This window comes from Giraffa tippelskirchi, chromosome 7 (assembly GCF_054371585.1).
Source record: "Giraffa tippelskirchi isolate mGirTip1 chromosome 7, T2T-mGirTip1v1.2.pri, whole genome shotgun sequence".
NCBI classification, from domain to species: Eukaryota; Metazoa; Chordata; class Mammalia; order Artiodactyla; family Giraffidae; genus Giraffa; species Giraffa tippelskirchi.
In genome coordinates, this window is record NC_137281.1 from 41,362,861 (window position 1) to 41,434,665 (window position 71,805).

Consider the following 71,805-nt stretch of genomic DNA (forward strand, 5'->3'; position numbering starts at 1 on the left):
TATGGATGGTGCCCCCACCCCAACCCCCAATCCAGAATGAAAAGACAGAATTCAGAGGAGCCCTGTGTCCTTGCCTCCTGGGATCCTGGGCGGCCATGTGTCCTCGAGAGCTGGAAAGGCTGTGTGCATCCTTCAAGGGGTTGGGAGATAGGAAGGAGACAGGGGGGAGTGTGGGACCATCCTGGAGACCCCCAGTGCAGGCTGGGTTTTATTGTGGTGGCCTTCATTTTCACTTCAGCTTCTCTGGGAGGTGGGGGACCTGATCTAACCCTGTCTGGTCCCTTAACTCTGGTGAGCTGTGAGGCCCTGGGCTCAGTTTCCTCTCTGGGAAAGGTGGTGACGGCCCTGGCTTCTGGGCTGGCCTGGGCATCCACTAAGCTCAGCCACCTGTGAGCTCTGTGACAGGGAGGGAAGAAATAGCTCCCACAAGTGAGGGAAGAAATAGTTGCTATTGGTGCCGTTGAGATTAAGCACTGACTGAGATAATGCTTGTAAAATGCTTAGACCGGTGCCAGGCATACAATAAGGCCCAAAGTAAAACTAGTTTGCATGTGTGTTTGTTTAAAAAAAAAAAATACTAACCTTAAAAAAAGATGTGGGGAGGGACTCTGCCAATCTGAGTGTCACAAAAGCATGCCTTCTATGAGACCCTCTGTAATACATTCAGAAGGCACACTAACCCCAAATGACTTCAATTCAGGCCAGTTGTGCGCTGATAAAGGTCACTACGTTCCCAGATCAAATGGGGCCAGGAAAATGAACACAGATTCAATAATCCTTTCTGGGGGGAGTGATGAGACCTCAAAGTGTTGGAGATCAGAAAAGGCAACTTTTCAAGAGGGTGATCACACGATATCAGGTTAAGTGGCAACATGGCAGAGCTCACCGACAGCAAGGGATACAGGAGGCTCGGCAAGAACTCCCGGTCACAGTCTCATACATCAGTTCCAGAAGTGCTGGATCAAAAACCGCGTCGAGTGGTGGGCCCAGGGGACAGCGGTAAACTCAGGAACGATGAAGACCCCGGTGATGTGAAAGTCGTGTTTCTAAAGCAATATATTGCAATCTATATTGACTTTGCATCTCAGCCTAATCAAATGAATGGATTCGATCTTGTCAGTGGAATCCATTCTTATATTGAGGCTCTGATATTCTTTCTGTAATGCAAAAAACTGATATGGCTGAGGACTTGGAGAATTTAAAAAGCTAAGGGCTATTTAAATAGGTGGGAGACCTGCTCTTGCACCTTCTGCCAGGCCCATCAGCAAGGATGGAGTGGGGTGGGGTGGGTGTGCAGAGAGGGAGGGCCTGTGTACATCACACCCATTCTGGTTCTCCCTTCTAGCTTTCACTTCCTTGGGTGCATCTCTCAGGATGTGAGTGTGTGTCTCGCTCTTGCCCCCTCCTCTGTCTCTCTCTGTCCACAGGACTCCACACCTCCCACAGACACCGCTCTTGATAATTATAGTTTATTGATTCTCCTGGTGTCTGCTGTGCCCCCAGCGCTGTGTTCTTCATCTTAGTTGGGGCACCATCTCGTCATCCATCACAGCCCGCATTTCTCAGGAGGCAAAGTGCTACAGGTTCCGATCCAGAGAGAGAGCAGCTGTCTGGACCAAGGCCAGGGAACCTCTCAGAGGTGGGCCTGACCCCCCACACACACACCTCCAGCCCCCCACCGCCACCCATCAGCTAAGGCCCTGGGGCCTTAGTCAGGAGGGCAGTTGAAATCATCAGGGGGGCAGTAAACGTGTATTGACACTTCCCACATGCCAGGCAAGTTGTCAGCGCTGTTCACAGGCAGTCTCCACATCCTCCTACCCAGCTACAGAGGAGGCTCAGAGAGGTGCAGGGCTTGCCTGAGGTCACACAGCTGCTAAGTGTCACAGCTGGGATCCTCACCCCTTGCCTGCACACACAGATTCCCAGCTGTGCCCCCGTGCCATACCCCCGCCCCCGCCACCACCACCACTGAAAGGTGCAGGATCAATGAGGAGGGTAAAGCAGATGGTGTGAGCTGAAGGGAAAATGCCCTAAGATGCTGGTTTGAAGAAAAAAAAAAGTCCTCTGAGACTCGCGTGACTGGCAGATTCCCCGCCCATTGCCACCCAGAAAGAGAGGGTCCCCAGCCAGCTTGAGCGGTGCCCCAGCTGCCGTCGGAGACGACCTGGCTCCCAGGCTGTTTACTTCTCAGCCATAAACAGGAAGGCCATAAAAGGGGCCCCTGTGGGTCAGCCACTCAGGGGTTTCTGTCTCCTCCTCTCCCTTTTCCTCCTTCCCCAGTACGTGTCCCCAAGCAGAGGGAGTGTTTCTTTTAGAAGGCTGCTACCTCCCAAGTGCTTTGTCCCTTTGCCTTCTCTGTCTCCCGTGGGCTGGGAATTCCAACGGTGAAAGTCAGTCCTTGGAGAACAGGGGTAGTCCCCAGAACACAAAGTGACAGTGACTGATACGCAAGGACCTGCTGCCCACCCTCACCCCGCCCCAGTCTCCACTGCACCACCCACTTGTTGAAACTAAGGGGTAAGTAGCATAAGTAGAAATGACCCATTTTCTGAAAAGAGAAAAAGTGTTAGTCGCTCAGTGGCGTCTGACTCTGTGACCCAACGGACTGTAGTCCCCCCCCAGGCTACTCTGTCCATGGGATTCTCCAGGCAAGAATACTGGAAAGGGTTGCCATTTCCTTCTCCAGGGGATCTTCCCCACCCAGGGATCAAACCCAGGTCTCCTGCATTGCAGGTGGGTTCTTTACTGTCTGAGCCACCACCAGGAAAAGAGAAATTTGTCATTCTAAAAGAAACCAGGAAAGAAAGAGGCTAGGATGTTGAGAGGTGAGGAGAAAAAGCCACCAAGGAAAACCTAGCCAGCATGTCTCCAAGAACCTTCTTGTCACGTTCTTTGGCAAGAGATTCGGGGTGAATCAAACAGGGTGCCATGTTGTGCTGTCGGAGGTGCATGGTGCTCGGGCTTATTAAAGTTCTGAGAAGTCATGCAAAGGGGCTTTTTTCATTGTGGGACTCAGTTTTCCAAATCTTGGTCTCCGAGATTCTGTTTCCACCGGGGGTCCACTGATTCTTAACGTCTTTCATGTTCCCCTTTGTGCTTTGGGAACCTGCAGGTTAATGCATGAGGTCAGATGTTCTGAATGCACACTGTTCTCTTCTGACCTTGACTTTCCTTGTCAGAACCTTCGTGTTAAGAGTCACATGGTCGTGACCTTCTTAACTGCTCATTGTTTTCATTCACTACCAACGTGCTGAGCCTCACAGACAAACGGCGGAAGAAAAAACAAGGCAGATGGAAATACCTTGAGCTCATCAGGGGTTTATGAAGGACCACTGGGTCTGAGCGGATCTTCTCTTTCCAGGAAGTCCCTTCTGTCTTCAGCTCAGTGACCCCTGACCACATCCTGCTCCGTCTCACAGGCTCACGGTGACTGTCAAGCTCCCAGGTACTCACCACATAGAAGGATGCATGTTTCCTTGGGGGTAAATTTGTGTCTAAGGATGCTGGCTTCCTAGAAAAATTTGAATAACCCTAACAAAACATTTTCTATGTTTTTAAGTCCCTGAAAAATGTATGTGAACTTTCTTTACTTCCAGGAACAAAAACCCAAGCTCAGTCATCTTACTGCATGAGACCTCTCTTCTCTGGACACGGATATCTGCTTGCAACCCTCCCTGCCTGGTCTTATCAGCTCTTCCGAGGCTTCTTAGACCACTGCATCTGTTCCCACCCCCTTTCTCTCTGGCTTTCCCTGCCCAGTTTATAATCCCGACTTTGTCACTTAGCACATACCTGTTACTGGCTTGAATCTTCGGTTGCTTTCTGTTTTGTTTTTGTTTTTAGTGAGAAGTTGGAGGTTAGGGTTGGAAGGTCTCAAACTGGTGAACACAATCAAGCCCTCTGATATCTTGATCTCACCATGTCCCAAAAAAGAAAACTACTTCAATCAGCTGCCTACGTATAGTAATCAGGATTTCGCATTAAAACTCTGGATTTACAACCTCTCTTTAAAAACAAAAAATCGGAAGATCTGGCAACAATTGACTCACATTCCTCTTTTACAACCATCAGCTGGAGCTGAGTAGCAGACTCTAGATGGGACAAATACCATCAGTGCACGAAAGGACCCACCCTTCCCTAGTGTCACTGCGGAACAGAGTCATTGACCCCCATCCACCGCTGACTAGCTGTGTGACCTTGGGTGAGTGACTAAACCTTCCTGTGCTTCAATTACTCCTTCAGAAAATGGGAACAAGAGTCCTCTACCTGTATAAGTTAGGTTAAGCTAGGTATGCTGTGATTAAAAGAAAAAAAAATTTTTTTCCAACATCTGCAGGAATGAATATAACAAAAGCTCATTTTTCACTCATGCTCTGTGTTTCCTGCAGGTTGACAAGGGCAGAGGGCAGAGAGAGGATGCTGTAACCATCGTAATGACTTGGAGTCCCAGGGCAAAGGAGGGTCCATCTTAGCACACACCCCCATTATCTGTCCAGGGATTGTGAATGTCAGGGTTAGGGAGGAAAGTGGGGAATCACACACTGACTCTCAAAACTCCCTCTTGGAAGAGACACATGTGAAATTTATTCACATTACATTGACCAATGCAGGTCACGTGGCCTGGCTAACTTCATGGGGGTGGGAAGAGACAGCCCTAAAGTTTGCTGAGGAGGAAGAGGGAACTCAAGGCAGATTTACCATGATACTTTAGAGCCTTTCTCTTTTGGGGGTGCCTTCCAGAACCCAGTACCTAATTTTATTCTGGTAACTTTGGATTCCCTTTCTTGAAGATGCCTGCATGCCTAGTCATGTCGGACTGTTTGTAACCCTTTGGACTATAGCCCACCAGGCTCCTCTGTCCATTAGGTTTTCTAGGCAAGAATACCAGAGTAGGTTGCCATTTTCTTTTCCAGGGGATCTTCCTGACTCAGGGATTGAACTTGCGTCTCCTATGTCTCCTGCATTGCTGCTGTTGCTGCTACTAAGTCGCTTCAGTCGTGTCCGACTCTTCGCAACCCCATGGACTGCAGCCTACCAGGCTCCTCCGTCCATGGGATTTTCCAGGCAAGAGTACTGGAGTGGGGTGCCATGTCCTTCTCCGCTCCTGCATTGCAGTTGGATCCTTTACCTGCTGAGCCATCTGGGAAGCCCATTGCCAAATCATATAAGTTTCAGGTTCTACAAAACCTGTGCCCACCTCTGACCAGACACATTTGTTAAGAGCTCTGAGGACTTCCCCAAGACCTCATGGACTTGCTATTCAGATGAAGTGAGTAAACTAGAGGCCCTTTCAAGACAGTATCCAGCAGTGGGTCTGCACTCTATTAGCATTGGACTCTATTATTATTACCACAAAAGTAAACACTTAACGCACTCCTGACTCATGCTGGACACAAAACACACACACTACATTTGCTTAGTAAGGAACTCTGGTTCATCGGGAAGTGATCATTAACCAACAAGGAGGATTGCTATGATAAGATGGCTAAGTATTGGGTGTGTGTGTGTGTCTGTGTGTATATGTGAGAGGGGAGTCCCTGAATGGCAAGTCAGGGCACCTGTGACCTTGAAGGAATCTTATCACTTTCCAGGACCCTCGGCTCCCCTTGCATCCATGGAAGTGGTGCTGGGTTACTTCTCTGCTCCATAATGCTAAGTTAGGGGCCCTTTGAAGGGCTGTGGGCAGCACAGGTAGAAATGCTACTTGTGGTAGAGAAAGCAGATTGTTTATGCTGACAGCTCCACCTCGGCAAACCACCCACCTGGGATTTCCGCCTGCAGACACTGTTCCTCTTGATATTATAGGCCTGTGTGTCTTGCCTTTAGTCATCCAAATAAAGCATCCCCGCTGTCCACTTCCGGAAGTCTCCACGCACCCTGCCCCAACACATTGTCACTGGCTCGCAGCTGTGAGCCCATTTTCTAACATGCTTTTCTGGTCAGAAACAAGGGACAAAAGCAAAGACCTCCCTGACAAAGTAGTCAAACCCTTTGTCCAACGTGTTCTCTGAATTTTTTTTTTCATCCTCCTTTGCAAGTTCCCAACTGCAATGTCTCTCATGGCTCACATTTTTCCAATTTGAAAGAAGGAGGAAGTAAAGGAAAACCCCAAGCCTAAGTCACAAATAGCCCCCTTCAAGTCATCTTGTGTGCATTTACTGGCTGAGTGACTTGGCAAGTTCTTCAATTGCCTGTAAAAATGGAGACAACTGCCCTACTCATCACTGGTAGGACCTGATTAGATGGAAGTGTTTTGCTATGTGTAAGACACCCTATGGGCTTCCCAGGTGGCGATAGTGATGAAGAACCTGAGCATGCCTGCCAATGCAGGAGATGTAAGAGACACAGTTTCAATCCTTGGGTTGGGAAGATCCCCTGGAGGAGGGCATGGCAACCCATTCCAGTATTCTTGCCTGGAGAATTCCATGGACAGAGGACCCTGGCGGGCTACAGTTCATGGGGTTGCAAAGAGTTAGACACGACTGAAGTGACTTAGCACGCATGCAAAACATCTTATAAATGTAATGGGATAGGGAAGAGTGGACCACAATTAATTCTGCTTTAATTTTTCTGAATCAGCATGTGTTTTTTTTATCACTAAATCACAAATGAATTTCCACAAACTGTGACTTAAAACAAGACTCATTTATTATCATACAGTTCTGTGGAGCAAAAGTTGGGGTGGGCTCACCTGGGTTCTCTATGCCAAAATCAAGGTGTCAGCCAAGTTGGACTCTTGTCTGGGAGCTCTGGGTGGAAGAATCTGCTTTTAGTGTCACTCAGGTTGTTGGCACAATCCCATTCTTTGTAGCTACAGGTGTGATGTCCCCATGTCTCAGCTGGCTGTCAGCTGGGGGTCATTCTCAGCTTCTCCAGGTCATTCACATTCCTCCCCATGTAGTCCCCTTCAAGTTCAAAGCCAGGGAGTGATGGAACTTCAACCTTCTCACTCTTTCAATCCAGGGCTCAACTGATTAGGTCAGGCCCACCCAGATCATCTCCCTGACATGAGGTCAATGTAGGTAGGACTTTAATTACACCTGTGAAATCCCTTCACAAGCACTATCTGCATTAGGGTTTGATTGAATAACTGGAAGAAGAAAGTCTTGGCAAAGGGGGAGCATTTTTAGAATTCTGCCCATCACACAGTGATTCTGAAACTAGGTTTCATAAGACTAAGATGATGCTAGCCATTCTGTGAAGAAAGGAATGCATAGCCAAATAATTTTGGGAAACACTAACTGAGCAGAGTGAAACCCATTTTGTTGGCTAGGTTTTCATTTCAGGACATATCAGAACGATTGATAGACCATCTGACTTCACGATGTAGATTTCCCAGATATATCGGGTTATGGTTCCCTTTCTTGCCAGAATACCTGTTATTATACCTCATAAACCAGATTGGGATATGATTATCTGATTTTTAAAATGAATTTTAGCTATTTGGATAGCCAGGGACCCAGGAATCCCCTATATCCTTATTCATCAATTTTTAGAGACTTGTGACCTCATGATTCTCAGTTGACTCATTACCTCTTAGGTGTCCTTTAAGTCATAGTCTGGAATGATCACTTACCAGAAGGGGTTAATTATTTGTGATCATCCAAAGGGCCTCCACCCCCCTGCCTCGAAGGGCAAGGTCCATGGTGTTACGCCTCACTGGCCCTAAGACAGCTGCAGTGTTCATAGTCTGATGGCAATCACTACCTCAGACGGATCCCCTTGCCCCAGAATTCAGTTTGCCTTTGGTTACGTCTGAAAGGCTAGAGTGAGATTCACTCCTATAAAGCTCAGAGGGAAGGGATGGTGTGTGTAGCTGAAACTGTACCCTGAGCAGAAAGGAGTGCATTTTCTGGGAAGGCAGAGGCCCCCAGCATGCAGCCTCATCCCCTGCCGCCCCCTCGCCCCTCCCTGGTACACGTCTGCTCCCAGCAACGGTCCCAGGGCTGCAGCTTAGGCTGGAACTCAGCTGCTGCCGCCCCGTGACTCAACCCTGTGCTTTCAGATTAGAAACTCGGGTGCAAGTTCGACATTATCTCCCCCAACACTGACTCCAAAATAATGCTGGTTCTCAATCTGTTCACCTGCGACTCTATGCTTCATTTGAACTTGTGGCTTCTTTTCCCTCTAAAGATTCCACCCCCCCATGTTTTGGGTGAATAGCAAGTTTGTTCTGGGCACTCTAATAAATTGCAACTTCAGATGGAAGGTTGCTCTTGCTGGAGGCGAGTGATTAAACATTTTAATAATGCAGCAAACTTATCAATGGACTCAAGGAGTGGGAAAAAAGGAAGTCATTTTTTTTTTTCCTCTCAGCTTGTGTTTCATAGTATTTTACTACTGAGGGTTATGTCTGTCAAAGACTTTTGAAGCCCAAATTTGACTTTGAACAACCTCAAAGGTACCTGTAAGGCACACTGCATCAGGCCCTATAAACAGCCCAGGATTTTGCCTGCATATGTCTTACTATCCCATTCAATATCACCATGGCACCTAAAAGGTTTTTAATATAGATATTAAATACATCTATAGCATCACTTCACTGCCAGCAGGAGCTGTATTTTTTCCTCTGGGGCCTTCTGAGCTATTTGTTGCTGACATACACTATTAAAAATAAACCTACCCTGAGGAACTAGTCATTTTATATGGTATTAGAACTAATGTTATCATTTAAGTAGCTCCGAAGATTTGCCAACTACAGAGGCCCCAGATAACGATGGAAACATGATCATGTGAGATAATCTTCTGTGAGGAAATGACTTTCATCATCTGTAATATGTCATTTAGATGCTTATTTAAGACTTATACTATTGAATGAATATTGATGCCTTGTACAGAATAAAAAGCATCAATGCCACAGTGAGATAACGAATCAGAATCACTTCCTGGGGCTTGGGAATGGACCAGATCTGAAATATCCCTGGAATCTGTGTAATGATTAAGGAAGAAGGGTGGAGGGGAAGGAAGAAGTTCCACTTTAATTTCTCTACCTTCCTTGTGGGAATCTGCAGGCACTGGAAGGTACAAGTTTCAGCAATCTGCATAATAACCTTATAAAGGAGGCAGTATTTTTATCCCCATCTTACAGATGAGGCAAACTGAGGTTCAGCAGATTTTCTTAAGCTGAAGTTCAAATTGCTAGGACATGGCAAAACCAAGGTTTGAATGTGGTTCTAACTCCAAAGCCCATCTGTACTATACAACAATTGTCCTCACCATTTGTAGAAGAACCAGGATTCTGCAACTCTCTACTCTGCCCAGGGGGCAGAGAAATAAATTTATGATGTGATTCAGCATCTATTCATCCATTGATTCAGGCAACCAATAAATATTTCTTGCACATCACCAATGCTACTACTGTGTTAGGCACAGAGCATACAGAAATGAAAAAGGTCCAGATTCCAACATAAAAGTTGGATGTCCATATGCAGAGCATTATGGTCTGGCAGAAACCGGATGTCCAAGTTGAATGCCTGCACTACTTGGTAAAAGTCAGTGCCCAAGTGGTCTGCCTGTACAACTTTGAGTAATTTTGACTCAAAGTTTGGATGGGAGCAAGGTCCTCTTCAACCCATCTTCAACCTGTGACATCATGCTTGGAGCCCTCGAGATGCAGACACCATTACTCCATATACAAACTAGCTTCTGTGCTCTACTTTTATACACTGTGACTTTTATCCACTGTCTATTTGACCCTCCTAACAGCCCAGGAAAGTAGGCAATGATAGCCCATTTTACAGATGAGGAAACAGGTTCAGAAAGGTGAAGCAATTTCTCCAAAACAGAGGGATATAGTGCACTGAGGACCTGAGCCTGATCCTTGACTCTCTTCCCCCTCCTATGAACCCATTACAAAGAATAACATCAGGTACAAGCTTGCAGCCTGCCAGGCCCTTTCAGGCTGATACCATTATTATGCCCATTTTAAGGGGAGAAACCTGGGGAACAGAGAGGTAAGTCGCTCACCCAGGCTCACACCACCGGAAAGAAGCAGACACACAACTCAAACCTGAGACTTCTGAATCCTGACACCAAACTAGCTAATGTGGTTCCTTTTGAAAAAGGGAATTTAGTCTCAGTAACAATTTGCCAGGTCTGGTCATGATGCTGCTACTGTGGGAACAGAACAAAGCCCAAACAGTAATCTTGCTTCTCAGTTGCTAAGCTTCCTGCAGTCTCAGCAGATCTGGGGTTACTGACTCTGCAGCAAAAGGTGGGGAATCTATGGGCTTCTCTGGTAGCTCAGCTGGTAAAGAATCTGCCTGCAAAGTGGGAGACCTGGGTTCAATACCTGGGTTGGGAATATCCCCCTCCCCTGGAGGGAATGACAACCCACTCTAGTATTCTTGCCTGGAGAATCCCCATGGACAGAGGAGCCTGGCAAGCTACAGTCTATGAGGTTGCAAAAAGTCGGGCATGACTGAAGCAACTATGCACAGCACAGCACATGGGGATCTAGGCAATGAGCCGACTCATTGAAAAAGACCCTGATGCTGGGAAAGACTGAAGGCGAAAGGAGAAGGGAGCGGCAGAGGGTGAGATGGTTAGATAGCGTCACCGACTCAACAGATATGAATTTGAACAAACTCCAGGAGATAGTGGAAGACAGGGAAGCCCAGCATGCTACAGTCCATGGAGTCACAAAGAGTGGGACACAACTTAATAACTGAACAACAGCACGGGGGTCTATTTTTGTATGGAAAAGAATAATAATTTGTTTGAGAGGGTCCAGTGGAGGGAGGTAAGCAGAAGGAAAGAGGGCACCAGGGCTGGTTCTGGGCTGGGCTTCTGGGTGAGGGGCACAGCTGGTCTGACAGGACTTGGCAAACTCCAGCCCTGTCTCATTGCTAGTCATTTTTACCTGCTGTATTAGCATATACATATGATATCTGTTATCCTAATTATATCTATTTTCCCAGGTACAGACAGACATACCCCGGAGTTGGGGGGCCCATTAGCAGATCACACGGGCTTCTGCAGCTGTGTTTTGATTAGCAGAAAAGGTTCTTTGGCATCGGAGAACTGAAATCACCTTTTAGGGTGTGACAAGCGCAGCCAAGCGTCTCGCAAGTGAAAATCAGAGGTTTCTCTAAGGAAGGAGTGAGAACGACCACAAAGAATTAAAAGGAGAATAACCTTTAATGGTTTCAACTGTGGAAGTTCAGTCACGCTTAAGGCCAGCCATCCATCAGGCAGCATGGCACTGAACTCTCCACAGACCTGCCTTCGCCCCCATCCCCACTTGGCTTCTGGGAGGTGGGGGGTGGGGAAGGCAGGGGTGCCCCCCCAGGGGGAGCCCAACCCACCATTGGTCCAGGCTGGGCTCCAGCAGGGTAGGGGGCGGGGCCTAAAGGTGAAGAGGCTGAGGATGGTTGGAGGAGGGATCAGCCACCTGCCTGGAATGACTGGCAAAGGATATGCAAATCATTATGCAAATCACCAAAGCCCTCTTTTAGTTCCTGGGGCTCAGGATTCCTTTTAGAAGCCAGGTAAGTATTTTCTTATTTGCATGCTCCCACCACGGACTTCTAGTCCACACTCCTGCAGCTTCCTTGGGAGGGCTGTGCTTCATGTTGCAAATGGGGCTTATGGGTCAATACCTTAGGTGTTAAGGGTGCAAATCCTCTTAGGTGACATGTTCATGAGTTCTATCTTAGTTGACCCTTGACAACTCTATAAAGGAGCTTAAGGAGGTTTTCTTAATATCACCCCCATGGTACTGAGCCTAAAGGCGTGAATAGGCTTGCCTGAGGTCAAACAGCCAGCCAGGCTGTGCGTGATCTCTGCCTCGAATGCAAGTGCCCTAACTTGCGCATGCTCAGTCGTTCAGTCACTCAGTCATTTGGGACCCTATGGACTGCAGCCCACAGGCTCCTCTATCCATGGGATTTTCCAGGCAAGAATACTGGATTGGGTTGCCATTTCCTCCTCCAGGGGATCTTCCCCGACCCAGGATCAATCCCGCCTCTCCCCGTGTCTCCTGCGTTGACAGGTAGATTCTTTACCACTGAGACACCTGGGAAATCCTAACATGAGTCTGATGCTATTGGCTCTATATTTCCGTGATTAAAATATTACGCACTGAGATGGTGAAGGGACTGGAGAGGCAAGGACTGGAGAATCGGGAGAGGGGATTCTCAGTCTGTTTTCTTTCCTTCCCAAAACAGCGGCAGGGTTTCTCACTAGAAAGGGCCAGGTTGGAAGAGTCGAACAGGGCTTGATGGACAGAAAACACCTCTCAGGTGATTAGGATGTTTTTCCAGGTACATCTGGCTGAGAGTTATTCATTAATTCATTCTTCCCTTCAACAGATATTTATTGAGGACCTACTGTATGTCAGGCATTGTTCTTTGCAGCTTCCGTCAACTGGGGGCAGACAAGTATCAATTGGGCTAAGGGCAATGACAAGAGAAAATAAACCAGCTAAGGCCCACTTAGACAGGACAGTCTTTCTAAGAAAGGGCATCTGAGCCAAGAACCCTTAGGGAGCTTGAGCCAGCCCTGCAGGAGCTGAGAGGAGCGCCTTCCAGCAGGGGTATGTAACAGGGAAATTTGGGAGCACAAAGATCAGAGTTTGAGAACCAGAAAGAAGCTTGGGAGCTTCCCTGGTGGCTCAGTGGTAAAGAATCAGTCTGCCAGTGCAGGAGACACAGGTTTGATCCCTGGTCCAGGAAAATCCCATGCCACACACAGAGCAACTGAGCCTGTGCACCACTACTATTGAACCTGTGCTCTAGAGCCTGGGAGCCACAACTACTGCGCCCCTGTGCTGCGATTACTGAAGCCTGCATGTCCTAGAGCCCGTGCTCTGTAACTAGAGCTGTGCTGTGCTTAGTTGCTCAGTCGTGACCAGCTCTTTGTGACCCCATGGACTGTAGCCCACCAGGCTCCTCTGTCCATGGGGATTCTCTAGGCAAGAATACTGGAGTGGGTTGCCATGCCCTCCTCCAGAGCATCTTCCCAACCCAGGGATTGAACCCAGGTCTCCTACATTGCAGGCAGATTCTTTACCATCTGAGCCACGAGGGAAGCCCAAGAATCCTGGAGTAGGTAACCTATCCTTTCTCCAAGGGATCTTCCCAACCAGGGTCTCCTACATCCCAGGTGGATTCTTTACCAGCTGAGCTACCAGGGAGAAGCCACCACAATGAGAAGCCGGTGAACAGCAACTAGAGAGTAGACCCTGCTGGCCACAACTAGAGAAAAACCCACGCAGCAACAAAGATCCAGCACAAGCAAAAATAAATAAAGAAATAAAATTATTTAAAAAAAGAAGTTTGGCTGAAGGAAAACCAGCCAAAAAACCAGAGCAAGGTTTTTGAAGAGTACATGGTAAAGATGAGTTTGGAAAGAGAGGGTAGAAGGAGACCCAGGGGGCTCAGATTTTTTCTAAAGGTAATTTTAAGTTACCTGTAAATGTGTGGCTTACAAACAACACTTTTTGGAAAAAAGAAACAGGTTAGCGTAGTATAATATTTTTATGCAGTCATTCTCCAAATTTAGCATGTGTCAGAGTCACTTGGAAGGCTTGGTAAAGCAACCAGACCTTCTGATACCGGCTGTCTGGGGGCGAGGCCTGAGAATTTGTGTCTCTAACAAGTTCCCAGGTGACGCTGCTGCTGCTGCTGATTCAGAACCACACTTCCGGAAACCATTCTGTTAAGTCTGTATCACATACATTAAGGGCAAGCTTTGTTTTTTGAAACTCTTATTTCAGGAATATACATGTTTGTGTGCACTAGAAAGTGTTAGTCACTTCGTCGTGTCCGACTCTTTGTGACCCCATGGACTGTAGCCCACCAGGCTCCTCTGTCCATCGAAATCTCCAGGCAAGACGACTGGAGTGGGTTACCATTTCCTTCTCCAGAAACAAGTAGTAGTAAGACATAAAACCAATGCTTTGGAAAGATAAAATTAAGGAGCCACAAAAATGGTTAGAAAAAAGGAGGCCAGGTGGGAGAATGCAGCAATAATACAGGAGCATGAATGGGAATGGAGAAAACATTTCAGGAGATTTTAAGACAGACTATTCTGAACTTACTGACTGGATATGCAGGGAAAGGGACAGGGCAGAACCAGAGATAAAGCTGTGGTTTCCAGCTCAAGTGGCTGAGCAGATGAAGTGCCTTTTAAAGGAATAAGGAAGTCAGAGAAGGAGGTGAGTACAGTTGAGTCTTAAACAATGGGGGTGGGGATGGGAGTTAGGGGCTTCACTTTTCCAGAGTTGAGAAGCGGGGCAATAACTTTACAGTGAGCATCTGTGATTCCACAACCACAGATTCAAACAACCACAGATCATGTAGTACTGTAGTATTTATTTTAAAAACAGGCATATCAGAGGAACCCAGGAGTTCAAAACTGTGTTGTTTAAGGGTCGTTATAGAGAATATGCAAGATTATCAGTTCTATTTTGGACAAGGAGTGTTGCTGGAATTTGGAGAAAATTGGTAGTAGATACCCTGACTATATAGCACAGAATTTAAGGTTAGAGCCAAACAGAAATGTAGGATTTGACCCAAGAGGATAGTTCAAGTCATGACAGAGAAGAGATGCCCCAAAAAATAAGAGAAAGGAGAGTAGTACACCTTTATGGTTGAGAAAAAAAAGGACCAGAGAGGAAGAGATGTTCCACATGTGTCACTAGAATTGGGACATAAAATATATGTTTTAAGAGTGGATCACGTTCACAAAAGTTTGAAAGTTCCTGAATTAAAGACTGAGGACCTTTCTCTAGAAAAGAAATTGCCATTTCCTTGTCCATCTTCCCAAGCCAGGTATCAAACCCATGTCTCCTGCTTTACAGGGGGATTTTAGTGACTTATTATAGAGTTGGGATTCCAATCAGTATGGTGAATATATTGACCAGCCTGAGTCCTTGTTATAAGTACCAGGTGTATTAAACTTACACACTTATGGATATTTAAATGCATTATTGTGTCTATAGTGAACTATGGTCAACTCCCTGATGTCTGAATTTCCACTCTGTCATCTTGGAAAGGCCATGCAGTTTAGGGTTTGACACCAGCTCTAGTGACAGATTTGAGGTTAATCATATCCAACCTGTGTTTTTGTCATGGTCACATGACCCAATTCTGGTCAGTGAGACTGAGGGGGAGATTTGCTGGAGGCTTCCAAGAAAGTTCTTTCATGCACTTCAAGGAAAGAGAATCAGAAAGTCTACTCCCACTTTCCCCAATGAGACATGAACAAGGAAGCCAGGAGTCCAGATGCTGGTGATTACCATCCTGCTGCCAGATGACGAGGCTGGCACAGGTCCCTACTGCCATGGCAGAGGTCCTGGATTCACCAGCGCTGGGGCTGGAGGCTAATAAATTTCCTTATTGTTAGATCACTCTGAGAAGACTATCATGTTACTGTCAGCTGAGCTCGTCCTAACAGATGAAGTACCAACTGAAAGTAAGAGCCTAACTTAGTGGTTAAGTGCTTAGTGTCTAGTGGGGGTGGTTTAGTCGCTAAGTCATGTCCGACTCTTGCAACCCCTTGGACTGTAGCCCACCAGGCTCCTCTGTCCATGGGATTTTCCAGGCAAGAATACTGAAGTGGTTTGCCATTTCCTTCTCCAGGCGATCTTCCTGATCCAGAGATCGAACCCGGGTCTCCCACATTGCAGGTAGTCTCCTGCGTTGCATTCAGATTCCTTACCGAGTGAGCCACCAAGGAAACCAGTGTCTGGACTCTGAGTGCATATCCCAGCTCGGCCACTTGATGTCTGTGTGAAGTTGGGCCATCTACCCAACCCTTATGAGCATCAGCTTATTAATCTGTAGAGTGAGGCCATTAATGTACTGTGGGAGTTGTTTGCCAATGTGGGCTATCTTGAATCCAGCCTCCCAAACATTCAACTCCTTTGGGGGGATCCCAAATAGGGTATAGTGTTGGTGAAAGATGGAGCCTGCCTGGCATTACTGATGCTTAACAGACAAGAGCATTTTTTCCCCTGCCCTGGCCTAGCCATATGGCAGCTCCAGATGCAAAACTCAGCAAATCCAGATTGAGGGACTAGGACCCGGAGAAGACTGGATGATTGGAACAGCACAAGGGTTACCAGGCCCAGCTCTCCCCTGCCGCCTGGCTCTCGGGGGCTCACTGGGTCCCTGCCCCTTTCCACAACCTTGAGTTCCAGCCTTCTGACAATTAACATAAGGCCAATTTCCCGAAGAGCAAGAGTCATCGCTTACATTGTAGCCCCCAGTTTCCTTCCAATAAATTCCCTCCTTCTGGAACAGCGAGTCAGCTTGGGTTGCTTGCTGCCAAGAAGGCTTGCCAGATAAAAGCGCCTCCTTGTCAGGCTGCTGTGAAGCTTCACTGCAGTTGCACTTGGAGAGTAGCACACTGAATGCCTGGCTCAGGACATGGCAGCTCTTGAGACGGTTACAGACGCAGATGGCCCCCATGAAGGGATGAGCTGAGTTAAACACAAGGTTTGAAGTCAGCAGGAAGGATGCACAGAATCCTGGTTGCTGAACTGGCCACTCTGTCCTCTGCACTTAGATTCTGGCTGCTTGGGATGTCCTGTTTGCCATCTCTACCGAGAATTGGCAACACCGGGTGAACACAATGGAAGGAAGGCACAGACCCATCCAACAGCCACACCAAACCAACAAGAATGTTGAGTGATGATTTGGGCAACAAATGTTCCTTCTTAACCGTGGCTCATCAGCCCTAATGTGAAAATCACTTCACAGTCTGGGGGTGCATGGACAATGGGCCCCAGGAGGAAAACAGATGAAGGTAAAGGGCTCAAGGGCAGAGGTTCAAGAACAGCTCTGGAGGTCAAACAGTTATCCCAGGGACGTATCCTGTAACTGCTCCACCTGGCCTCTTTACCACCAAGCATGCTTTGAAGTGGTCAAACCTGCTTTTTACCTGACAGGTATGAGTCAGGCATGTGGCCATACATCCTTGCTTAGTACATTCCACACATCAAGGTACCATCACCATCAACAATATCATCACCTACAGCATCTTTTTCTTCTTCCTAACATTTATGAAGCTACTATTAAACCCCAGGGACATGCCGCATGTTTTCTGCATGTTAGTTCTTTAATCCTTAGAATTGCTTTGTGAGGCCAGCTACTATTACTGTCATGAATAAACTGGTGCTTGGAGAACCTGGGTGGCTTGTCCAAGGTCACACAGCTAACAAGTGATGGAGCCACAATTCACTGTCAGGATCGGCCATGCCCTTAACCACTCAGCTCTGCCCCAGGAGCAGATGGGGCAGGATGCTCTCTTTCCACATCTCACACTCACGCATTCTGACTCTTATTTCAGCCTGCCTTATTCTCAGCAGACCTTTCTCAGCAGCCTGAACAGTCACAGAGCAGAACTTTTGCTAAAGTACCTTTGCGATTTTTATTTGGAAAATGAATTTTATGCCCTGGTTGGGGCTGGTGGTGGATCTACATTGCAAACTGTTATGTACGTGCCATAAACATGGCCCTTCAGGGGTTTCCAGGTGGCTCAGTGGTAAAGAATCCACCTGCCAATGCAGGAGACTCAGGAGATGCGGATTTGATCCCTGGGTCAGGAAGATCCCCTGGAGAAGGAAGTGCAACCCACTCTAGTAATCATGCCTGGAAAATCCCATGGACAGAGAAGACTGGTGGGCTATAGTCCATGGGTTCACAGAGTTGGACACGACGGTTTATGCTTGTACAGACTGATGACAATATACTGATGATGGCCATCGAATGTCACATGCAAAGGCAGAGGGTTGGGTACACACTCTTTCCTGTGAGTTTGGGCTTCAGACTTGGGATTTGTAAAATCTCCCCTGGCATACCAGTGCTGGGGTGCTCAAGGAAAGCATTATTTATGAATGGGATTCTCAGGTATTGTACCCCAGATCAATTACTTTCAATCCTATGTAACAGAGGTCCAATGTGTCAGTGATGGAAAAATGAATCACAGCCACATCACTTCGATGAGAAAAAAAAATCAGAAGAGGCATGCCTCTTTCTGAAAGGCCATTGTGCAGGCAGGCTTAGGCCATCCCTGGGTGTGGGGCCGGTGCGCAGAATGGGGATCCGGAGGGGTGCAGTCTTGAGAACTATCACATGCACGGGCAGGCCCCAATACTACAATGCTGGGGCTACTTTAGCTCCTGACTTTTTACTCCTTCTCCTTTGATCCAGGGATGCAGGAGCAGAGCTAATCAATGAGATGTGTTGACAGAGGTGCCTGTAGCACGGCCATTTCTCAGGCCCGACACGGATGGCACCATCACCAGCAATGAAAGGCTGCCAGAGACAGGAGGGAGGATCATCTCCTGGCAGGCTTGTCTGATAAACGTCCCCCCATAAGCTCACAGAGAAGAAACCATTTTCCAGAAGGCATCATGCCACCAGCCTGTCACCTGGCCTCCTACGTCCCAGCAGACATTTTCTTGTGTTGTTTAACAGCTTTACCCTGGCTTGTCGGTACTGAGCAGGCCTTCTCCAAGGGCCCCTCTGCCTATTTTATTCCCGTGGGTCATCTTGAGAGAGCAGATCTCCTGCGGAATGCTGATGGAGGGTTGGTGGCAGCTCCTGGCTCCCTGGGAGGTGTGGCAGAGACCCACGTGCTGGGGAGAGGTGTTCCAGATTAAATTACCCCAGGGAGGCCACACCTCAACAGGCCTTCATTTTTCGGAGAGGAAAAGGCATGATGCTGCCAAACTCATTGCCGAACAGGCTTTTTCCCTTCTTCTTCTGTCTTAGAAAAAAAAAAAAGAGTCTGGATGCTGCAGCCTCGGCAGGGCCAAGGACATCACCCCCGGCAGATGTCCCTTGCTGGGCTTGGTCAGAGTGGGATGGGAAGAAGCCAAGAGCTGTAAGGCCTAGTTCTGAAATAGACAATGCAGACACACCCCCACTGGGGCCCTCTCCTTCCTTACTCCCTACACGTGTTAAAATGGGCAGAACAGTTGCCCTGCTCACAGCCTTCTTACTGTAAAAGGCAGGTGGGAATGGCACGGGAGCTCTCACTGGCCTCAATTGGAACCTATCGCATCAAGATGCTATTGGTCTGAGGGGCTTCCCTGGTGGCTCAGTGATAAAGAGTCTGCCTGCCAACACAGGAGATGCAGGCTCGATCCCTGGTCTAGGAAGATCCCACATGCCGCGAAACAGCTAAGCCTGTGTACCACAACTACTGAGCCACCACAACTGAAGCCCACACACGCTAGAACCTACACTCTGCAATGAGAGAAGCCACCGCAGTGAGAAGCCCATGCACTTCAACAAAGAGTAGCCCCCGCTCTCCACAACTAGAGAAAAGCCTGAACAGCACTGAAGACCCAGCATAGCCAAAAATAAATATATCAGTTAATTTTTTTAAAAGATGCTCTAAGGCCTTAAAAGTTAGGAAAATAGCCTACGGAGATTATTCTACTCCAAAGTCAGCTTAGAGACCCAGAGGGTATTCACAGGTGGAATAGGGACAGTAGTCTCTGGGGAAAAACTGGCTCAGCCAGAGTCTCTCAGCCTGAGCACTATGACATTCATTTTACACCCTGTAACTATTAGTCGTGGGAGGGCCGTGCTATGCACTGCAGGATGTTTCAAGGCATCTGTGGTCTCTACCCACTACGTGCAGGCAGCAAACCCCTCCCCCGGTCATGACAACCAAAAATGTCTCCAGACACTGCCAGATGTCTACAGGGGTGGAAACTGCCCCCAGGGGAAACCACTGCTGCAAGCAAAGGCGTAGAGGTGAGAATGATCCTGGTATGTCCAGGATCTCGAGAGAGACGTTGAAAGAAAGTGAAAGTTACACAGTCAAGCCCGGCTCTTTGGGATCCCATGGACTATAGCCCTCCAGGCTCCTCTGTCCATGGAATTCTCTAGGCAAGGATATTCAAGCGGGTTGCCATTTCCTTCTCCAGGGGAATCTTCCCAACCCAGGGATCAAACCGGGTCTCCTGCATTGCAGGCTGATTCTTTACCATCTGAACCACCAGGGAAGCCTGAGACAGACGTTCCAGAGGCACAAAATTAACACCCACACCGTCGAGCTGCCAAGAGAACTAAAAGAGATGGAGAGGATCTCATAAAACAATCTTCATTGGCGGCAGCAGCAGCAACCTCTTCTGAAGCGCCTCTCACGTGCCAAGCTTGTGCCAACCGTTCAGCACACACCACCACGCCTAACAAGTATTAGTGGTTATTAATGCTGGTGCCATGCACGGATGACTCAGAGTAGTGGGCAGCCAGAAGGATCATTTTCACCAAATATGGACACCACAGCCAGGCCACACTCACTGCCACATGAGAAGAAAGAGCTCGTGCTTTCTGTCCCTTCATGGGCGTGGTGTCGGAATGGAGATACTCCTGGAACCAGGATGAGCTGGAGAACTGAACCATGCACCTCTTGGAAGATGACTGGCCTAGGGGACTCATTGCACACCCCACTCTCACCTGGCACACCCTGTGCACTTACTGGCCACTCAGTTCCACCCTCACTACACTATGAGTGGTCCATGACCTGCAGCATCCACATCCTAATGCCTGGAGCTGTTTAGAAATTCAGAATCTCAGGCCCCAGCCCTGACCTTCCCATTCAGAGTCTGCATTCTAACACAATCCCCAGGTCATGTCTGAATGCTCTGAAGCTGAGACATTGCTTTATTGTAATAGTACAAGACATGAGTTTGAGCAAGCGCCGGGAGTTGGTGATGGACAGGGAAGCCTGGCAAGCTGCAGTCCATGGGGTTGCAAAGAGTCGGACACAACTGAGTGACTGAACTGAACTGAACAGTACAAGGCTGCTAGCATCTGGCAGCATTTTAGAGTGTGCACAGACCCATAACTTTCTCTCGCTAGATTCATTCATTCCGCAAATAAGTACTGAATGCCTGCTATGTGTCCTGCCCTAGTGGAGCTGACAGTCTGGTGGCCCCTCACTACCACCACCCCAGACAAATGACTACACAGATGAAATCCCTTGGGTTACCTAGGAGGGAATGAATCTCCACCAGCTCAAGAGACTCAGAGAAAATCCTGCTGCTGATAACAAGAGCAAGGGTTTTTACTCACACATCTTTTCCCCAAATCTTGGCTCTTTCTCCTGCACCTTTACTACTTTTCAACTACAGTCATCAGAGTAAAAAGAAGACACAGAAGTTTCTGCCTGTTTTAACTACTAGATCACATCGAAGGGAGGATTGGGGGCTGAGAGGTCACTGAGGCTGACCACCAGCTTCAGTTATGAACTCACCTAGAACCAGAGATGGTTTAATTAGCTAAGATGGGTTAGCTTTGCTTAAAGCAATTCAGTTTCATCAGTTCCAAATCACCCATTACAGAAAATACAAAGCAATCACAGCTCCTGAGATTTTAATGAAACTGCACCCTCAAACCCTATTTTCCTATCCTTTGAAATCAAGAAAGAAGTCCAGATTATGTCCATAGTGTGAAAACCAAAATGCCACTCCAAGTCCCTTCCTCACCTGGGCCTTCTAAACTCTGAAAACTTTTTTTGTTGTCATTTATTTCCATTTAGTTTTGTTTTCTCATAGAGATGTCTTGAGACCTGGTCTCAGGCCTCCACCAGCTCCATGGTGCCAAGGAAATTACTCAAGAGTCTCAGTTTTCTCATCTGTAAAATGGGGGCATTTGCGGGGCTAATGTGTGCACTGACTCTACCCCAGCCCAAGTCCTGGCCTGTGTACAACCAACAGCAACTACCTTCTCTCTCCATTTTTCCTGAGAACATTCCAGGGGGCTGCTGAGGGCTGATGGTGCCTGATGAGACTTCTAAGGGATCCTCCAACACTTCTGGTTGAACTGTGAAGAGTACAAAGGAATCCCATTCAAATATAGAGGATGGAACCCTGCGGAAGGGCTGTTGCTGCCCTACATGCCTGCAGGTGAGCTCACTGTTGCCTCTGACAGTGTTCTCTGGATCTTTTGTGATGCACAAAAGAAGAAGACAGCCGTGAAGGTCTCAGATGGCGAATGAGGCTGTGAGTTGGTAGGGACCCCTGACATTGCCTTGGCTCACCCAGCTCAGAGAAACACCCCACTGCTAGAGCTTTAGATCACCCCAGGAACAGAAGCTGAAGATGCCAGTGATCATTTCCCCAGCTTCCCTTGCAGCTATGAAGCCGTCACCAAATTCCCAGCTAAAAACTGACTCTGGAGCCAGAGCCCATAAAGAATCCAGTTTGCTGGGGATGGCCCAGGAATGGGGCTGGTGGCAGCTTCTGTGGGCTCAGCAGCGGGACTGTTTCCAGTGACATTACAGTAAGAACCTTACATTCGAACCTTCGAGTTGTGAACTTTTCAAAGATGCAAACATGTGTTCGCATGTCCAATCATGTAAGTTAGTTCACATCTCTTGGCATTATCTATAACAATTGAGTACCTAGGTGAACTTTGTTGGACTTAGAAACAAACTGAACTTACAAATACTCTCTTGGAACAGAACCCATTCGTATATAGGGGACTTATGTAATGATGTCTTCTGGGAGCTCTTCTGGAGATCAAATCTGAGACAGTCCTGAGTCTGACTCTCTTGCTCTCCTAAAGAATCTGTGAGCCCCTCCCCCAAGTCCCTTCAGAGGTTATTTCTCTGTTGAAATAAAACAGTGTCCTTTGCTGAAGCTAAGCACACTGATGGAAGCATCTCTCAGTTTAGTTTCTGATCTTAAACGTAGCTTGCAGAGAGAAGAAAGTACATACTGATGGAGAAAACCCGGTCACTTACCCACCTCCCCTATGTCTGCCTGAGTGCTTCTCAAAATGAGGTCTTGGAACACATGCATGCGAGTTCATTAGCATATACTAGGGTATTGATAAAAATGCAGACTCCTGGCCCTTACTCCCCAGATACTGAATTAGAATCGGTGGAGTTGTGGTTCAGAAGCATGCGTTTTTAGCAAGTTCTATACCCACAACTGTTTTGCTCCCTCAGTGTGAGAACCACCAGTTTGAGATGCTTCCTAACCTTTTCCACAGACACCTCTGGAACATCCGTGTGGCTCAAGTGTGATCAAAAGTAGAAGCTTCTTGTGACCAGAGGCAACTGGCCCTCGGGGGCTCAGGCTGCCCCAACCCCCATCCAGCTTCCTTGAGCACTTAGACAGCACTACCCTTCTTGTGACCACACTGGCTGAGAGGTTCTGAGCTACTCCAGAGTTACTAAAACTGTGGTCCGAGGATCAGTGCTTGGTCCAGTTTGTTGTTAACCTACTACACCCTAGCCAGAGAAACTGAAAGCAAGCACCTAGAAGTTACTTTGGCAGTTTGCCAGAATAATTTGATGTTGCTGAGACTATACAGGTGTACCTTGTTTTATTGCACTTTGTAGATATTGCATTATTTTAGAAATTGAAGGTTCATGGCAACTCTGTGTTGAGCAGATCTGCTGCTGCTGCTAAGTTGCTTCAGTCGTGTCCAACTCTGTGCGACCCCATAGACGGCAGCCCACCTGGCTCCCCCGTCCCTGGGACTCTCCAGGCAAGAACACTGGAGTGGGATGCCATCTCCTTGGTCTAGTGGTGCCATTTTCCCAACAGCATGTACTCACTTCATGCCTCTGTGTCACATGTTGGTAATTCTTGCAATATTTCAAACTTTTTCATTCTCATTCTATTTGTTATGATTATCTGTGATCAGTGATCTTTGATGTTACTACTATGACTCGCTAAAGGCTCAGATGATGGTCAACATATTGTGGCAATAATGTATTTTTAATTAAGGTATGTACATTTTTTTAGACATAATGCAATTGCACACTTAATAGATTACAGTACAGTGTAAACATAGCTTTTACATGCACTGGGAAACCAAAACATTCGTGTGACTTGCTTTATTGTGATAGCGGTTTTATTGCCATGGTCTGGAATCAGACCCACAATTATCTCTGAGGTATGCCTGTAATACAGTTTGGGGCTTATATCTTGTATGAGTCTGTTTTCTTTTCCATTTTTTTCTGATACTATATTTTTATTGTATTCTGCAAAAGTATTGGTCCATGACATACTAGAGAGGAAAAGAAAAACTGAGCCATCAACAAAGATTATCCTTCATGGTCAGCTATGGACATGGAATTTCAAAATAACCATCCAATCAAGAGTCCATAAGTCAGTTTGAATAGGGCTAGTGCCTCAGACCCTGAACTCCATCTGATGCACCTGCCAGTGGGGGCTGTGACCTCTCACCACTCATAGGTCCTCGAATTCCCAGACTGGATTAGTATCTGGCATTCAAAGGAATTTTTGTTTGAGAGTCACCAGTACTCAAAACCACAAGGAGATGCTTAAGCTTTTTCCAGGGTCAATGCAGGAACCATTGCCCGTGCCACCCCCACTCAAGCCAATACCTGTACCCACATCAAGTGTGACCAAGCACCAAAGAACTCTTAAGGGCTCAAGTGTTCAAATATGACAGCAACAATTTCCATTTTCTCTTCAAATTCCTTAACGAACATCCATTTCCAATACTGTTGAAAATGATAAACCTTATTTTTCAACTTTACTGAGCTTTGATTTAAGTATACTGAACCACCCATATGTAAAGTATACAATTTGATCAAAGTTTTGAAATATGTCTCTAACTGTGAAGCCTTCACTACAATCAAGATAGCAAACTTTTCAATTATCCCCAAAAGTTTCCTTGTGCCCCTCAATAATCTTCTTTCTTTCCCTCCCCCTCCAACCCAGGCAAACGTTAAACTACTAATTTGCTTTCTGTCACTATAGATTGGTTTTCATTGTCTATGTGTAGGCTAAGCCACTTCAGTCCTGTCTGACTCTTTGCAACCTCATGGACTGTAGCCCTCAAGGCTCCTCTGTCCATGGAATTCTCCAGCAAGAATACTGGAATGGGTTGCTATTTCCTCCTCCAAGGCATCTTCCTGACCCAGGGATCGAACCTGTGTCTCTTAGGTTCCTGCATTGGCAGGCAGGTTCTTTACCACTAGCGCCACCTGGGAAGCCCTTCATTTTCTATAATGTTATATAAAGGCAGTGATACTCTGTGGTCTCTTTTGGTTCTGGATTCTTTCATGCAGCATAATACTTTTGAGATTCATCCACATCACTGCAAGTAACAGTAGTTCTTTTTTTGTGGCTAATATTTCATTGCATGGATGTTCCACAGTTTGTTTTAGACACTCAACTGGAAAAGTCAAATTTTTTTTTTAAAGAATTATTTCCCTAATCCTCCTAAAAGCATAATAACAAAAGAGAAGAGAGGAAAAGGAGGAAGGAGATGGAGCAACCTTTTTCAAGCCCAATGCCTCCTAGTGCTTAAAATACTGAGTTGGCCAGAAAGTTCGTTTGGGTTTTTATACAATGTTACTGAAAACCTGGGATGAATTTTTTGGCCAACTCAATAACGATAAGGAGCATACAGTAGGTGCTTAATAAATGTGGGCTGAACGAATGAAAGAATAAATGGATGGGAAGCTTTGTAGTCACTATGGATTGAATGGTATTTTTTAAAGTTATAAAACTTCCATTTTGAAAAATCTCAGAACTCTCTGATATAGTAAGGATATTTGAGAGGTCACCCACCAACGCTGGGAGGTGACTCATAGACCAACTCTGAGGCCAGGAGGTGAATGGACAGAGCAGCCAAGCAAGACATGGAAACCTATTTAATGCAATGGTGAGAAACCCAGCCTGGGCTTTCACCACTGCACTGGCTGGCTCCAGAGCTCCCACAAATCATCTGAAAGGCTAAATCATGTTTAAATCCCTCTGATGGTGACCACTGGGAACTATGAAGGACACTCACGCATAATTTACATACTGCCAAGCTCCTAAGAGCCTCTAAATAAAGCCCCTGAGAGCCCCCGGGCACTATTTTTGAGGAGAAGGACATCAAGTGACAGATTAAATCGAGTCTGCTCCCTCAATGCTGGGGCAAAAAGCAACCTCAGCCTCTGCTCGCTGACATCTGTGAGGGTCTTAAACTGCATTTGCTGGCCGATGCTTCCCAAGGAAGCCGTTATTACATCGAGACCGGTGCACATGTGCTATTGTCTCTCCTGTTTTACACAACAACTCCACTGCTAACAGGTATTTTTGCCCAGACTCTTTCATTCTTTTTCCAGATTCTAACCATAAAATGTGTTTTAATCTCAAAGCACAGGGGAAGGGAGGAGGTTCACAAGAGCACTTTGCATTCCACCAGTAAATGTTAAATTACATTTGGTCACAACATGGTTCTAATACTAAGTTGGTCCATGCAGCAGCCACCGGAGGCTTTGCATCCAGAACAGACCAATACCTGGGGGGAGCAGGACGGACTGACGGGAGATTTTTCCATCTTAACCACTAGATTTGCCTACAGAATGCGCTACTATAATGACCATGGTTCATTTTTATAATCAGACAAAAATGGAAAGCAAAAAAAGCCAGAAATGAGGGATCTAAGTGAACACTGTAAGTGATTTATACCTTTCAAGGGGGCCCAAAGGAAAACAGCACCCGTTTTATTGTTTTGTTTTCTGCACAACTCAGAGGAGTCCATTCCATCAAAAAGACAAATATGTCAGCCAAATAAAACAACCAGGTGCATACAGCCTGGAACCTAAGTAACAGGCCACTTACATGTCCACTGGTGTTTATGAACCTTCTAGAAGCATGAAGATGATCTGTCCCTGGCCCAAAGGACCCACACACACCACAACAGGACTGGGTGCACGCACAGCCTGCTCTAATTTTAATTTTCTTTATGAGTTGGGACTTCCTATTAGAATGTTAAAAATTCCCTGAGAATAATTTAAAAATTAATACTCTTTTACTTTTGCTCCTATACTGTTCCCCTCAGGCCCAACACTGAACCAGGCACTGATAACAGGATCCCAGGAAATAATCTGTTTGATTAATTGACAGGATTGATAGTGTTTGTTTCAGTTATTCCCTGCGCCTTGCGTGTTACTATGTAGAGGAAATGAATAAATAAATAAACAATGAATGGATGGGTGGATGAATAGGGCTTCCCAAGTGATGCTAGTGGTAAAGAATCCACCTGGCAATGCAGGAGATACAAGAGATGCGGGCTCAATCCCCGGGTTGAGAACATCCCCTGGAGAAGAATATGGCAACTCACTCCAGTATTCTTGCCTAGGAAATCCCATGGACAGAGGCGCCTGGCAAGCTACAGTCTGGGGGTCACGAGCTGGTGGAAGCTGAGCACACACATGCACGTGGATGAATAGAAAATGATATTTTAGCCATATTGTATCATTTGATTCCCAGGACAAGCCTGTGAGGTAATAACAATAATAGTTAACACTTATGTTGTGCTAATTACATGCCAGCCACTATTCTAAACTCTTCACACATATTAACTCTTTTAACCCTCAAGAACTCTATGAAATAAGGACTATTATTATCCTTATCCCTATTTAACAGATGAGAAACTGTTGGAGGCATATGGAGGTCACACTGCTAGGAGGAAGCAAAGCTGAGTCCTTGCTGGATGTTCTTAAGCTCAGGTCTTCCTCTCCATTAGCTACACTTGACAGAGCAGGAAACAGCAGCTAGTGAGATTAATTTGACCAAAGCTACCTACCACATGGGTGCATACCCACGATGGTGTTCCCAAGACACTGTCAAATGACAGAGCCAGCATGAGAACCCCAAGAGTCCAACTCCAACTCCCAAGCAAGATGTCAATAAAGCTAGTTCCTGGCAAATATCTGAGATCAGAAGAGGAGAGATCATCAAGGTCGGGGAGGGGGCGGGGAACCTGAGCTACAAGGCTGGTTGTCTTAGCACTATCCTTCCAAACTGGAGGTACTAGAGGGCCCAAGGAGGAAAGAGAAAATAAAAACAAACCTGGAAAATCTTTCCAACCCAAATTCTCCTGAAATCTTTCTGTTTGGGTTAGAGACGGAGAGATTTGCCGGCATCTTCCCGTTTTTCAGGCCCTGGGAAAAGGCACAGCCAGTCCTGGGCCAAGTTCTAAGTAGAAGTTGCATGCATTACAACCTGACCGAGATTCTGAGCAAGGCTTCCAGGGATGGGGTTTTGCTATGGAGTATGTCAAAGTGTCTGGGGGTGAGGGGAACCCAGGGTGAAAGAATAGAGGCCGGGACACAATGAGCATTATAAATGGGAAGAGGCACAAAAAAAGTGGAACTGATTTCTGACATAAATGTGTAGGTGTTGATAACTGTATAACTTAAGTAATTGCCTCTGTTTTGAGAAGGCACAAGGAAGCAGGGCGACAGGCTTGGAACTGGGAAACGTTAGTCTCTTAAATGTAAGACTCCACGTTAAACTGGGTATTAAGACGGAAACCATCGTAACTGTGACTGGAGAAATGAGGGTGAACATTAGGAGAAAGAAATATCAGTGCAACAGTTTAGAAAACTTTCTTGAGCTGGAAAAGATGAAAGGAGGAGAAGAAAGCAATGGGTAATCCCCTTCCCCCTTTTTTTACACATCACACATATGGAGCTACGAAGGATGTAGGTTTGAACTGCACAGGATGGATGAATTGAAGTTTGCAGTGACAACTCTGACTCACTGCATTCCCCCAAAAGAAATATGTCTCTCAGAGAAAGCCCTTTCTAACTGGAGAGAAATACTCCCTAAGAAAGTCATAGCTTGCTGAGACTTAGGAGATTTATAAATTACCCATAATGTGAGTGATAGTCCAGACTTGCTCACAGGCTGCCAGGCAGACAAGGGCCAGGCCCCCAGGATGGTTCCATGTGGCCATTTGATTGATCAAACAGAAACCAAATGGTCCTTCCCTCTCCAAACACTGACCAACAAGAAGCAATTGCCCCACACCAAGGTCTCACTGTATGCAGCTTTCTACAAAACCAAGATGCACCTCTCTTTGGGAACTGTTGATCTGTTCTATAAAAAGGGACCTTTTGCTGGAGAAAGAGGCAAAACATATAGATACATATAAGATATATATATAAAGTTTGTTGCAAGAGATTTGCCAAATTAGCTCATCGAGGCGTCCCATAGGGAGGTCATTTAAGCGAATCTCTTTTATGAATGAAATTGAGCTTCCTGGCAGACCCCCAGTCACACCCCTACATGTACACAGAGTCCAGGGCTTCAGAGATCCCACACCTATTTCCAACAGATAACATATAAGAACTGATTTCTATTCACTGGATCCAAAAGTCCTACTTCTTGAGCTCAACGATGGGAATGAATCTGTGAGCCCTGCTGGGCTTTCTGGACACCCTCCTAATGGGTTCCAGGAATTAGCTACACTCTATTTCATGGTGATGATTTTTTTTTTTTCACGCTCAGAAGACCGCAAAAGGATTTTAACCAAAAGGAAACAAAGGTTTTCTTTTTATAAATTCGATTAGTCTTTTTCACTTTCTCTATCTCGATACATTTCTTTGAGAGGCATTTTGTACCCAGAGACCCCTTAGCAAGGCACTGTGGCATGCAGGGCGCAGTGAATTTCAGTACAAGACGTGTAGACGGAAAGTAAAAATCATAGGCACTTGCGGTCGCCAGCGAAGAAGTCAGTTTCTAAATGCCGGCATTCGGATGGCCCTGCAAGAGAAGAAAGAGCAAGTTTGCCGGTAGTGTGGGACCCTTGGCTAGGATGCGGGTGACGGGTTACCAAGCCCGCCCTCCGCTCGCCACGGCAGAATTTCCCGCCGGAGCCGGCGTCTGGGCGCCTGGTCCCCCCGCTGCACCCGGCGCCAGGGCTGCAGATAGCCCTTGGCTGCGGACTGCGGGTTCCCCCAGAAAGTGCGCCTTTTCGCCGCCGCCGCCGATGAGACTTGACTACCGGGGAGCCAGTGCGCAAAGCGCTCGCGGCACAGACTCCGCCGGGGCCCGGGGTACCCACCTGAGCAGGCTCCCCGAGGCCTCGGGTCTGAAGCCTCTCCAGTGGCCGAGGAGAGATGAGGATTTGAGCGACAGCAGTTAAGGAAAGAGTTTCTGAAACTCTCGGGGAAGCGAAGTACTGGGGCTTGGAAAATAACCGAGCCTACAGTGGGCTTTCCAAACTTGGTCTTCGCTTTTGATCACTTTTCCTGTCCCTCCTCCACCCCCCACCCCCCCACTCCGGCCTCAACCCTGGGAAAGAGCTTAAGGGCTAGGGTACTAGCCAAGTCAATCCTTCCTCCTCCTCTCCGCGCCACCCCAACTTACAGACAAGAAAATTATAAATAAATCCCAAGAGTGGTTAATGCGGGTGCATTCAGCCACCCGCGTCCCAGCACACCCCAACACGACCGCCGCCACCACCCGCTCGTCCGTCCCTCCCACCTCCGGGTAGGGGAGGGACCGGGAACCTGATCTCCGGGCTCCTGCCCCTAATATTTCCCCATCAATAATGTTGATACCATCGGGTGTGCCTCCACCCCCGCCCCCGGGACGCCGCGGCCGCCTTTTCGCCGCTTTCTGCTTGGCACGAGAAAACGAAACCTCCTCTCCCGCCCCCCTAGCCTCGGCTGGGGGCCCAGCGGGGCCTGAGGCTGGGGGACCGAGGAAGCAGGGGCTTGGGGCAGGGCGAGTGGGGGCGACCCTCAGTTCGAGGGTAGAGTGTCCAACCCGCGCCAGTGGAAGGAGAAGGAGCGAGAAGGAGCGTCCTGGGCCCAGGCCAGGCCTCATTCTAGGCTCCATCAGAAAGCGGGGGTCAGACTGGGCCGAAATAAGGTAGTTTTGCTAGTGGAAGAATCGGGCCTTGGGGAAAGGAGGCTCAACACCCTCTCTCCTTCCCAAGATCAGAGAATGAAAAGGAAAATTCCCTTCGCTGGGAATTCAGCTGTGGCCCACAAGCCTTGGGGCCCTTCGGCCCCCGTCAAACCCACCAAGGACTCTGTAGGTGTTGGGAAGACTGGGGGGTAGGGGTGGAATTTGTTGGTAGAAACACAGGCATCCAGCCCCCCAAATGTGAGTTTGAACAACTCGCCAAGCGCCTCCCCCGGGTGCGGTTCCTGTCGACCCACGAGGTCACGACCCTGGCGCAGCCGCTGCCAGACTTCGGGCCACCCCCAGTCTTTAACATGGAGCAGCCCCTAAAAGCCACGGGCCTAAGTGCCAGCCCCGTCAACCGGAGTCCCCCAGCTGCTGCCCCACCCAGGGCAGGGACCCGCGACCCCCAGTAGAGCGCGCAGGTTTCTCGAGTGAGCAGGGCGTGGGGAGGGGCTGCCGCTGTGACACCTCACTGTAGTCCCTGCCTTCTTCCGACCCGCTCAAAAGTACAAATCAACCCCCATCTGTCTAACCCCACTCTGTCTCTGTTTTTATTAATTTAATTATTTCTCTGCCTCGCGGCACACGAAGCCTCACCCGAGCGCCCTGACAGCGCGGGCGCCCGAGTCTGCGAACCACGAAACTTGGGCCCAAGACAATGGCCCGTAATTGATGTATCGCCCTCAACAATAAAGACCAATTCTCCTCTCCCCGCCATTCCGACCATCCCCCTCTTCCCATCCCCCCTCCTCCACCTCCCCTCTCCTCTCTCCGGGCCACGGACGGAAAGAAAACAAACAAAAAATTAGCGGGGGACGCTGCTCACCGAGCGAGACGGCTGCCTCTACGTCTTCGAGGACGCAGAAGAACGAAAAAAGTTATTAAAGTTTGGATCCCCCCAATTAATTCGTCTCTGCTCGCCCATTTTTAATTAAACACCGCGAAGCTGCTTCTTTGCGTGTGCATTTCGTTTGGTTGTTTGTTTTGGTGTTTTGTTGGGGGGCAGGGAGGGAAAGCTCCCCCGCCCCTTAATCTTAATCACACATAGAGCAAGTAACGAACACGTGTGACGCTAATCCCAGGAGCTTGCTGCGGCGCTTACGGCGTGATCCGGGAAGAAGGGTTTGCGGGAGCGCTAGCTCCGTTTGGTTCCTGGCAGCACGCGGTGCCCCGGAGGCCTGGACTTTCAAGAAGCCAAGATTGTTAGAGACGGATGCGGGCGAATCCAAACACGGGCAGAAACGGAGAAAAGCGTGTGCAAGTGCACGCGGCGGCGTTGGTGTACCTGGAAGAGTGTGGGTTGGGATGCCTGCGAGGATCGCAGTTTGCGGAGCAGGGGGTGGGTTTTACACGTGCTCCCGCACACTTTCCCGGGGGTCTGGGGGAAGCGAGAGGCTGGCACCCCAGGAGCACGCAGATCCATCTTTGCCGAGGGATCTCTTTAAATATTCAGTGAGAAATAATGGCATTTGAAGCACCACCTATGGAAACATTATTATCTTCATTCTTCAACATCAGCCCCACTGATAGCTTCGTTTGTCTTTTTATCAAAATCTACTGTAACCAACAGGACCTGGGGAGAAAGAGAGAGCGAGGTGCAGAGGTGTGTGTGTGTGTGTGTGTGTGTGTGATCGAGCGAGGCCACAAGAGAGGAAAAATAAGCGGGAGAAAAGGTGAATAAAGGGCGACCAAGGAGAAAGGAGAAGTTATACCAAGAGAAATAAAGTCGTCAGGAGGAAAACAGAAACATTCACCCGCACACAAAAGATTTAGATTTTAAAGAGCGGGGGAGGACCAAAGTGGCTAGAGAGACTCTTGCGGGAGCGCAGTATGGTCCGGAGTACCCGAAACTCTACTCGGAAGACTGGTGCCCACTTCGCGCGAACTGACTGTATTGCTCTCCAGGCTCCAGGGCGCTCCCGAATTGGGGCGTCCTTATGAGCCCTCTCCTTTCCCGATCGCGAGATAGGGCAGGGATTGTGTATCTGCACCCCTCCCTCGTCCCCATTACTCAACCGAAGTTTAGAGTGTCCTTCGGGCGCAAGACTTCGGGAACCAGGAGCGAGGAGACCCTGAGGCGCAAGGGGGAAGAGCTAGGCTGAGGCGAGGACTGAGCCTCAGGTTCGCGGGGGCCCGACCCCAGCGGACGGAGTGCGGGCCCCGGGATCCCCACTCCGGGCTCAGGGGCGCGGGTGGGAAGACTGCATCACAGCCTGGGGAGATGGAGCTGGTGCGAAAAGTTTGGGCGCCGCGCTCAGCAAGTGCCTGAGAAGTGGAGGCGAGCTTCTGCGGGGCCAGACAGCTGCAGACAAGGACCCCCCTCTCTCCAGGCTCAGCGCGGCCACCTCCTCGCCAAGAGCCTGGGGCACGGCCCGCTCCCCTAGGACGAAGAGCCGCGGGGTCCCGGGGATTGGCCGTGCCCGGAGCCCGGCGGGGCAGGCCAACGCCTCGCGAGGCCAGGGGAGGGTTGCAGCGTGCTGGGTAAGCGGCGGCCCCTCCCCTCCCCCCGGCTGGAGCTGAACTCGGATCCCAAGCCGGTCCCCGCTCGCCGCCCGCCCTGGGCTCGGCGGCGCCACCGCCGCCGCCGCCTCCCCGCGGAGTGACGCGCCCTGCAGCCAACCGGGGCAGCCGAGGGGGAGATCCGGGAGGGGTCCTGGGCGGAGCCGGGCCGCCCCCTTATCCCACGGGCTTGGGGCAGCTTCTCCCGAAAACTTCAGCCCTAATTGTCCTGGGAATGTCCGAGGTAGAGAAAGGGAGCGAGGGAGCAAGCGAGAAGCTGCAGGATCGGGGCCCTTTGAGGAGGAACGGGGTGGCGGGAGAGCTGCCCCTCCCCCCCAAAGCCCCAAACCCATCACGTTCCCAAACCTTTCCTTGGTCCTCTTCTCCGCGCCCCCGCGAGCCCGGGATCCAGGGGATGGAGAACTCGGGGCGAAGGAGAGCCGAGCCAGGCGGCGAGCGGGCGGGAGGCCGGGCCGCGGGCGGGAGGCGGACCGGCGTGGGGCTGGCTCTTCCCCACTCGCTTATTTTTTTTTTTTTATGGGGGTAGGGGTGGGCTGCTTTCTGGTAGCTCTTAAAGAAACGAAGAAACACTCACGAAACGGGACTTCCTCCCCCCAAATCCCGCCACGGGACTCCCTCCCCCCGCGGGCCGGCGCGCCTAGCGCCGGAGTTGGGAAGTTCGCCGCGCGCCCGCAGCCCGGGTCCCCAGCCCCCGCCGCCCAGCCCCACCCCCGACCCAGGGAGGCTTAATTCCGGGGAGGGCATGCTAATTTGGGTCGGCCCAGCCCGGGATGGGGGGGGCGAGGGAGGGAGGGGGGCGCAGGCCGGGGCGCCCGGTGCTCAGAGGCGAGGAGGCAGGCCCCCGGCGGCCCGGCCGCGGAGTCCCGGGCGGTCGCGAAGAGGGTTAACCCAGTGTCGGGCGGCGCGGCGCGCAGAGCCAGCCCCGCGGCCGGCTTATTGGGCCAGCGCGCGGAGAGACAGGGGTCTGCAGCAAATCACGAACTAATTGATTAAGGCGAGCGGGTTTGAATAGCGCTGGCCCGGTGCCAATCGCCTTTCAAAGAGCCCCTCTATGATTAATCGCAATGCATTATTGATAATCATAATTATAGCAGGACACATGCGCGCTGCGCCCGGGGCCGGGGAGCCGGGGAGGGGGCGGGCGGGCCGGCGGGCGGGGGGAGCCGCCGCCGCCGCCGCCGCTCGATTTCCGTAATTTTGAGAAGATTTTTTTTTAGTAATTTTTTATTCTGCCCCAGCTGATGTTTGAGCCAGCATGTCGCGGAGGAAGCAAGCGAAGCCTCAACATTTCCAATCCGACCCCGAAGTGGCCTCGCTCCCCCAGCGAGATGGTGAGTGCTCCGGCCCGCGCCGCGGACACACACGCGCACACACGTACTCGCACTCACACTCACGCACACTCGCACCCACGCACACGCGGCTGGCCCCCGCGCCCACCGCCCAGCCGCCGCGATCCGAATCACCCTTTCGACTCCGCGATTTTTTTTTTTTTTGATTTTCAATTTGCCTTTGCTGGGCTTCCCCACCCCCAATCCCCCTGCCCCGAGGAAAGCAAACACTTCTCCAGGCAGGATCTTTCCGGAGTTGTTGGGTCCTCCTGCGGGGAGGAGAGAGGGCTCGCCGGCCTTGCTCCTGCATCCCGGCTATCCCCGGGAGCGGATCCCGGGACCCTCCGAGCTGCGGCCGGGGCCCGGGTGCCCGGCGGGGCGCGGGTGCGGACAGAGGCCGTCGGCGCCTGCCTGCGCGGTGGTCCACGCGCTCCCCGGCCAGAGCCCGAGGCCCGGCCTGGCCTCCGCCGCCCTGGTCCTGCTGCCTGCGGGAAGGAAGTTTACTTTGTGCTCCGGGCTGAACTTGGAACGTGGAGGGGAGCTCTCTGCGCCGCCCTCCCTTCTTCTCCGGCGATCCCACTCCTCCTGGGCCCGCGCCGCGGAATGGGGTGCCTGTGGGAGTTCGGAGCTCCAAGAAGATGGGAACCTCTATTGGGGCGACCGTGCCTGACAAGCTGGGGTAGAGGCCGAGTTGGAGAGTGCTCTTTGCTGTCTGGGTGCTCCCCAGACAGAGTGCAGGCGGACGGGGGAAAGTGTCGGGGTCCGGCTATCCCACTTTATCCCCGCATCTCTTCTCCCAACACATGCACACTCGGTGCCCCCAAGAAATCTTTAGACTCGGTCGGCTCCCGCTAAGGATCCTGGTACCTCGCACTTCCAGGAGTCGTAAGGGTAGTTTTTCAGAGCTGGAGGTGGGGTGGGCTATCTAGCCACGAGGGAGTCCCCCCTAAAACAGAGGCACTCGCTTCCTCCGATGGAGGCTACAACTGCCGGGTCCCAAAGGGAATGAACAAGTCCAGAACAAAGTTTGTGTGACGGAGCTAAGGCCGAGAGTGGCAGAGATCCGAGCAGGGAATTGGGGATAGGGAGACACCTTGGGTCCCTTTTTATCCCTAAAAAATATTACACTTTAGGGGCCTCCGAACTCCCAGGCCCAAGGCCGGAGGCGATGGAGAGGCGCCCGGGCTCGATTCCCCAGCACAGTGCTCGCTTCTCGGTTGCAGAGGTTCGAGGGGCAACCCCCGAGCGGTCTCCGTGACTCGGGATGTCTCTCGGGGTGCTCCAGAGTCTGGCGTCATTTTGGGGTGTAGAGCAAGGAGCTGGACCCCGATAGGGCTCGGAAGCCTGCCCTTTGGTCGGCACCTCCGTCCTCTAAACTCTGCGGCCGCCGGGCCCTCGCGGTCCTCGGGTCCTTCCTTAGAGGCCTGCTTCTCTGCAGAGCTGGGGCGCAGGGACCCACGAAGAACCCAGGCGGAGAAGCCGAGGGACTCTCACCCCCTTCACCCCGGCTGTCGGGAAAGGGGACTCCTGTGGAGGGGGGTGATCCCTGTAAGAAAGGAGGGAGAACAGACACAGATAAAGATATTTGTGTACAATATTTGGTCGCCTCCACTCCAGTACTTTCTCAAGCTTCAAGCCTTATCCAGAGCCTCTGATTCCTCAGTCCCCTGAGAACCCGTGATCCCGAGTTTTCTACCCAGGCGAGACTGGGTACTCAAGGTACAGCGAGGTGAAATTATCCAAGGCCGCTGCCACAGTATTTTTCCGGGTTTTCCCAGCTGGCTTCTTCTGCATCTCGCCCCCACACCATCTTTGCTAAAGTTTCTGGTGAGATCTTCCTCACTGTAATACTGTTCAAGTCAACAGTTTTTAAAGGACCAAACCTAACGGGAGGAAAGGAAAGATTTATTTTTAAGTCTTTTTTTTTGTAATTAATGTGTACTGATTTTATACATTTTCAAAAAAGGAGAAAAAAAATAAAGACTTGGGCTTCACAGAGAACTGATGCTTGCTAGATCTTTACCTTTTTCCTGTCGCCTTCGGAATCCGGAATTTTTAATAGTTAAGGCTTCTCATAAAGCAATAGTATAAAAGGAGTTCACTACCTCTGACCATTATTATTTATTAGGACTGTTTTTTTGGTTTATTTGGGCTTTGAGGTAAGTTAGTTAAGTTGCATCAAGTTTCCTTTCTTTCATTTTTCCCTTTCTTTTACTTTATTCCTTCCTTCCTTTCCTTTTTCTTTCTTTTTTATCCCCCAAAGCTGGTTCATTGTCCTAAGAGGCAGTAAACTGGTAGGGGCACCAAAGGAAACACTCCCCTCTCGGCCTCCTTTCTCACCTCTCCCCACCCCCCTCCATTTCTCCAGTTGTAATGGTTTTAGGTTATGACTGTTTTTACATGGTTGAACAATAAGTTTGGGAGAAACTGCCTAGAGGGTAGATTTTGTAATAGGGTTACAGGATTTAGTATGTTGTAATAATATTAGTACACAACTAATCCTCCTCCATGTCTGATTTTACAGGAGGGCCTTACACACTCCAATTCTTTTTATTTGGGAGTAGTTGTGAGATAGAGAACTGAGCGATCATGTCTCCAAGTTACCTTTAAAAAGTCACCACCTTTCATGCACTGTATCCAGCCACCCATTCTCCTGTCCACACAGAACACACACTTCAAGGAGTCATTGGAGTTCTGTTTTTTCAGTTTGCGGGTTTGTTTGTTTGTTTAATCTACATGAAAGTTGTTAAATTTTTAGAAGATTAACCTTCCTTAAACACTGTGGTTACTTTTTTTTTTTTTTTCTTTCTTGAGATGGGCTTAAAACATGGCAAAGGAAATGTTGAACCTATCAAATTAAAGCTAGTTGGTGGTGCCCTCAGCAGATGCTGGCACCTCCGATTTCATGATTTCGGTCCAGAGTGAGACCTAGAAAAGTTTGTAGGCCCCCCGTTACAGTTGCCCTGAAGGAGCGACTCCCAAGGCTGAGAGCAGTCAGGCTTACTGTGCGGCATGTCACGCCTGTGTGTGTTTGAGTGTGTGCGTGCGTACAAAGAAAATCCGAGCTAGGCTCAGCAATCTCCAGGATAACTTCATCAGAACAAGTTCAAAAAAACAAGATCATTTGGTCACTCTTACGATGTTCATATTTTAATTCCATTTTTGGTGCTGCTATATACTCTCCTAAAATAAACTGGGAGACGTTTACTGTTTCTTATGAACCTAAGAGTATGGCACCTATTACTTGTCTCTTAAATGATGTTCAACAAGTCTCAAATTACTTGTAGAAAGATAACTGCCACTGGGAAAATTATTTAGCAAGGTAAATAATTTTGAGGAAAGAGAACATTAGAATGGAATGATTTTGTATGTGGATTCTTTACTAGTGATGCAGATTTCAGGTGTGTGTGTATCTGTGTGTGTTGGCTTTTTCTTCTTGGGTAGTGTTTTTTAAGATTCCTGGAACGACATGTTTGGCCCACTCATACTCCATTCATTTATTAAGAACGTATTTCTGTGCCCAGCTTTTTCAAGGAAAAGATCATATTGGAAGGAAGATAAAAACATCATGAACTGCAGATAAAACACTGCCTCTCATATAAAGTATCATAAAAAATTCCTCTTATTTATATTAATAATGAAATTCTATTATTTACCAAAGTAATTTACTCATTGTGAGCAGCTTAATGGCAACACATTGATTTCTGGGCCCAAAAGGTTAGAGAGAACTATAATTAATTGCTTTTTTTGAAAAACCGACACCTGCATGATAAGGCAGTTGTAAAGAACTCCTGTTTAATCAGGCCTATTTTAAGTTTGTGGCATCATGGAAGATTTTGGATGAGAAAATGCAAGCTCTTTTGGGGGATTTCCTGGAGGCCTTACATATTTCCTAAAATGTTACAAACAAACAAACACAAACAAGTGAAAGGTAGAAGGGCATGAGAGAGCGTGTATGAAAGTGAGTTTGTGATCCCCAATGTTTTGTGGTTTATTTTACATCCAGGTTCACCTATGGTTTATAGGAACAAGTGTCAATTTATAGGTTATTCTTTGGGGACTTTATTTCATTTCTTTCTGCTTTGGCAAGTAGCAAGTTGTCTTGACCCACAGTCCTTTAGAAAGCAAAAATCTGAATTTTTGAGGCAGAGATCTCACAGAAAAGTGGGGGTGGGAGTTAGGTAGACCAGCAGTTCAGTTTTTTTGAAATTGAGAAAAGCCAAGCTCAGTGGAGTAGCCAGAACTAATTCCTTCTGCAGACTTAATTCGGTTTCTCTAAGGTAACCTCCTGATACCGCTCGCCCAGTCTTCCCAAATATTCTTAGATTACCAAAAGGGCAGTCATGGAGCATTTGAAGGGAGGAGGTGGTAAATTATCCCAAGAAGCAGCACCCCTCCCCCTCCAAAAGAAAAAAGTCGCTGTACCAGACTTTGGAAAACGTAGACGTGTGGAGCTGTTTTAACCTTTGCTGGCCTCCTCCCATGCAGGGGTGACAAGGTCCAGATCATAATATGTCCTTCAGGATCTTCCCAGTGACCCCCAAATTGAGTCTTGCTAGTCACTTAGCAGGAAGTTCGGAGTTTATTTTAGTTTCACCTTATCAGCTTGGCTTCTTTTCCTAACCTTATTCCCCTGTCACCCTCAGATGCCAGACCCCCAAAGGGGAAGATTGACAGGTAGTTCCCATAGCTCAGTTTTACCCTCAAACAACAGGGATTTAGTTTCTTGTGCCTTTGCCAATGTTTATGTAGTCAAAGTTTAGATCTCGCCTTAAGCAGTCTCTTTTACGCGTCACTGGAAGAGGAAAGCCACAAAGAAGTTTTTGAACAAACCCTTGCAACTGGAACCCCATCTAGTGTTCAGTTTGATTCATCCAAGGGGAAGATATTTTCCCCCTTTCATTTATTGTGTACATTAGGTGGGCTGGTATCATGATTTTCAAAGGACTGTCTTGTCCGTGTTGTTATTTTGTCAGAGATTTCCCCTTGTATTCTTCCACTCGAGAACACGCTAATCCCAGTCAGAACACTGAGGGGACTTGAAGGGAGCCAGTAAAATGTGTCATCTGGCTACAGATCTCACAGAAGAAACTTAAGACATTACAGAAAATATGCAGAGCATATGTGGTGGTGTTTAAATTGCTGTGGAATCTCAAGCTGAACATTCAGATGCAGGTTTTTCCCAGGTCTGTGCAAGAAAAAGAAAAAGAGAAAAACCAATCAATCAGAAATGTTTGTGATAGCCTTTCGAAATTGGTCTACCAAAAGGAACAGCCAGTTAAAACTAGAGGCTCCAAGATCTTGTGGGGTTTTATTAAAAACATTAATGTGATCTGAAGGTACTGGGAAGTCAAGCGAAGGGTCTTTCTGAGAAGCTCCAAAAAAAGAAAACTCGATGTGGTACAGTAGGGCTGTTGTTTTGTTTTGTTTTCCTGGCTGGCCTAACCTTTCAGCATGGGGCATAGTTTTATTTTTGTTTTCTCAGCAGACAGATATACTGGAACACTTCAATTTTCTGCCTCCTATTCTGCAGTGTTTAGTTCAGATGATGAAAAGCTGACATATTTGAATTGGACAACAAGAACCTAAATAGTACAAGGAGAACTAAAACATCTGGGATTTTCATATAAATTGGATAAAGCTATAAGATCACCTCTTCCTCTGGCCCAGAGGGGAGTAAAAGAAACCCAGAAAATTCCAAAAATCTTTTTGTGTGTTCATACTTAGAAAACCATCTCTTCTTAAATTTTCCTGTATGATCGCGATGACAAAATTAATTTGTATGCATAATCCATAGAAGAGGAACTAGAATATTGTTTTTACTACAGTACTGAGAACAAGGCAACTATATTTACTATAATGGGGTCACCAGTTGCAATCTTGTGTAACAGATTATTGAGAGAGATAGAAGATAGCCAGATGGTCAAAAAAATGAATTAGAATATGTTAGTTTGTGATGTGAGTGTGTGTATGTGTGTGTGTGCAACTTATTGCAACTTAAAATATTCCCTTTGGTAGTTAAAGATTCAAACTAGACCTCATGTTTTGTCCTTTTTTTTTCATATAAAGCTGTTTCATTGGAATTCTGTTCAGAAGGCAGATGGATTTAAAGTTAAGAACTATTATAATATAGTGACACCTGCTTTGAAATAAATCAAAATAGGTATCAGGATTTTTTTTTTTTTGGTGTTCATAAACATCAGGAAATTAAATTAGTTGACTCTACAGTGAGATCAAATGTCAGCTTATTAAAATGTTGTGAAAATCTAAGCTAAAATATGGGCAGCTTTTTTAACACAGTCTCTTTCTTAGAAGCAAGTAGGCACTTATTTTTAAGTGTCTATATTTTCCTTCCAGTTAGCACAACCCTAAATACAAAAATGTTCAGGTCGAAAAACTTGAAAATTCTCAGATAAGTCTTGAAGCAGCACAAATGCAGAACTGGAGCACAGGAAAGTAATAATCAGCTAAATCCTGTAAAGTAACCTTTTTCAAATTTTCTCTATATTATGAGAATATCAGATGTTTGCAAGTTATAAAGAATTAAAAACGTCCTTTAATCGTGAACACAGATGTGCTAAATATTTGAAGCAACTACATTGTAATGTGTACAATTGATGAAGTCAGTTTTCTGATTTCCCTTGCTAGTTATTTAGTTCTGAATCTGTCATTATTTGTCTAAGCCCAGCTGACCAAGCAAAACTGTGTTTTAAAGTGGCTTTATGTTTTGATAAATGTGAGCTGGTTGAAAAGTATTTTCCACTGAATGCAGAGCTTAATAGAACATGCTGACATAATAGTTTTAATGCATTTTGTTGAAAATGTGTGAACAAACAGAATAGCTTTTGTTCCTTCATAATTGGCTGTAAAAGTAGATGGAAACATAACCATTACATATGGAAATGTGCAAAGAGAAAGAAATAACATTTCGGTTGAATATATTAGGAATTGCATTTTCTAGTTTAAAATAAGCATCTGAAATGGATGCATCATTTAAAATTGGTTGTCAAAATAAGAAGCTTTAAACAGAATTTTTGTCACATTATTTTCGTCCCCAGTTAAGCAACATAACTTTAGCGAATTTCGTTTAATATTTTGTTTACATTATTTTTAAGTAAGGCGAGAGACAGAGCTTAAAACAGCACCTTGAATGTGCAGAGGAATCCTGTGCCAATTAGGATGATTAAACATTAAATTAAAACTGAATCATTATTGGTATTTTCTGCTCTAACCAAGATTTGTTTGGTATTGTTAATGCATTTTGCACTATACCCTTACGGAAATTAAAAGATGGGTATTAGGGAAGCTAGCTTGTTAAGTATAACTTAGCTACTCAAACAACCCTCCCAGTGAATGAAGTGTGCATACATTTGGCATACTTTACCAGGGTTTCTAATCATCTGCGGCATCACTCAAGGCAAACAGAGTTAAGGAATTTTCAGAAGTTAGTATTTGGGTATTAATTATATTTTCTAGAATGTAAAACTACTCAAGCTTTTTTGTTTTTTGTTTTTTTATGTTTACTGCAAAGAGGCAAATGGCTGACTCTTTTGACTCAATTCTAAGTTTACCGAAAAAAAGCAGCATTTTGATTTTGCATTTATTCATATTTGCAATTAGTTTTTTTTTTTTCCCCCTGCAAGTTTTCTGGGAGATTCAATTTGGAAGTCATGGAAACTAACTATTATCTGATTCAGTTCTGCAGAAAAGCATGCAGGGAGGTAATCCTTGAATTAAACAGTTTTTTTTTTTTTTTCACAGCCTACGGAGATGACCACACACCATTTGTACAACAGAAGTTGGTGTTCCCCATGCTGGGCAAACAATGGGACGCCATCCTGTCTTTGAATAGGATGTTAGCTTGGAGTTGGAGATTTTTATGTTTAATTTACAAATGGATCTTAGTGAGAAGAAATCTGAGCAACCAGTGGAAACAAACATGAAATAAAGGGATTTTATAATGAAAGGTTCGGGACAATCTGTTAAACAATTGATAACAGTTAAGAGCAAACTGTTTTTAAAGGCATTTCAGACAAGGAGAATTGCAAAGCATTTCCAAACTAGAAAACAAGAATTATTTCTTCACTTCCCCTTAACTGCACATCTTTCTTTAAGTTGATATTTAATCAGAAATGTAAATCTTGTGCCAGTTTTTATAGATAGAGCACTTTTGATGAAATATTTACAGGCATAATGTTGCCATTTGGAGGAGAGTGGCATATATTCCTTGATTAGTGGAATGGTAGCCAGTTGCATTCTTTAATTTTAAAAATAAACATGCCACAGCCTGATATATAGGTGCCAGGCAGGCCTTGTAACGGATTTTGATCGTTGTGTTTCTTGTGTGTGTGTGTGTCTCATTGCTTTCTCTTGTATTCAGCTGAGTCTTGAGTGTCCAGAGGATTTGTTACTGATGTGGCTAAAGTGTGTTTGTCACGGATCAGACGTAGCTCAGGTTCCAGGTAGGGGCTGGAGGTGATTTTCAAGTTGTCAGTCTTCACCTTGGTGATAGGCATTTTTTTTTCCCCTTGTCAACCACTGATTGGAACCTGAATGACTACAAATTAGTTTAGTGACAGAACAAACTGTCACAGATATCTTTGAGTCAGTTGAAAATGAATAAGGTTGACAGAAACTCAGGAGCCTAATAAGTCCTCAGGATGGTGGCTGGACCCTCTCTGGATGGACGAGTATACAATAAGGTGTATAAAATATTGGAAATCAATATTTTGCTATGGAATTTCATTATGCACCAACGTCTGCAGTTCATAGTATTTTATATTTTGATGGATTACCTGAAGGCTGCGGCTCTCAGAGATACCAGATTGATAGGGAGTCTTCCAACAGCCTAAACATTTAATCAAGAACGTTCTTAAGGAATATTGATTGGTTTTCTGGGGCCATAGTTTTTTGAGTTTTGCAGGGAGAAAAGAGTTGATCCACCCCCATTCTCTCTTTTTTTGAAGTCCTGGATGACTCTGGGTGACTCCTGCTAACCCTGCTCCTTTTCATGTTTGCAGGAGACACAGAGAAGGGTCAACCCAACCGCACCACTAAGACCAAGGATGCCCACGTCTGTGGCCGGTGCTGCGCCGAGTTCTTCGAATTGTCAGATCTTCTGCTCCACAAGAAGAACTGTACTAAAAACCAATTAGTTCTAATCGTAAATGAAAGTCCAGCCTCCCCACCTGAAACCTTCTCAAGCCCCAGCCCCCCTCCCGATCATCCCCAGGAACAAATGAATGACACGGCTAACAAAAGAGAGCAAGGAGAGTGCAGCGACCTGGCAGAAGCCCAGGCACCGGACAGGGAAGAGTCCATGGAGGTGGAGGCCCCGGCAGCTCCCAAAGGCACCAGTGGGCCCCTGAGTAGCGGTGGCGACAGCAGTGTCCCCCCTAGCTGCAGCAGCAGCAGCTCCAGCGCAGGTACCTCAGCGATCACAACCTCTCTACCTCAACTCGGGGACCTGACAACACTGGGCAACTTCTCCATGATCAACAGCAATGTCATCATCGAGAACCTCCAGAGCACCAAGGTGGCGGTGGCCCAGTTCTCCCAGGAAGCGAGGTGCAATGGGGCCTCCGGGGGCAAGCTGGCCGTCCCAGCCCTGATGGAACAGCTCTTAGCTCTGCAGCAGCAACAGATCCACCAGCTGCAACTGATCGAACAGATTCGTCACCAAATATTGCTGTTGGCTTCTCAGAACGCAGACCTGCCAACCTCTTCCAGTCCTTCTCCAGGTACTTTACGAACATCTGCCAACCCCTTGTCCACCCTCAGCTCCCATTTATCTCAGCAGCTGGCGGCGGCAGCTGGGTTAGCACAGAGCCTCGCGAGCCAATCTGCCAGCATCAGCGGTGTGAAACAGCTCCCCCCTATCCAGCTACCTCAGAGCAGTTCCGGCAACACCATCGCCCCCACACACAGCGGCTCTTCCCCCAACGTTCACATACTGGCGGCAGCAGTTCCCACCCCATCCTTGGAAAAAGTGGCTTCGAGCGCGGGTGCCTCCCACACCAGCAACCCCGCGGCCTCTGCCTCATCCTCACCAGCTTTTGCAATAAGCAGTCTGTTGAGTCCTGCATCTAATCCACTTCTACCTCAGCCAGCCCCCGCTAACTCGGTTTTCCCCAGCCCTTTGCCCAACATTGGAACGACAGCAGAGGACTTAAACCCCTTGTCCGCCTTGGCCCAGCAAAGAAAAAGCAAGCCACCAAATGTCACCGCCTTCGAAGCCAAGAGCACTTCGGATGAGGCGTTCTTCAAACACAAGTGCAGGTTCTGTGCAAAGGTCTTCGGAAGCGACAGTGCCTTGCAGATCCACCTTCGTTCCCACACCGGAGAGAGGCCATTCAAGTGCAACATCTGCGGGAACAGGTTCTCCACCAAGGGGAACCTCAAAGTCCACTTTCAGCGCCACAAAGAGAAGTACCCTCATATCCAGATGAACCCCTACCCCGTGCCTGAGCATTTGGACAACATACCCACCAGTACCGGCATCCCCTACGGCATGTCCATCCCTCCAGAAAAGCCGGTCACCAGCTGGCTAGACACCAAACCCGTCCTGCCCACCCTGACCACTTCTGTCGGCCTGCCGTTGCCCCCCACCCTCCCAAACCTCACCCCCTTCATCAAGACCGAAGAGCCAGCCCCCATCCCCATCAGCCATTCTGCCGCCAGCCCCCCGGGCTCCGTCACAAGCGACTCTGGGGCCCCCGAGCCGGCCACGAGAAACCCGGGTGGGCTCCCAGAGGAAGCGGAAGGCCCCACTGGGCCCCCTCCTGGCAGCAAAAGTGAAGAGAGCATTGCGGTCCCCAGCTTGGTCCCAGCCCCGAACGCTGGCGTGCTGAGCTCCCTGGCATCCGACGGCGGTCCGGGCAGTGCCTCGACTTTCACCAACCCTTTGTTGCCGCTCATGTCCGAGCAGTTCAAGGCAAAGTTTCCCTTTGGGGGACTCTTGGACTCAGCCCAGGCCTCAGAGACATCCAAGCTTCAGCAACTGGTCGAAAACATTGACAAGAAGGCCACTGACCCCAATGAGTGTATCATCTGCCACCGGGTCCTCAGCTGTCAGAGCGCCTTGAAGATGCACTACCGTACCCACACCGGGGAGAGGCCCTTCAAGTGTAAGATCTGCGGCCGGGCTTTCACCACAAAAGGGAACCTGAAGACCCACTACAGCGTCCATCGAGCTATGCCCCCACTCAGAGTCCAGCATTCCTGCCCCATCTGCCAGAAGAAGTTCACAAACGCCGTGGTCCTACAGCAGCACATCCGAATGCACATGGGGGGCCAGATCCCCAACACCCCGGTCCCTGACAGCTACCCCGAGTCCATGGAGTCCGACACGGGCTCCTTTGATGAGAAAAATTTTGATGATCTAGACACCTTCTCCGATGAAAACATGGAAGACTGTCCCGAGGGCAGCATCCCGGACACACCCAAGTCCGCAGATGCGTCCCAAGACAGCCTGTCTTCCTCGCCTTTGCCTCTAGAGATGTCGAGCATCGCCGCTTTGGAAAATCAGATGAAGATGATCAATGCCGGCCTGGCGGAGCAGCTGCAGGCCAGCCTGAAGTCGGTGGAGAACGGGTCAGTCGAGGGGGACGTCCTGACCAACGATTCGTCCTCAGTGGGTGGCGACATGGAGAGCCAAAGCGCAGGCAGCCCAGCCATCTCAGAGTCTACCTCCTCCATGCAGGCTCTGTCCCCATCCAACAGCACCCAGGAATTCCACAAGTCACCCAGCGCCGAGGAGAAGCCACAGAGAACAGGGCCAAGCGAGTTTGCCAATGGTTTGTCTCCCGCCCCAGTGAATGGTGGGGCTCTGGATTTGACATCTAGTCACACAGAGAAAATCATCAAAGAAGATTCTTTGGGAATCCTCTTCCCTTTCAGAGACCGGGGTAAATTTAAAAACACTGCTTGCGACATTTGTGGCAAAACCTTTGCTTGTCAGAGTGCCTTGGACATTCACTACAGAAGTCATACCAAAGAGAGACCATTTATTTGCACAGTCTGCAATCGTGGCTTTTCCACCAAGGGTAATTTGAAGCAACACATGTTGACACATCAGATGCGGGATCTACCATCACAGCTCTTTGAGCCCAGTTCCAACCTTGGCCCCAATCAGAACTCGGCGGTGATTCCCGCCAACTCGTTGGCATCTCTCATCAAGACAGAGGTCAACGGCTTCATGCATGTGACTCCTCAGGACAGTAAGGACACCCCCACCAGTCACGTCCCTTCTGGGCCTCTGTCTTCCTCCGCCACGTCCCCAGTTCTACTCCCAGCTCTGCCCAGGAGAACCCCCAAACAGCACTACTGCAACACGTGTGGTAAGACCTTCTCCTCGTCGAGTGCCCTGCAGATTCACGAGAGAACTCACACTGGAGAGAAACCCTTTGCTTGCACTATTTGTGGAAGAGCTTTCACAACAAAAGGCAATCTTAAGGTACTTCACTCCATCTGCACCTCACCCACACCCACCCCAGCAGCCTTCTTTTTTTTGAGGCCATTGAGGGTTTGTAAGGCACGCTCCCAGAGTCTTTGGTCCAGACAGTCAGGGGGCGAGTTCTCGCTCGAGAACCTGCTACCATATGGCTTATCTGGAGAAGTGTGGGTGCCTATGCAGGTCAGGATCATGGCAGGGAGCAGGGCAGGCTGCAGCCTGCGGAACAGTCAGAGCACCTTGAATAATTTGGTACCTAAGCAAAGCAGCGGCCTGGCCCTGTTGTCTCGCTAAGTGCACCTAATGAATTGCTCTACCTACCAGGTCAGACAGCCCCACATTGCCATGGGGTATTGATTAAAGACCTCCATGTGGCCTGTGTGCTGCCTGTATCACTTAATAATTACAGTTCTCCTCTGCGTGGGCATCTATTTTTTTCATAACTCTGCAGTCCAGCGTGGTTTGTCTTTCTAAAAACAGTAACGTCACCACTCTGCTAATGGGTATTATGATAATTGATCATACAACATTTCCTACTGATACGTGTTGGAAAGAAAGCAAATATGCTTAAGTTCTAGAGCAACAGTTGAGCGCTCTTACTGTGTACATTTTTCTGTTGACAGAGTATTTCTCTAGAGATTGCTGCCAGTAATGCGAGATGAATAATTACTTTCTGGCTTTTTCGCTCCATGCACAGGCCCTCCATTGGGCAATCAGTGAGGGGCACTCTCTTCCCATCTGAAAAGGACATTTATAGGGTAAAGGGTGTCAGATACAATACTTGCCATGGCAATGAGAGTGGACATAACAATTCTCACCCTGAAAGGAGCTATCTGCAACTGACTGGCTTGCTCAAGGCCATTATAAGCTAAATACAGGTAATAAAAAAGGAGTAAGTAAGGCATCCTTGCCCAGGCAGAGGAGAGGTGGACCAGCGTTGCAGAGAGTGGACACCTTATTACTAGCAGACTGGAGGGGACGGTTCTTGTTACCCTTCCCACTGTCCGGCATGTAATAAGAATAGACACTGCGGCCACTGGCCCTGTCGAGTGTTGGGATGTGAGTTGAGACAGATTCAACTATTAAGCTTCTCCCTTCTCTCCCCTTTTTTTTTCTTCTCCCTCCTCACCTCTCTCCCCCCATCCCAGGTACACATGGGCACTCACATGTGGAATAGCACCCCCGCCCGCCGGGGTCGCCGGCTCTCTGTGGATGGCCCTATGACATTTCTAGGAGGCAATCCTGTCAAGTTCCCAGAAATGTTCCAGAAGGATTTGGCGGCCAGGTCGGGAAGCGGGGATCCTTCCAGTTTCTGGAATCAGTACGCAGCCGTGCTTTCCAACGGGCTGGCAATGAAGGCCAACGAGATCTCCGTCATTCAGAATGGGGGCATCCCTCCAATTCCTGGAAGCCTGGGCAGTGGAAGCAGCTCACCTATTAGTGGGTTGACGGGAAACCTGGAGAAGCTCCAGAACTCAGAGCCCAGCGCGCCCCTGGCCGGCCTGGAGAAGATGGCAAGCAGCGAGAATGGAACCAACTTCCGTTTCACCCGCTTCGTGGAAGATAGCAAAGAGATCGTCACAAGTTAAAGGCCCTCTGGCTGGAGAGAGAGCATCCCCCATTCAGAATGAGACCCACAGTTGCCTCCTCCTCCTTGCCCTGTGCCTCCCCCACCCTTCTGGTCCCCCCCCCCAACCCCAGATCTCTGAACTACAATGTTCTGAAGACATTCTTTTGTACCTTGGTTCAACTTCTAGAGTTCTAAGAAAGCTTATTTATTAGTGATATAACCTGGCTTTGCAAACAGAATGCAAGCGTTAACTTTGGTCTTCTGTATTTTTGGACTAAATACTAATTGACTGGAGTCCTGTAAACTTGCTGTAACATTTATGGCAATTGCAAGTTGCCCTGCTAGGCGGTCTTAATCTGGCATTAACTTATTTTCTATATCCAGTTTAATATGAATCTGGTGTTGATGCAATGCCTCAGTGATGCATTAGATCTCTAATAAAATCTGTATATAAATGTATACTTTGATCCTGCTGGAAAATTTTATCAGCAAACACATTGTCTAATCTTTCGAAACAAGTTTAAGGAAAGGACTGAAAGTACAGACTGAACTGTGTGGTTCTTTGAAAGGTTTGGGTTGTTTTTTTTTTTATTCTAAAATTCAACCTGCTTTTTTTTTTTTTTTTGTAGATTTAACCCTTTCCGTTTTGAACTGCTATTTGTATTGTGCTTTTTACTTGAGTCGTCCTCAATGTTAATAAGTTTCTGTACAGTGATAAGCACGCAGAATTCTTTAGAGAAAAATACAAGTGTTGTTTTGGTAGTTGAAACTAAGACGTAACATTTTGCCTTGTAGGTATATTCACAATAGAAAATGTGTGCTGGAATTTCACAATGCTGCTAAGAATAGCATCTTGAACAACCTTCAGTGGAGAAAATGTAGATGCTCTTGTATATACAAAAAGAAATATCACTTTCATTAAAATGTACATATGTTCCTTACAAGAGCAAATGCTTCTTCTTGATCAAGAGAGCAGGTATAGTGTTTGTTTATTTTGTATTAGGTATGGAAGGAAAAAAAAATGGACTGTTACATGCACTTTCTTGGAAAGTTGAAAGGAAGGGGGGGGTCCAATTTCTTTAACATTTAATACTTACTAACAACAGAGATACTGTAATTTTACTCAAGTAATCAAATACATTTTTTTTTGCAACAGATAAAACCAAATACTGTGTCTGTGTTTTTAGAGTGCATTTCTACTTAGCCAGGCCCCGAAATGTATTTTAGCATTTCCCCAGGCACGAGTAAATTGTGTATGTACCTCTCTTCACTCTCTAAATAAGGAATTGTAAAAGGCATAACAGAAACAGGTTTGCATGAGCACGTGTTTTCTTTTTCTCTTTCTTTTTATTTTTTTAATTTGGAGGATCTAGATACTCTCCCAATATCAGTTACTTGTTTGGCTACTCTTCTTACAACCTCTCTGCCCCCAAGAAAAAGGGGAAAAATGATGTGAAATAAAAAGTTGGTATAAGAGGTTCCATCGGGCCAGGTAAGTTTCCTTAAGCAGGACATTCGTGCCCTTGGAGACTTTGGCTTTATTTCTCCTGTTCCGGTGGTTTCACTTCCCTTGATTCAAGTCATTTTCCAGGCGGCTGTGAGCAGCATTGCTGGAGAATTCCCGGGGCAGCTGGGGTTATATAATCTGAAACTGGGCCTCAACCCCACGAGGTCAACTTGGTCTTTATTTAATTAGTCTTTCAGGCATTTAAATACACACGCATATTTGACAGAGAAAGTCCATGACAAAGGATATGTAGAGTCGACTTGAATATTGCATCACCAGAATTCAGTCTGATTTCCTCCTCTCTCCTTTTGTTCTAGGGGAAACTTGTTTTCCTCCAGAGCACTATTTTGGGGTCAGCAAACGGACTGGGTGGAAGTTGGTGTCTAGAGGGGTCGGCGAATTTTTTCTTCCAGAGCGGCGGTAAACCGCCGGCAGGCAGTGGCCCTGCGCCCAGGTAAGGGAGAAGCGTCGGGGCCACCTTTCAGTAGAAGTTTCCATCGGGGCGCAGGCCACTCCATGGCCACTCGGAGCGAGCCTCCTCAGGCTAAGTGGTCTGGGGTCCAGGAGGGGCGTGCCAAAAGGTGGGTGCTGACCCGAGGCTATGACCATATGGGCACGGCGCCCCCAAACCTTGAGAGGGCAGGCACTGGGCCGTGCGCTGCGGCGGGCTGCGGAGAATCACCCAGACGTTTCAGCACGCTAGCGAGCATCCTCGATTGCACCTCTAGGGTCCCAGTCACGTCTCCCCCAGAGAAACCCCTCTGCTCAAAAGTGGGGACCAGGCGAAAAGGTGGGATTCTGGCTGCTCTTGTCATACGCGGGCCGGAGGGGGACGTTTTTGCTGCGAAAGGAGGCATCCAACCCCTTCCCAGGGCTGGGTGCGACGACGACTGGGTGCCCAGGCCTGCGTGGTCCTTGGATCCGGGTGCTTCTCTGGGGACCAAGCCTGAGACCTGCGGGGGCATCCGAGGGCCGCCGGCTCCGAGAGGGACCTTCTCGTACACGCCCCTCCGCGCTCCCCCTCCTTCCCGCGCCCTTGAGCCCCACGCCTACCTCTCCAAAGGGGTCCCGCCGTCAGAGCCCCGACGCGGGTTTCCGAGCACAAGCTCAGCTGCGGTACCGCTCCCCCCCAACCCCGACCCTGTCCGGTCCCGCGGCCGCGGCGCGGTCCCCACCCCGGGGTTCCCACCCGCGGCGGGCGCGGGGGTCACGGCCCTGCGCCTCCCCAGCTGCGCGTCCATTTCCGCCAGGCTGGCGGGGCGGGCGGCGGGCGGTTTTTTTTCTTTTCCCTCTCACCACCGACCTCCTCTCTTCTAGCTTTTTCTGATGAGTTAAGGGGAGCAAAAGCAGCGTTTCGTTTGAACAGACTTTCCGAGGCGACCGTAGTCCTTAGGGGAAAGTCGGAGCCTCGGGGTCTCAGTCGATGTCTCTGTCCCCTCCCTTCCCTCTTCGCTTTGGTCCCTGCCTATCCATCCATCGATCTCGACTCTCTCTCTAATCTATTGATCATTACCTGCCTATTCCCTCTTACATTCGTTTCCAAAACAAGAAATCGCCCTCATCCTGCTTCCTCTCTAAGTGAGAAATACACTCAGCCTTTCGGCTCAGCCCGGCGGAAGAGAAATGGATTCATATTTGTAAAGCTACAAAGTTTATTGTAAGGCCGAAGTGAACGCGCTGCCCCACCCCCTCCCGCCAAGCCTCGCCTCACTTTTTCGCCTTGCATTGCCCCCCTCTCTAATTGGAGGTGCGTCGAGATAGTTTTGGAATCGGCCGAACACCGAGTTTCCTGGGCTTGTCGCTGCCCGGAATGACAACAGCCAAATTCACATTTTGGAACTAAAAATATTCATTTTGGTGACATTTGCCTCAGTTCCTTTTTTTGAAAAAAAAAAAAAAATGTGACTTGTAGAAAAACAAAACAAAACAGAACAGTGCCGCGAATAACCAACTTTCTTGTAGCCATCACTCAAAATTTACAAACGTTAGCAGCTTGGGGTTTTTCCCCCCACCTTTCGGAATAAGTATGCTTTTGCTTTTTCTCTGGTTCTCGACTGTGTCGCTGTCATTCTTTCACCTTCTGGTGGCCCCTTATCTCCCCCGTCTTTCCGTCCCTGTATTCCTCTCTGGTTTGTTTTTTTCCTCCCCTTCATCTGTGTTGCTCCCCACCCCCACTCCTATCCCCATCCCCCCATACACACACAGGGGCTTCCCTCTTTCTGGAAAATAGGCTTGGAAGAGCAGTTTGGTGATTGACAGGAAACTAGGGTGGAAAAAGGGAGACCGGTGACAAGACCCAAGCTACCCAAGACCCCTCAGGCCAGTGGCCGTGGAGGGGGGAGGGGTGCATAGAATAAGGAAGGGACAGGTTTCTCCAGACCATTTAGGGAAACCGATTGGCTCAAGAGTCACTTTGAGCTTTAAATCTTGGCCTCTCAATTCTCCTGGGCCGGGTTTATTCAATTGATGTGTAAGGGGGTGGGGGACAGTTTCTTGTTTTGTTTTGTTTTTAATTAGAAAAAAGTGTCATACAGAAAATCCTGACTGATTTGCAGTTGACATAAAATTTCTAGCAGTAGATTATTTGCTTATTGTTTTTGGCGTGTTGCGAATGTCAAGAAGGAGAGAACTTAAGAAGAAAAAAAAAGCTCCCACTCTGTTAAAACTTAGCAGTCCTGTTAGAAAAATAAAGCACTGGAGTCTTTTACTAGGAGCTACACACCCCTAACCCAAATGAAACAAATGTCAGAGAGGGTAACAAAGTGGGAAAAAATGTAAAGTGAATTTCAAAGGGCTCCACAGTCAAGCGCAATCTGAGATTCACAGAAAGTGGAGACGGATAAGACAGGAATTAGGTCATCTCGTCCAGACCCCAGGAAATATGTTTAGATCAAAGCCTGCTCTGTTAGAATAAACAAAACAGGGCCCGATGGGCCCTACCAATATTTTCATCTCCGTGCTAAGAGCTGCTAATCTAACTGGCTCTATTTGATGAAAGGGGGAAAAAATTACAACTGTAAAAATGGCTAAGTAAAAAATGTCCTCTCAACTATACTAGGAAGATAAAGATTTAGACTGAAGCTAAAAAGTAACAAGATCCAGGCCCAGATCAACACAAACTTCCTGGAATTTTAGCACTAAGTAAATTATCTAATCCCAGCCCATTGTTCCCTCTTTGCCACCCCCAACCCCCCATGCAATTGAACATACCAGATGATTTACATAAAAAAAATTGTTAAATTTTAACTGCAGTCTAAGAACATTGCAGGAGGCAGACTTTTGGGTTCACCTACTCTACATTCCTTAAGGACCTCCCCCACCAGCCCCACTGTCCCTGCCCCACCCCACTCCCAGGCAGTTGGGGCCCCATGCTGGCCTGGCCTTATTGTTAGGGATGGTTCTTTAAGCCCTGTCTTCAAGTTTGGCCTCTTTCTACTAAGAACTGATAGATGGAGGCTGGGAACATGTGTCTTGTAAGCCTGCCTTTGGGTTGATTGGGTAGTCACAGATATTTTAGCAGCTAAACCCAAGTACTGTGTAAGGTTTTCTTTCACCGTTCAGTTGATGACCTTAAACCAGTTGCCACTGAACATTTGGATAGATAGAAACATCCCAAAAAAGGGACAGGAAATCCCAGAGAAGGAAAATTCACCCAGGCTAAATCCAGGATTGTAGTTCCTTGCTGAGCTTGGTTTCCTCTTAACTGTTTAAACATATGATTTGGCTTCTCTTGTGTTTCTACATCCATCTGAGCTCAGGTTTAACAAAGACTCAGAGACTGCCTGTCAGCTTGGCTCTGATCCGCCCTAAAGCCAGGAGGACTGGGGTGGGGAATGTGATGGGGCCTTTATAAACACCTTGAACAGATTCTGGCTACTCAACTCTGCAAGGGCAGTTCTAGGGTCAACTTTTTACTTATGTTCTATGGAGGACTTTGAAGACACATGACATGGTGTTGGAGGCCACACAAATCTGTCCTTCCTTTTTATTTTTTAAATTTATTTATCATTTATTTGGATGCACTGGGTCTTAGTTGCAGCTTGTGGTATGTAGTTCCCTTGCCAGGGATCGAACCTGGGCCCCCTGCATTGGGAGTGGAGAGTCTTAGCCACTGGACCACTAGGGAAGTCCTTTGGTCCTTCCTTATTAGACTCAAGATGGGAACCAGTCCAGCTGAATCCTGACACAGCACAGTCTGGGTGGACATGATACAGAGAGACCAGGGGTTACATCATCTTGTTGTAATCAAAGCCACATTCAATAAGAGGCCCGGACAGTCACATGGATATAAACATGGAAAAAGATGCAAACGTGACAGGCAGGTTCTTCTCCTGATGGAAAGGATGCGAAAGGGAGTACTAACCAGCCTGCAGAGCTTGCTTTGGTGTTTAGAATTTGGGGTGTTTCCACCTGTCTCATCTCACACCAGTCCAGTGAGACAGACAGGGCCACTGTCATTTATAACAAAACTGAGACCCAGAGATCAGAGAATGAACAGCTGGACCCCAGAATACCTGGAGCTATGACTGCTTAATAGCCAACTCTGGGCCATAATCATAATTTGTCTGCTCCATGTACTGGTTTCCCCATCTGTACCCTGAAAGGTTCAATATCCATCAAAATTTCCCTGCAGCTTCCATCAGTCTTACCATGTTCACAATTTCACATTATCATAGTCACTTATACTGTGACCTATTTGATCATTTCACTTAAGTTAGTCCCTTTTTAAAACATAAGTATATTTCTTTTAGAAGGAATAGAAAATACTGGATATTGTTTTCTTCAATAGTCTTTCTAGTCCTGGGCAGGAAAATACTGACAATTCACACCCATTGGTGATATGCCCCAATCAAAACCACACAGACACATCTCACTGCTTCATTAGCTGCATCCTTTCTTAGTTTTTTCTAACCAATTATCTCTTGCTTTAGACAAGTGTGAGGTCTGTGGCTCTTAAAGAGTTTCGTTTTTCTACCCCTCCACCTATTGACATACACCTTGGAACTGGCCTGGAGTTTTTCAAACTGTGGGTTTGGACCCTAATATTAGCTCATTATGAAATCAGTCTAGCAAGTTATCCTGAGCATTATTTATTTTTTAAGGGTAATAGAATAAAAAATAGCAGTGTAGCTCACACTCTGTATTAAGTGTAGTATCTTATGAGGACTCCCCAGGTGGCTCTAGCGGTAAAGAATCTGCCCACCAATGCAGGAGATGCAAGAGATGTGGGTTGGATCCCTGGGTCAGGAAGATGCCCTGGAGGAGGAAATGGCACCCCACTCCAGTATTCTTGCTTAGAAAATTCCATGGGCAGAGGAGTCTGATGGACTACTTTGTGTCCATGGGGACGCAAAGAGTCAGACACAACTGAGCGACTGAGCACATGTACAGTGACTTACGAAGCTCTGTTTCAGCCATATACGTGTGTGCACCAGGCCACAATGATTGATGTACTTCTTAGCACAAGTTGTCATCAAAAAGTCTGAAGCCACTGACAAAGGCTTGGTTCTCTCCTTTTTCTCAGCAGAAATCGTGGAACTGGGGGGCTTTGGAGAGGGGTCTGGGGCTCAGATTTAGAAGTGGGAAGAGTACTGATGAAGGCACAGGTAGACCAGTTGCCCGGTTGTCTTTGTAGTCATACATCCATGTGCTGTTTCCTAGTTGTTGCCTCTACAGGTAAAGAGAGCCAAGCAGCTGGACCCCTGGTGCCAAAGAACCTGTGCTCTCTTCTCCTGGGCTCCATTGCGGTTGGGGGATTCTCCTTAAACACACACATAAGTGCAATGGAGAAAACAAAAACAGAGTAGGAAGACTTAATTTCTGCAACAAGCTGCCCTGTCCCTTTAAGAACCCTCCTGCCCTGGTTATTGGGCCAGAGCTCTGGGGTAGCTAAGATAACATCCCTCCCCAAACCTGCCATTCTTAATCACTGTGCTAACTAGGGGGCTTACCATGGCCTAATAGTACGTCATCCTGAGTAATCATTTCTAGAAGAGTTCTTTTAGGAATGCTACTCAAATAGATTTTCTGCAGATGTTAACAAAGATCAGATTCTATCTAACATGTGCACACATGCACACACGCACACGTGCACACACTTACCTAAATCTTCAGAGCTAGGAGTGTCCAGGAAGGAACTTCTTTGGCTGTATAGAAGGTAGGGTGAGAGTTGGAGCCTGAGTTATTTACATAAACAAATTATACACTCTTACTCTGGGTGGAGGAGTGATTGCCCGAGGTCAGCTTGTTGGTTGAAGGTTAGGATAAACTTTCTTGACCTGGTTTCTCAGTCTAATATTTATGTCAATTATAATAAAAAGAGTTTCTATGGTAGTTCTCATTCTGAGCAACAGTACTTCAGCCCTCCTTTATCTGTAGCCTTTGCCATGTGACTTGCACTGTTGACCCCCAGGGCAGGATGTATTTCCCTGTCTCTTTGGGTCTGACCATGTGACCTGATGCAACGGTGTGCGAGCGCCAAGACTGGGCCCCGAGATGCCTGTATGTTTCTCCTTGTACCCTTGTGCCTCTGCCATCACCATGAAAAGAACGTGCTCACCAGTCTCGGTGAAAGAATAAAAGCCACACAGTGTAGAATTATCCTCTGCTAAGCCCAACCAAGGTCAGCCAAGCCCCAGCCAGCACCTGAGTGAGACCAACTGACCAGAACCCACAGAACTAGGGGAATAGATGTGCAATAGATAGGACATCCTTGGTGTCCAGCCATTGAACTTGTGAGTGCTCCGTTACTTCGCAACACTGGGCCACAGTCAACCATTTCAATAAGCTGTAATTAGTGATTAGAAAGTGTCACATGATGTTTCAGAGGGTTTACTTGAATTAACTCACTTAATCCCTGCAACAACCAAGTGAGGTGGGTGTTATCATTGCGCCCATTTTATGGATAAGGAAACTAAGGTACAGAAAGGTTGAGTGAAATTTCTAAGGGCACAATGCCTGGCAAGAATTTAAACCCAGATGGCCCAGCTCCAGAGCATGCGTGTTCAGCTCTTCACCATTCTCCTCTCCTTTTGTCCTGTCACAAATCTTCCCAAGAAGATTGAGTACTGCCAATCTCTCTCTAACGCAACCCCAGACCCAGAATTCTACAATAAGTAAATCGAACCTCTGCACCCTCCCCTTTCCCTACTCTACTTACAGGTCTCTGGAGGAGTAGAATCAGCTGGGAGTCACAGGAAGTGATCTGCTCTCTTAACACCTCCCTCTAACAGGAGAGCTCTCCTGACCAGAGTCCTTCCAGCTCACCATGCAGTATTGACAGAAGTGGCAGGAATGCACATGGATTGTGAATCTACACACTAACCCCATTCCCTTCCTTCAACAAGCACTGGATGCGCCATGGATGTGATAAGTATTATCTACCCTATGAAGACCTTGTTAATATTAATATTTAGAGATAAAATTATTTTGATGTCTTTTTCATAGAGGACATGATGCATCCAGATAGGGGCTTTATTCCCCATCTCTCCCCTTCTCTCGCGGAAAAATAACTCCTCTCTTTCTCCTGTGCTTTTCACAGACTGCAGGTCACACGGTTGTTCACCAAGCAGGGAAATGTTTCATCTGAATTATCACAGTGGAGAAGTAGCTTGCAGGCTTGAGCAGCTGGTATATTTTTGTCTCCCTGTGAGGAGGATCAATGAGATTCACATGTTATTTTGCATACAAAGCTTGATTTGAACACTCCTGGAAAATCCAGGGAACATTTAAGGAAGTAGTTAACATTTTAGGAAATTTAAGAAACTGAGAGGAGGGTCAGGTTTTCATGGTCTGCATATGCTCTGAGGGAGGGAAGATGATGGTGGCTGATCTGCCTTCTTTTCCTGGTGCCCACCCTCTAACTGGCCAGTGTATTCATTCTTAGGGCTGCTGTAACAAACACAATGCCAGAAACTTAGTTTCCCACAATTTTGAAGGCTAGAAGTAAGTCAGGGTGTTGGCAGAGCCATGCACCCTGCAGCCTCAGGGGAGAAGCTGTTCCATGCCTTTTTCTTAGTTTCTGATGTTGCCAGCAGTCCTTGGCTTGTAGGCACATCATTCTATTGTCTGCCTGCATTGTCACATGGTGTTTTCCTTCTCTGACTTCATATCTTCTTCCCACTGTGCATGTCTGTCTCTGTGTCTCTTCTTTTCTTCTTATGAGGACGGTAGTCATATTGATTTGGGGTCCACCCCCATGACCTCATCTCAACTCAATTATGTTTGCAGACACTATTTCCACATAAGGTCACATGTGTAGATACGGAGGGTTGGAGGGAAGCTGTCACAGCAGCTCAGTGAAGTGAAAGTTGCTAAGTCATGTCCAACTCTGCAACCCCATGGACTGTAGCCCGCCAGGCTCCTCTGTCCATGGAATTCTCCTGGCGAGAATACTGGAGTGGGTTGCCATTCCCTCTCTAGAGGATCTTTTCGATCCAAGGATAGAATCCAGGTCTCCCGCATTGCAGGCAGATTCTTTACCATCTGAGCCACCAGGGAAGCCCCACAGTAGCTCAGATGAGACATAAAGAGGACTTGAGAGGAGAGGAAAGGGTGGAATTTGCTTGGGGTATTTTTTAGCAACTTTCACAGCCGAGAAGAGCCATGGCTCTTAAACCTTAAAGGATGCTCAGAGACCTCGGGTCAAAAAATGGAGACTCAGAGGCTGAGTTCAGCCTGCATATGTGTTTTATTTGGCTCTCAAGGCATATTTAACAAATTTGAAAGCATTGCCAACATTCAAAAGTCAGGAGATCTCATATAAAAGTTCAAATTTCCAGATTTTTTTTTTGAGTGTCAGATGATGTAGTGCTCTCGCTTGCCCACATTTCAACAATTGGCTGGTGCTAAGGTGTCACTGTCCCCTTTAGAGGGAGCATACCCGTTCTCCAGTTTTCTTCCATTCCCCCTACCACAGACCACCTTACCCATCTGCTAGCCTGCTGGCCTCTGTATGCATTTGATTTTTCTCCCGAAATGAAGTCCAGTCCGCTCATTTTGCAAGGGAGGAAGGGAAGGCCACCCAGGAGCTCCTTGGGTAAGTGGTAGATGCAACCATAGGTTGATTTCGCAGAGGAAGGGTGGGGTAGAAGGAAGACACGTAGATACCATCAAGGTCAGAGAAAGAAGGTAATCCACAGCACAAGGACATGTCAGGAGAAGGGGTTCACCAGGAAGCAGATCTCTGAGTTCAGACAAGACCCTGGATTTCCTGCAGAAATCTTTGCTAGAGATGCTAGATACAGGATGACTTAAACTGGGCTTTCTTGGTGGCTCAGATGGTAAAGATCTGCCTGTAATACAGGAGACCTGGGTTCAATTTGTGAGTTGGGAAGATTCCCTGGAGGAGGGCATGGCAACCCACTCCAGCATTCTTGCCTGGAGAATCCCCATGAACAGAAGAGCCTGGCAGGCTATAGTCCACGGGGTTGCAAAGAGTCGGACACAACTGAGCAACTAAGAACACTAAGCACCCTAAACACACATATGAGGTAGGGGGAAGGAGATTTCCCTGACCATCCTTTGCATGCTAGAGGCTTTATGCTTACAAAGCACTTTCACATTCACTGTTTCACTTCATCCTCCAGGTCGGAGCAGATGGCAACACCCCTCTTTTTAAACAGATGAGGAAATCAAGGTCCAGAGAATTTAAGAAGATCTTCCCAGGGGCAGAGAACTATTTAAATCCAGCATTTCCCTCTGCTAGCCCAGTGCTCTTTCTAATGAAGCACTCCCTAGTTTAGGAGTTGTAATTGCCCTCTGGCCAGAAGGTTCTCATAGTTTTGAGTTGGGAAGGTTTAGTTCAGAGCCAGCCATGACAAAGACATACATAATGTAACAAAGCTAACTTACAGTGCTTCCTCGGTGGTCCCAGTGGTTAAGAATCTGCCTTGCAATGCCAGGGACATTAATTCAATCCTTGGTGTCCAGGAAGACCCCATGTGCTGCAAAGCAACTCAACCTATGCACCACAACTGCTGAGCCTGTACTGTAGAGTTCAGGAGGTATAACTGCTGAGCCCGCATGCCTACAGCCTGTGCTCTGCAACAAGAGATACCACAGCAATAAGAGGCCCACACGTGGCAACTAGACAGTAGCTCTCACTCACCACAACCACACACAGCAACGAAGACCCAACAGCCAAAAATATAAATAAATAAATTTTTTTACACACTAACACATAAAACGTAGCATAACATACATGTGATGTACAACATAGCAAAGCTAACATAGTTTAGCTTCCTCGGATCTAGATGGAGTTATCTTTAGAGGGCAACCTTGGATGAACCACCTACCGGAGCCTTCCTTTCCACCCTCCCACCTTCTCTCTGCCCTCACCTCTTTCCTTCCTTCACCAAATGGTTATTAAAAACTGATTCAACTATGAAGCACCCACTTAAGTGCCAGGCAGTTTGGGGAGTCCCAGGGTTGCCCTCTGGTGCTGGCAGAATGAGGGAACCCACAGTGCAATGAAGTGAGCTAGAATCTGTACACAGGATGGTGGAGCATAGCTCCAAAAGGGACAGGGGCTCTAGAAGTCACCGGAGACCCTGGGAATAGCACTGGCTTGCTGGGTGGAGTTCATTTATTCATTTATTCATAGAGAGCACCTGCTCTGTGCCAGGCACTAGTCTTGGTCCTGGGACACATAAGTGACCAATGCAGAATGGCTGTCTGCCCTCAGGTTGCTTGCACTCTTGTCAAATGGCTGGATGAATGGCTCATGTGGCTTTAGGCTGCTACTTTTCTCACAGCTGTTGTACTACCCAACCAGTGTACCACTAGCTTTGTTAATGGTGCTGACAATGACATTAATGCTGTAGGATATTTACATTCTGCATCATTAGAGAACAGAGCAATGTCATAGCCAATGAGTTGAGAAGTAGCCCAAACCACACAGGCCATGTACTAAGAGAGTGACCTCATTTCCGGCAGCTTCTGCTTCTCAAGTCTGGAGGATGGACAAGCCCTCCTGCAACAGAAGCTCTAGATCCAGGAACAACCCTCTTCAAAGAGTTTAACCAAGACAGGCACAGACTGCACTCAGACCCTTGAGTAAAACAGCCCCCATCGCTGTCCCAGGTAGGGGCACTGTCCCCAGGAGAAGTCTCCCGGTCTCCTTCCTGTCCTAATTAGTACCTTCAACCAGGTTAGGGGCAAATATCAGATCTTTTCCAGAAGAAATATCTTTCTGACTGAGGCAGGCAGGAAAACTACAGCAGCAGCCACTGCTTCCAAATAAAGAAAAAGTTTAAAAAGATAGCTCTCCTTACCTATGAATCCTTGTTTATACTTTGCAGTGAATCTATGCAACACCCTTGGGTGGGTGGGCTTGGCCATCATCATATGGAAGGAGGGAGCTAGCAGGTGAACATGGAGAAGACACACTCTGCCTCTGTTCTCAAGCCTTGTTGCATTCTGCTTCAATATCCTTTCATAAAATAAAATAGAGAGCTGATAGACATCGAGACTTTCCTAATTCTAGCTTCCTTAAACAGAATGTAGCACTTTGGGAGAAAACAGAGTGTTTATTCTTGAATTAGTGATGGCTGCTAGAAATAATAGCTTTTGGCTTCAAAGGACAAAGAGATAAAGTTAGGAGTCGTGGTCTGCTGAATAAAAAAAAAAAAAAAAAAAAAAATCCGTTGATTAGCGAGAGCCAGAGTAAACACAGGACTTCTCTACACGTGGTTGTTTCCAACCACCGAAGAAAAAGCAGCAAGACCCATCCTAGAATTAAACTGTTCCATTAAAAAAAAATAAAATAAAAATGCCATGCTAATGAGAAAAGAAAGAGACAGAGATTTTACAGAGTAAAGGGAGAACATATAGATGCTGACACAAAGTGCTACAAAGTGTGCTGGGTAAGAGGAAAAGAGACGGTGAATAAGACTGATGATTTTTAAGGGTTAATGATAGAAGTCTTTCCTGATATGATAGTGTTCATATTTCTTGAAGTTTTATGTATTTTTAAATATTATAAAAAATACTAGTAAAAGATAGTAAAAGTTGATACTTAGTTGCTCTAATCAATTACTTTCCCTCCCTTAAATCTGAACGGCAACATAATTTTCAGTGTCTATTACTCAGTCAAGGGCACCTTTATAAAGCCCACAAGTTCAGATTTCAAGGTTTCAGTTCAGATGCTACAGTTCGGTCTAGGAGGCTTAATACTGGCACAGCTGGGAACAGATTTTTACTTGGCTTCCTTCTTTTTTCTCTGGGACTCCCTAATACCAGAGAAAAATGATAGTATAATTGGTTATTTTGTTGCTATGTAATCTTCTTTCACTGAATATCATAGTCTCCATTTTTTTTCTCAATAGAAGATTTATTATAATAGATAATGTACTGGTTTAAGTTGGTGCTCCTCAAACCTTCCTGTCAATCATTTGGAATGTGGTTGAACTGCAGATTCTGATCTAGAGAAAGGACCTGAGAATCTTCATTAGTAATAAGTTCTCAGATGATGCTGGAGCAGCTGATTCATGGACTACCCTCTGAGTAGCAAAACTTTGAATTTAGTTGACGAAACACTTCTGTCAAAGAGTTCCCACACTTTGTGAGAAAACTGTACACACTAGAAGGCTTCCCAGGTGGCTCAGTGGTAAAGAATTCACCTGCCAATACAGGAGACACAGGAGATGTAGGTTCGATCCTGGGTCGGGAAGATCACCTGGAGGAGGAAATGGCAACCCTCTCCAGTGTTCTTGCTGGGAAAATCCCATGGACAGAGGAACCTGGTGGACTATAGTCTGTGTGGTCCCAAAGAGTTGGACATGACTGAGCGAATGCATATGTACACACTAGACTGATGGTTCTCAAATCTTCCAGTGCCTCAACATCACCTTAAAAGCTTGCTTTAAATTGCAGATTCCAGGGCTCTGACACCAAAGATTCTGATTCATAGCTACTACCTCCCAGTGTACCTAGATCTAAGCCTGGTGGGGCCAAGGCTGTCTAATCAGGGGCCTGCTAACTTCCCAGCTCAGGCTCCAGCTACTCTTCTCATTGTTTGTAAATCTCCAACCTCAGTGGCCTTTCTTCTCTCCTTTGAATGTTCCATGCTTGTTCTGTATCTTTGGACATAAAAATGTGCACCTGATCTTCCCCATTTTTCCTGACTATCTCTTCTTATTCATTAACTCTCAGCTCTAATGTCACCTCCTCCAAGAAGTCTTCCAGGAACACCGCTTCCCTCCAGTCTAAAACAGTGCTTTCTCCTTAATTTCTTTGACATATCACTGCATTTTATTACCATCACAACTCTTATTACTATCTGGAATTATCTTGTTTGTGTGCATGTTTATTGATTTAGTATCTGTCTTCCATGAAAGGAAGGACTCTCCGTATCTTGTTCCCACTGAATCCTCACAACCCAGCACAGTACCAGGGTGTGGACTGAATGATTGAATGAACAAATGAATGAGTATATCCAGGTTGAGCAGCAAGGTGCAAAACAAAATAAACAGTGTTGTGAATTCTGGCCTTAGAAACTGCAGAGTGAAGCAGATGTGAAGGTTTAATGAGCAAAAGGATCGGATGAGTAGGAAAGGAATTGCTATGCTTCCTCCAGGGTGTGGAGGAAAATTAAATTAGGAATAGGGGATGGCAATGTGTTCGCAGCTTTTTGTTCATGTACCATGAGCCTGCTGCATAATATAAGATTCTTTGTCCTTTTTCTGTGTCTGCTTTAAAATTGTAAAAATACATATTCATGGTAGACTATTTGGGAAAACAGAAAAATTTAAATAAGAGAAAATATACTACATTATCCTACCGCTCATAGATAACCATAATTTTCATTATTTTAAGATGTTTCTAGAGGTGTTTTCCCTTTAGAATATTTTCAATATTTAAAAATGCATGTGTCTTAAAAATTAGTTAAAATTTAAATTTAAAAACACATGTGTCTTATAGAATACATACATGACAATATACTCTCATGTTCTGCTCTCATATTATTTAACACTGTAGGATCAGCATATTTTCATGCCTACAAAGTGTCTATTAAAGTATATTTTTAATGGTTGTTTAATATTCCACTAAATGGATAGAAATACATCATTTACTTTCTTTCTTTCTTTGTTTTTTACTCCATTGTCCAGAAAAGCACTCTAACTTTGTGCTATCTCTCTTTGAAGTAGAATAGAAATGTTTAATAAATGAATGTTCCCCTTAATGAGAGTAGCAGCAGTTCTCAACTGGTGGCAATTTTGCCCCCAGAAGACATTTTTTGTCTGTCACAACGGGGGAGTTTGCTGCTGGCACCTGGTAGGTTGAAGTCAGGGTTGCTGCTAAACATCCTATAGCAGGAGAACCCCTACAACAAAGAATTATCCAGCCAGAAGGTCAATAGTGCTGAGGTTGAGAAATTGCTGGCCAGGACAGCATCAGGGTTAATATTCAACAGTCACTTAAAATTCAAATTAGCATTCCGCCATTAAACTATAGGACTTTGCCCTGGAATCCTGCTTTACAGTAATTAGAACTTCAGGTACTAGAATCTGGAATAACTGATATTTTACCTGCAAAATTTTGATTTTCTTAGAAAACTGTAAACGACAATTATAGAAGGTGAAACTAGTGATTGTATATTTTTTAATTAAGTTTTAAGGATGAACTTCATGATCCTGGGGTTCATCCCCGCTGGGGTCCAAACACTCATGCAGGCACAAAGGTTGGGGAATGTACAGCCCCAGGTTGCTAGTCAAGCTCCATAGAAAACAGTATATTTCTAAGGCAGAGAAGTTATCCGGCTGATAGAGAAATAGTTTCTAAATTGCCAAGGGGGGTTGGATGAGTGGTTAGTTAAATTTGGATATTTGGAATCTTCTTCTCTGCACTATTCCTGGAGTGGAGGTTTTCCTCCTTTACAGTTTTTGCAATATGTGAACTCATGGGGTGGCTAGAGAGGGGCGGGGGATGGGGATTCCCTGTGTAGTAAGCAAAAGTCACCCAAACCACTGCCCTTCCCTCCTGTTGAGAAATGTGCTCTTGATCTTTGGGACTTGACCCAACCTTTGCAGAGTCAATGGTTAGAGAGATGATTTGTTATGATACCTCCTCTAGAGTGATCCAGATACCATTAGCTCAGTGCAGAACAAAGGAATGTTTACTGCACCTTTTTCTTCTACCTGCATTCTTTCTGGGGTTTATGGTGAATGGAAGAGAAGTTTACCTTGGAAATATTTGGAATAAAAAGGCTTCCCAAATAGGCGTTAGGTAAGAGACGTGAAAGAATGGAACCAGGAATCACTTTCTCGGCTGTAACAATGGAAATGCGATCTTTAGTTAACAGGGACTCAGAATTTAGAGCGGGTGAGCGTGGACAGAGGTCAGTGATTCACGCCTTGAGATCGATCTGTGCCTCTGACCTAGATCCCTTCTGTGTACTGACTGCACTTGTTGGCAGCCTTACCTTCTGCAGTATTTTTGTGGTTCCTGTGCGGAGCCCCGGACCTGCAGTGAGAGGTTCGGGGGGCTTCGCTTGCTGTCAGATCATCTTCCAGGAGGAAGACACCCCCCTTCTCCTCATCTGCTCTCCCCAGTGTTGGCTGAAGACAAGAAGCATCTCTGGGCTCTCCATCAGCTACATTGCTAATGGCACAGACTGTATCATTTGGGAGGCCTGGGAGAAGGGGCGGGCAGGGAGGAGGAGGACAGGGAAAACAGAGGCTGGGAACTGGAAGACAATTTAAAATAAGCAATCAGGGACTGGAAGAGAATATGCCAGCTATAAAATAAGTACAGGAATAAAAGAGATGGTTGGGAAGTCAATTCCTAGGTCTCCGTCTTCTAGGTGATGTGCAGTCTTTTATTTTCTGCTCTTGGTCGGCAACCTTTGGTTTCCAAATACTCATCTTCTTTGTAATTTATTAAAATATTGATTCAGCTGCTGCAAATGATACAGCCAGTGCTCTAAAGAACTGCAGGGCTGTAGAAAGGCAGGCCCTCTCCTCACTGGCAAGAGACACCCATCTGCAGACGCAAATGCACCCAAACATGTGGGTGGCATACACACCAGTGACTGCTATCAACTTAAGCAGTGTGGCAAATGTAACTTGTTCATATTTAGCTGAATCCAAGATTCAAATCCTTGGGACAGGAATGGATGCAAGTGATAAGAAAAGCAGGTTGAAAGGAATCAAATTCAAAATATGGACAAACATACTTCCTACTGCAGAATGCCTCCACATTGTGACTCCAACTCAAGTAGAAGCCAGGAGGTTGGATCTTGATTTATTATTTCAATCTGCTTTGTCTTTGATTGAAGATATACTTAGGCAGCATCTCCCTGCCTGCCAGATACCACAGTGTTGCCCCATAAATATGATAGTGGCATTACCCTCAAGAATTAAAATAGAAATGGGACATAAGATGATATTGCACATAGGTACAGCCTAAGTTATCACACCCCAGTTCAAATGGACTTTTTCATTCGAAAGAAGAGTATTGGAATTGACACCTAAATTTCTTTCAAGTAGCTCCGGGCAATACAGCTAGGCTTCCAGTGGATGGGACAGTCCAGGTTGTAGGTGACACTTTTTTCTCACCTATGTATAGTGGAATCTGTGAGTCGGATTTCTGTGAAGACAAAGGGAGCTTCCTTATCAGTGGGGTTGACAGTACTGCAATTCCAACATTTTTAGCCCTAGAATAAATTTGCCTGATACTAAAGGCAAGTAAGACCTACAAAGGGTCAGTGATGCAAACAAGGACACACAGCTCGTGATTTGAAAAGACTGGAAGTAAAACCCAGGGTTGCACATTTATTTTCCATGTCTTTCTGTCACAGACACCATGCTGCATTCATGTCTAGGAACCAAGTAAAACAAAGATCTTCACTGTGTTAGATTTATGTACCTAAAGATGTGTCCTAATTCATGTGCAGAGATGGAAGAAGATCCCATTGAGATGAACCATGCAAATCCTGTATAGCAAAATGCCTATTACCTAACTGTCCAAAGGACACGAATGCCCATCCTGATCTCCATCATCCTCATGTTTCCATCATCATTGTGTGTCTTGCTTTTTAAGGAAATTCAACCTAGGCAAGCCTCTACTTCAAAAACTGGTAAAACTCCCTTCTCAAAACGATACTTCACTTTCCAAGGGTATCTTCAATGGTATTCACTTAAAGTTTGATCTGCCCTCCAAAAAATTTATGCAAATGGATCTTATTATGTTAAAGAAGATCTATTAACTCTCAAGTATGTATTCACATCACATAAGCAACGTGAACTAGATTTTCATTTGTACTGTCCACATGACAATGATAATAAAAGATGGCCATAAAGTCTGGAAATATATTATTAGTTGTTTTTAAGACTGAAGATGTTCTTGACCACATTATTTATATTTGCCTATGTTTCCAGACTAGATGGACATCCTGTAACATAATAAACATCATAAACATAATAAACAAGAATAAATTGCTTGCCATTTTGGAGGAATTCTTAATGTTTTGTGTACTTGGTTTAAAAAAAAAACATATTTTATGATGGAATCTCTGTGTTTATAAACAAAACCCCAAAAATTTACAGGGAAAGAAATCATTTTGACCTTCTTTCTCAATATTGGTTCCATAAGCCATGACCAAATTATGGCAAATCTTGACTCGAAGGATGACTGAATCATTTTGTTTGAGTTAGTTTAATATGTTCAGAACTGGGCAAGGTTTTTTGTTTTCCCTAAATTTCATCCTCTGAAGTTTTAAAACTTAATCATCAGGGCTAATTTTTCTTAGGCATCTCTGAGCTCTCCAATGTGGAAAATTTTGTTCTGCGGCAGTTTTCTTTTGGTCTTATTCCTCAGGTACAAACTGAAAGTGACAACAATTAAATTAAAAAAAATTTTTTTTTTGAAATCTAAAAACTACCTAACAGATTTGATTCTTATAATGATCAGAGGATTATCTGTAGGTATTAAGCCAAATGAAAATAGGAGAAGGTTTCTTAGTTTTCTGCGCCCAAATTAAACTGGTTTCCAGGTTCTGCAATGACAAAATCATAGCCTGGGTGACCATCTGCCTGGTCAATGAGTGGCCAGTGCTGGCCTGAGTCAGCTAATTGTGCGTAATTGGGATTATGTAGCAGAGATGACACTCCCCTCTTCAAACAAAGGAAATCACATTTGTGCTGTTTCATGTGACCGCTGATCTTTCCCAGCCAACAAAAGCAGAAACTTGGGTCGTCATAAAGTCTGTGTCTGCGAATGGCCAAGATGGTAGGAGGGATCAATTCTGGGATAAGCATGAGACAATAGGCGGTCCGGGAGGGGAAAAAGGAGAAAGAGACAAAGGAATCAGGGGGGAAACCTCTAGTGCTGGAAAAATTACTGTCACTCTGATTCTGAAATATAGGCACATTCAGTGTCTAATTCTGTACTTATACTGTAGAGTCTGGGGCATTACCCAGTAGCTTTGGAGGGCCAGTGTGTAGTGGGGTACCTGCTGGAGGGAGAGGTTTGTGTATGCAATAGGGGTGAGGGGTATTAGGGGTGTACATGGAAGGGGGGCTACAGAGAGCAGAGGTTATGCCACTGATTTCAACACTGAGGATTTATTTCTTCAAGCCCTTCCTGTGAGTCAGGTACCTTAAAGGCCATCCAGGAGCAAGGGTAGATAACTCTTAGCAAACAAGTGACTGGTTGGTGTGTCGGAAGTATTCAGAAGGGCTTGCCCTAAAGAGGCCCCGGAGCAAAGACCCAGAGCTGTAGCAGCAGCAATATACCAGGGACAATGGTTGTCAGTGGTTATCAGTCAGAGAGCCCTGGTACCCAGCCACGACATCAAGAGAGGGAGGGGCATGGGGTCTCACACTGCTCATCCCCTTTCTCCTACAGAGCCTGTGCAAGGCTCTGTAGTTGAAACAGGGCCAGCAGCCCTGTCAGTTCTGGCCAGAAAGACACCCTTGGTGCAGCGTTAGCTCAGGATTTCTCAATCTTGGCACCACTGTCATTTGGGGTTGGAGAGTCCTCAGGATAGCAAGGGCTGCCCTGTGTATTGTAGGCTTTTTGGCAGCATCCCTGGCCCCTACCTTCTAAATGCCAGTACCTTCTTCTCCCTCTCAACCCCTCCCCCTATCCAGAATATGACAACCAAAAATGTCTCCAGACATAGTGGAATATCCCCTGTGGGGGGCAAAATCATTCCAGGTTGAGAACCACTGTTTGGGGCCCTCATATACTAGTCGTTGATACATCCCCAAACTTAGATTATCTGGGGATTCCTGTCTGCTTTCTGTGTGCCTCTATTCAGGTGTGAGGGTTTGCCTGTTTGTGTACACACTGTCCCACATAGCTGTCTGTGTTTACTGAGAATCCTTGGGCACGGACTGGCTCTTCTTGTGTTGATTGTCAGTCCAAGCTCCAGATGCAGAGTGCAAGTGCCACAGGTGCAGCTGAGTTAGAAGGGAGACACAGAGGCTGACCAACTCAAGACCTGCAGGAAACTTCTGGAGCTGTTACATGAGCCTGGGGTTCCCCGGCAGACCCCACAGAGCAGCCCACTCCCAGATCCCCCTACTCACCAATCACCTACTTGGTAACCGGTCTTGTGGGGCTTACATTCCAGAAGGGGGAGGCAGCATGGAACTGCCTGGAGCAGACGATTTCAAGGGGCTTGGACTTTCTCTGGGTCAGACTCTCCCAGAAATTAGGAGGATCCAATTCAGCCCGCCACCCCCTCCACCGCTCTCAAACCCGGAGGGGCCTTGGCAATGTGTTCCCATGTTTTTATGAAATTTGCAAGAGTAAGATAGATTTTCTTCACGACCACCCCGCCAAACTGCATAAACTTCAGGCCCCACAAAACCTGGATCTATCCTGACTTGTGGCTGCCTGTACATTACAGAATCAGATTCTCTTTCAAAACATATCAGGAGGGAGAAGAAAAACGTATCGGTTTTAATTCACTGACTGCATAGGGGAAGGAAAACAACACCCATTCCAACCACAAAGTCATAAGAAAACAAACTGGAGTTCATCCACTGAGTGCTGGTTTCGGAGACTGGGGTCCTCAGAGAGGAAGCTGTAGAAGCCCTGATCTCCAGAAGGCTGGGGAGGGAAGCCGCAGTTTCTGGCCAGGAGGGGCTGAACAGCTGGCCGAAGCCGGCCTGATAGAAGCTGGCCGCGTTGCTCTGGGCGGGAGGCTCGGCTCTGAGCGGAGCCGTGGGCCTGGCCGCCTGCCCCCGGCGCTCTCCGGGCCATTGTGCGCCCCGTATTGATCCGACGGGGAAGCAATAGGGCTTCGGCAGCTGAAGCTCTGGGGTGGGCGGCATTGATCTGGCCCCCCTCCCCAGGTTATTTATAGGATGCGCCGGCCTGGCGAGTAACCGGGGAGAGTTTGTTGAACGAGGGGTTCAGAGCGCTCTTCGCTAGCTGGTTAACTTTAAGTATTGGAAATGGAATTGATGCGCACATAATAATATTATGATTCATACAAACCACTTCTCGGGCAACTCAATATATTTCATTACCTCCTTTCTAGCAAATGTATTGATTTCTGTTTTGCGGTTTTATAACACAATTTCAAGGCTGTTGTGGGCTTAATGAGCCGTGTTCTTATGATGTTTAAAAAGATTTGAAGCTATTGTTGAAATAAATATTATGGATCACCCCCTCCCGAGGCCCCCTCCCTCGAGCTCCCGGCTCCCACTTCCCTCCTCGCCGCCCTCTCAACGCCCCCCCCGACCCAGCCCCTCCCTGGCCCGGGAGGAGCCGCAGGCAGAAAGCAGGGGGCTGCATCTCACTGGCCCTTTGTGGCCCAGATCAAAGGACCCGAGCGCCACAAAGGCGGCCCACTTGGGCCGCGCGGCCACACACAGCCGCACCTGCAGCGCGGCCAAATGTCATTGTCGCTTCTGCGGGGCGAGCGCGGGGGACGCACCTCCGAGGCGGCAGATGACTCTAATAACGCTTGATGGGAATTGATGGGGAGGGAGCCGCGCGGTGCCCAGGGCTTTTTATTAGCTGCCCCGACTTCCCGAGACGGACCCGAGCGCCTGCACCTGTGGACCCCTTCCTCTCAGCCTTTATGGAAGTTGACAGATTTTATTAACTTTAAGGAAGAACTTTCCAGCGTGCGGAGGGCCGCAGTTTATTTTGTATTCATGCGAAACGGAAACCGAAAAAGCCATGTTTACATATTTACCGGCCCCAGTGACCTCCCTCTGGGGCTCCGTAAGTCACGCTCCAGATTAATTTTGTCATAAAATTGACTAGTGTGCTCAGGGATCTTGGGAGTTTGGGGGCTGTCGTTGGAGGTGCGAATTTTTTTTCCAATGGGAGAAAGCTATATTCAATTATCTAATATCTTAGAGGAACCCCTAAAGACTTTCCAAATCGTGCAGAAATTGGAATTCTTTTTCCAGGCGTTTGGTCCTGGGGAGATTACATTTGCAAGGCACCCAAAGAGTCTTCCCTCTCCGCGAAGTTTCCCAAATCTTCTAGATAAACTAGAAACAAAGGCAAGGACCCACCGGAAGCATCCTCAAACATTGTGGGCATGACTTTCCTTGGAGGTTTTGGGGTGGGGGTGGGGTTTCATTGCCCTGTTGTGCTCAAATCTGGGAGGCAACGTCCCAATAGATTGGAAAGAAAAAAAAATTGGTTTTAGTAAAGTGATATGCTTGGCGGGGAAAATAGGGTTACATAATTTGAACGTGGTTTTCTATAACTTCTGGACTCAGAATTATCCCAAATGGGGTCAAAGAATTATGATTTTGTTTATATTCCTAGTTGTCCCTTGCTCTCAGGATATTTTGGGGTTTTGTGTTT

The 71,805-nt window shown here is 47.1% G+C and overlaps 1 protein-coding gene across 1 annotated transcript; it reads left to right on the forward strand.

The window, feature by feature from the left end:
* Positions 1–34,424: 34,424 nt before the first annotated feature.
* Positions 34,425–48,537, forward strand: SALL1 (spalt like transcription factor 1). Its single transcript, XM_081510294.1, has 3 exons — positions 34,425–34,500; positions 43,518–46,951; positions 48,097–48,537. The coding sequence occupies exons 1-3, from the start codon at positions 34,425–34,427 to the stop codon at positions 48,535–48,537; spliced, it is 3,951 nt and encodes a 1,316-aa protein (XP_081366420.1).
* Positions 48,538–71,805: the final 23,268 nt, after the last annotated feature.

Excerpts from the sequence above, each read along its gene's own strand:
- SALL1 (XM_081510294.1), top strand. The coding sequence starts at position 34,425 with ATGTCGCGGAGGAAGCAAGCGAAGCCTCAACATTTCCAATCCGACCCC. Across the intron at positions 34,501-43,517 it reads CTCGCTCCCCCAGCGAGATG|GAGACACAGAGAAGGGTCAA; the intron begins GTGAGTGCTCCG and ends TCATGTTTGCAG. Across the intron at positions 46,952-48,096 it reads CAACAAAAGGCAATCTTAAG|GTACACATGGGCACTCACAT; the intron begins GTACTTCACTCC and ends CCCCCATCCCAG.